General features: G+C 46.2%; 3 protein-coding genes across 3 annotated transcripts in view; 2 read left to right on the forward strand and 1 right to left on the reverse strand.

Annotated features, from left to right (window-relative positions):
* Window positions 1-4,311: 4,311 nt before the first annotated feature.
* Window positions 4,312-12,843, forward strand: PANK3 (pantothenate kinase 3; the record flags this gene model as incomplete). Its single annotated transcript, XM_079542596.1, has 7 exons — window positions 4,312-4,339; window positions 6,359-6,711; window positions 8,153-8,406; window positions 8,993-9,169; window positions 9,999-10,122; window positions 11,808-11,933; window positions 12,793-12,843. The coding sequence occupies 7 exons, from the start codon at window positions 4,312-4,314 to the stop codon at window positions 12,841-12,843; spliced, it is 1,113 nt and encodes a 370-aa protein (XP_079398722.1).
* A 17,051-nt stretch (window positions 12,844-29,894) lies between these two features.
* LOC306951707 (rho GTPase-activating protein 7-like) lies at window positions 29,895-55,859 on the forward strand (the record flags this gene model as incomplete). Its single annotated transcript, XM_079542235.1, has 11 exons — window positions 29,895-29,910; window positions 48,717-48,788; window positions 49,203-49,284; window positions 49,852-49,915; window positions 50,452-51,764; window positions 52,424-52,594; window positions 52,949-53,105; window positions 53,310-53,508; window positions 53,939-54,158; window positions 55,475-55,589; window positions 55,842-55,859. The coding sequence occupies 11 exons, from the start codon at window positions 29,895-29,897 to the stop codon at window positions 55,857-55,859; spliced, it is 2,427 nt and encodes an 808-aa protein (XP_079398361.1).
* A 7,192-nt stretch (window positions 55,860-63,051) lies between these two features.
* Window positions 63,052-70,711, reverse strand: part of RARS1 (arginyl-tRNA synthetase 1) — a gene marked incomplete at both ends in the record, with an annotated part of 14,648 nt that continues 6,988 nt past the window's right edge. The window contains 12 exons of the mRNA XM_079542446.1: window positions 63,052-63,161; window positions 63,431-63,678; window positions 63,937-64,109; window positions 64,696-64,801; window positions 65,538-65,647; window positions 66,165-66,343; window positions 67,251-67,355; window positions 67,684-67,813; window positions 68,063-68,183; window positions 68,512-68,633; window positions 69,093-69,193; window positions 70,140-70,251. Coding sequence (XP_079398572.1) covers window positions 63,052-63,161; window positions 63,431-63,678; window positions 63,937-64,109; window positions 64,696-64,801; window positions 65,538-65,647; window positions 66,165-66,343; window positions 67,251-67,355; window positions 67,684-67,813; window positions 68,063-68,183; window positions 68,512-68,633; window positions 69,093-69,193; window positions 70,140-70,251 — 1,617 coding nt within the window. The remainder of the gene's footprint in view (window positions 63,162-63,430; window positions 63,679-63,936; window positions 64,110-64,695; window positions 64,802-65,537; window positions 65,648-66,164; window positions 66,344-67,250; window positions 67,356-67,683; window positions 67,814-68,062; window positions 68,184-68,511; window positions 68,634-69,092; window positions 69,194-70,139; window positions 70,252-70,711) is intronic.

Here is a 70,711-nt window from a genome sequence, read left to right on the forward strand (position 1 = left end):
ATCATAGAATCACCAAGGTTGGAAAAGACCTAAGAGATCATCCAGTCCAACCGTTCACCTATTCCCAATAGCTCCTACTAAACCATGTCCCTCAACACAACATCCAGCCTTTCCTTGAACACCCCCAGGCTCGGTGACTCCACCACTTCCCTGGGCAGTCCATTCCAGTGCCTGACCACCCTTTCTGAAAAGTAATACTTCCTCATGTCCAGCCTCAATCTCCCCTGGCGTAGCTTGAAGCCATTCCCTCTGGTCCTATCACTAATGACACGAGAGAAGAGGCCGACCCCCAGCTCACTACAACCTGCCTTCAGGAAGTTATAGAGAGCAATGAGGTCTCCCCTGAGCCTCCTCTTCTCCAGGCTGAACATTCCCAGCTCCTTCAGCCTCTCCTCATATGGCCTGTGCTCCAGACCCCTCACCAGCTTTGTTGCCCTCCTTTGAACACGTTCCAGGGCCTCAATATCTTTCTTGCAGTGAGGGGCCCAAAACTGGACACAGTACTCGAGGTGCGGCCTGACGAGTGCTGAATATAGGGGAACAATCACCTCTCTGCTCCTGCTTGCAACACTGTTTCTGATGCAAGCCAGGATGCCATTGGCCTTCTTGGCCACCTGGGCACACTGTCGGCTCATGTTCAGCCGAGCATCAATCAATACCCCCAGGTCCGTTTCCTCTACGCCGTCCTCCAGCCACACCGCCCCAAGCCTGTAGCGTCGCCTGGGGTTGTTGTGGCCGAAGTGCAGGACCCGGCATTTGGCCTTGTTGAAACTCATCCCATTGGCTCCAGCCCAGCTCTCCAGCCTGTCCAGATCCCTCTGTAGGGCGTCGCTACCCCCAGGCAGATCCACGCTTCCAGCCAATTTGGTGTCATCTGCGAATTTACTGAGGGTGCACTCGATGCCCTCATCGAGGTCATCTATAAAGATATTGAAGAGGACAGGCCCCAGCACCGACCCCTGCGGAACACCACTCACGACCGGTCGCCAGCTGGATTTGACTCCATTCACCACCACTCTCTGCGCCCGGCCCTCCAGCCAGCTCCTTACCCAGCCAAGAGTGTACCCATCCAAGCCTCTGACTGCCAGCTTCTGCAGGAGAATGCTGTGGGAGACAGTGTCAAAGGCTTTGCTGAAGTCTAGGTAGACCACATCAACAGCCTTTCCTTCATCCACCAGATGGGTCACTAGATCATAGAAGGAGATCAGGTTGGTCAAGCAGGACCTGCCCTTCACGAACCCATGCTGGCTAGGCCTGATCCCCCGCTCATCCCGCACATGCCGCATGATCTCCCTCAAGACAATCTGCTCCATAACCTTCCCTGGCACTGAGGTCAGGCTGACAGGCCTGTAGTTCCCCGGATCCTCCTTACGACCTTTCTTGTAAATGGGAGTCACATTGGCAAGCCTCCAGTCTTCTGGCACCTCACCAGTCAACAAGGAGCGCTGACAGATGGTGGAAAGCGGCTCGGCTATCACCTCCGCCAGTTCCCTCAGCACTCTCGGGTGGATCTCATCTGGCCCCATCGACTTGTGACAGTCCAGTTGGAGCAGTAGGTCTCTGACTGTTTCTTTCAGAATCACAGTCACTTTCACCATGTCTCTGCCCCATGCCAGATGTTGTGACAAATGCATTAATACTTTTCAAAATGAGTCTTGGAGCCCAGGCAGAGCAGGAATGGCAATTTTCTGTAAAGCTGTTTTTACTGCAGGGCTGGTTACCTGGCTGCTTGCAGTGCACGGCCCGCTTCCTCTGTAGGGGAGGCAATGCAGGGCACTTGTTACCCAGCAGTGCTGTACTCCCAGCTAGCAGGAGCACACACGTTACCTGTTGTCTGTGCATGAAAACCCAGCTTCAGCCCTCAGAGAGCCCTACAGACAGCAAGGAACTCCTCAAGCAGGTAGCGAAGCTGTAAAAGCAGTACGTAGTAGCATGAGGAAGTTTGAACTTACACCATTACACATACGGGGATCCCATAATTTCACAGGCAGAAGGAACAGAAGTTACTGTAAGATTTGCATACCTCTGCATCTTGCTCCTACATGAACTCTTGACCTTTTCCTTTCGCTGGGCTTTTCTGCTTTCAGAATGAAGTGATCCTCAAGGCAGTCTGTGGATGATGCTCCCTCTTCCTACTGTCTCTGACTCTTGTCCCCGTGGCCACTCCTTTTCCATAGGAATAATCCTTTACAAATGCTACATCTTTTGTGGGGAAGAACAGTACAGGTACAGTACCCATAGAGGTGGGTGGAAGGGAAGAAAGGGTGTGGAATGAGCCCCACAATGGCTTTTGTGCTCAGGGACCAGCTCAAACCCAGAAAACGGGATGTTACCTTCCCAGTGGCCTTCACAGGCCTTCAGCTAACATTCTGCCAGCAGCACTGAACCACTCAGCTGCACCTCAGCCTCCTGCTGTGCTTCTCCTGCAGGGGACAGGGGGTGCAGACCCTGCATGCAGCTCCAGGTTGCTGGGAGCCCATCCCTGCTCCTCCACCCAGTGCCTTCAGCCCTCAGCACTGCCTTGTCTCCAGCACTGAGACCCACAGCCTGCCAATCCTAGCACAGCTCAGTGCAGGAATCTCTACAGAGGCAGAAAAAGACAGAATTAAGATACATATTTCATCACACTGGCAAAATATCAGTAGGTGCTAGACGAGGGCAGGGCTCTTTTTCCTTAGCATCACTGTTGGAAACTGTTAGATCTGAAACATGAAAATAAGAAAGAAAGAAAGAAATACCACAAGGCAGATAACACATGAAATCTGCACTTAGCAAAGCTGAAACCTTGTGGAGTGACAAGTGATTGAACCCATGGTCTGCTGCTGGGAAGGACTGTTAATGACAGGCAAACAACTTAGCCCTGCCTCAGCCACCGCATGCAGAACCAGCTTACAGGAACCAAATACCACACAGTAGTTTACGCTGGGACTCCAAAGCATTCTAGATAGCATCATGCTATCTAGATAACACTGGTGATAACACTGTGTGATAACAGCATGCACAACTGCCAGTAACTACACACGAGTTTGAGCTTTCTTAATTATACCCTAGTATACTTCTCCTCTCTTAAACCACCATGGTTTCTGCTGGGAAAAGCACTCCTTGAATTGCTGGGGAGGTGGAATTCTTCTCTTCTCTTCTCTTCTCTTCTCTTCTCTTCTCTTCTCTTCTCTTCTCTTCTCTTCTCTTCTCTTCTCTTCTCTTCTCTTCTCTTCTCTTCTCTTCTTCTTTTAATATATGTATTTCACTGTGCCGAGATAAATGCCAAATACAATTTAAGGTGCAAAGACCTACATTACAGTGCTTGTCTAGTCCTAAAACACGACATGAGTAACGCTCATTTTGCTACAAAGTCCTCTCACGTGGTTTAATTCCACGCAGACACTACAGCATTTTAGCAGGCAGCAGCTAAATTCATAGCGTATGTAAATGCTCGTGTTTAAAGCTTCAGTTGCAAGTACTATCAGAACAGAAAACCACACCAGAATTCCCCTTCTGCACAAACAGCAGAGCGGAGTTTCCAGAGTTACGCAGGAGTCGGAGGAAGGCTGAGCACAGCTGCGTCAATGCACTGCGCTCCCCCTTGGGAATTAGAGCTCAGCACCGAGCAGCCTTCGGAGCAAGCTCTCCAGATTCAGACGCGATATCGACAGAAGCAATTTTCTTTATTTACGAGAAAGAAAACAAACAAAAAAAAGAACGCTTTCACGACGTTTTTCGGCACGAGACCCAACGGAACACCGGGGCTCCCGCAGCGCGCAGCCCCGCGACCCACAGCCGACCGGCCCCCAAGGCCGCCATCCCGGGACCGCAGCGTTCCAAGCCCCGTCCCGCAGCGGGCGCCGGCGGCGCTCTCCGATTGGCTGCACGGCCGTGGGGTGACGGCGACTGAGGGCGGGCCGCGGCTCCCGGCGTGCGTGGCGCGGCGTGGCGCGGCGTGGCGCGTGGCGCGGCGCGGGGGCGGGGCGGGCCGAGCGCTGCGGCAGCGCGGGGCGGGAGGCGCGGCGCCGCTCGGCCCCATTGTGTGGCGCGGCGGCGGCTGCCCGGGCCCGGCCGCCATCTTGTGCCGGAGGGCTCCGCGCCGCGCCGCCGGGCCGCCGCCGACGCGGCCTCCTCGTGGGGCCGGCCCCGCCGCCCGGAAGCCGATGCCGGCTCGGGGCGAGGCGCTGCGCGGGGCCCGGCTCGGCCGCCGCCGCCGCTCCTGAATCCGCATCGGAAGAGCGAGGCCCGGCCCCGCCGCGCCGCTTTGCCGCCTCCGCCCCATCGGCAGAGGGGCAGGGCAGCCCGCGCCGCACCGCCCGCAGCCGCGCCATGAAGATCAAGGATGCCAAGAAGCCGTGTAAGAGCTGCGATCCGCGGGGACCGGGCGGTGGTTCGTTTTTCCCTAAGAGCGGCTTTGAAGCTCGCCTTTAAACAGCACCGTCACGCGTTAAGGAGAAACGTCGACTGCTGCGGGCTGGGTGCTGAGGAGGAGCTTCGGTGCCGGTCGGGGCTGCGGGAGCAGCGCGGAGGTCGCGGGGCGAGGATGGGCCGTTCGGTCCGTCGTGTCGTTGTAACGTGTCTGGAGCCCGGGGGCTTTGACTGCAGTCAGTTCGTTAGGCAGTGAACTTCAGAGTCATTGCGCAGATCTCTGCTCTCCTTGGTCGCGGTGCCTGAGGTGCAGCAGGCCTGCAGATGGAGCTTAGGCTCTGTGCTCAAGTGAGCCTGAAAACTGAGTTGGGCTCGTAACAGCCTTTTCGCCAAGTAATCTCTCGTCAGACGCTGTGCGGCAGCTAGAGGCTCTAATCAACTGGACTGTTGTTGAGTCGGTATTTTCCTTTTAGAGGAAGCCATTGGAGCCAAATCTGATGCGGGGCAGAGTGGCTAACCACTGCTGAGCAGGAGGCCGTGGGCATGTTGATAGGAGCCTGATAGGAGCAGAGCTGAACAGATTGACTGCCTGTCTCTGCTTTCATCTGCACTGATCAGTGCTGGAACCAGAATGACTCAGTGCTGGATTTGTCCTAGCATAGAGGTGGGCAGGTTGGAGGCATCTGCTGTATTTCCATTCCTGATGTCGATTCAGTGCCCAGGCACCTTGTTGTGGTCCTCCCTTAGAAGTCTTCATCTAGCTAATGCTGGTGCTGCTACGTTGTTGTGCTGAGTTTGTGGAATTTGGCTTCTGAGGTGGGCTCTCTTGAAAGAGGATGGCCAAGGGCCACTTAAGTTTCCTTTGAAGGTGATGGGAAGTGATAGGCATATTAAAGGAGGGCAGCAGAAGTTCAAATGGGGAAGAACTTCCACTGAGTAGTTGATGTAATGTTAGGAGGAGGTTACAAACTCTCCATCACTAGAGTGTTCTTGAAGAAAGTAAGAGGTTTTAAAGTGTTGGCTAGACAGAGCTATAGTTAAGGTTTCAGTTAACATTGCCCAGGCAGAGTTCCTGTGAGCATGAATGAGGCTGGTCGGGGTGACCTCAAAGGTCCTTTTCAATAAGCACTTTCACGATCGCTCTTCCAGGGAAGTCTGTATGAGGAAGAATGGCTGGCTCTTGTAAGAGGAACTTCCAAAGGTTACTTGGGGTGCAGGTGATAAATACGAGAGCAAAGCATCCTGCTGAACTGCCTTTGCTTGAGATCTGTCTAGAGAGAAAACGTCCCACAGAAGTGGCCCAAGCATTGTCCTGTTGCGGAAGTTCTCCCTTCCTACGTGGTACAGAAGAGGGAGTGGAATCTAGATATCTTGCTTGTAATTCATAATAAACCTTTTTCTGTCATTTATATAATACAAAGCAAAGTTTCTACACTTGTATTACAAGTTACAAGTTACAATTGTAACTAGCTGTTTGTAACTTCACTGGCATCTGTGAACAGCTCTCTTCATAAGTTGAGCATCTAAATTGTGCCAGTTTTTAAATTATCTGCCAATTAATGTTTTCCTATCAGCTAGAGGAACATGTTGTGTGAGCAAGAGAAAATAACTTAGAGGATGACTGTGTTGTGCCACTGCTGTCAGCTACAGTACGTAACCTGGTTTTCTCACAAGTGAGCACTGCAGTTTCTATGCCAAAATGTGCCATAATGACAACTTTAGGAACGAAGGTTACGTTGATCCTTCATTATCGGAAAAGAAAAATAGTTGAATCTTGTTTGAATGAGCGTGGAGGGTATAGAGTGGTTTGGGGGAGTGTTTATTGAGCATGTGGCAGCACTTGAATGTGTAAATAGAGTTCCTTGTTGTTCTGTTGTACCTTTGGTCAGAGAAGTACTGATTCTCCATTCCTGTAAGATTTTTTGTTCGTGTCTTCCCTGTTGAAAAGTACAGTGCTGGTTTATTCTTCCACTGTCTCCCAAAGCTGATCTGTCCGTTATCTCCGCAGCGTTTCCATGGTTTGGTATGGACATTGGGGGAACCTTGGTGAAACTGGCCTATTTCGAACCTATCGATATCACTGCAGAGGAGGAGCAGGAGGAAGTTGAAAGCCTGAAGAGCATCCGCAAGTATCTGACTTCCAACGTAGCCTATGGATCCACTGGCATTCGGGATGTCCACCTGGAGCTGAAAGACTTAACGATTTTCGGTCGGAGAGGAAACTTGCACTTTATTCGATTTCCAACTCATGATCTGCCTACTTTTATCCAAATGGGAAGGGATAAAAACTTCTCAACGCTGCATACGGTGCTCTGTGCCACGGGAGGCGGCGCTTACAAGTTTGAGGAAGACTTTCGCACAGTAGGTAGCCTGCCTTCCCCTCGTGCTGCTGCGGGAGGCGCTGCTGGTGGCAGGTTGGAAAAGCAGGGTTTGGAAAGATGCAGGGAGTGCTTGGAGATTCTTAACTGTTAGTTTATTTTTCAGTCATTAGTGTGATCATTTAGAAGTATGCTGTCTGACATAAAGGTACAGGTAGCTTTTTGGAGATTGGCCTTTTTCTAATCTGTAGTGGGTTTTTTCTTCTGATGGGATAATGCTTAAACCACTGAGGTTTGGGTTTTCTTTCTTAGACAGTTTGTGATGATAGGAATTTGGTGTTTATGGGTGTGTTTTGATGAAGTTAGTCCAGTGTGTTTTATTATAGATCTGTGACCAAGTGAATATCTCTAAGGCAATCTTTCTCAGCAGCAGAGGGGTTTGGGATTTTCTTGACTTGTTTTGGCTCTTCTTCCCTTGACAGTCAGAATGGGTTATTTGTTTAGATGCAGTTTCTACCTGAAGGCAGTTGTTCATAGCTGGGGGTCTCATCACTGTATCTGGTACAACGCGTCCTGATTTCAGAATAGCTGCAGATCTGTTGTAGTGGAGCAAAACTGCTTCATTATGTCAGACCCCACAAAAATATTTTGTTGGAGCAGTCCCTGGTCTGCTCAAGAGTGAAGCTTCACTAGCAGCCACGCTAGGGCAAGAAAAGCCGCATGGAGCTTTGGGAAGAGAGGGGGAGTGGCAGTGTTGTCATCTGGTACTGGTATTGGTCAATGGCATGCGACCCAGTTGGTTGGCAGCTCCATGATCTGCACCAGGCTGCTGTCTGAAAGTGAACTCATGCAGTTTAGAGATACACCCTCATATCCTACAGTATTTCTCACCTGTTTGGGTTTTTTTGTTTGTTTGTTTGTTTTAATAATCCTTGTTTTGCTAATAAAGATATGATGATGATAGGATGCTGTTTAGGTGTTTGTCTTAGCCTTTGATCTGCTGATATTTTAGAATAACTCTTTTCCTTTTGAGGTGAGAGCGAGCCCACAAGCACTGGGGAGGTGTGCAGATGTGTGTGTTTCACAGATGACACTTAGTGGGGCCTATAGGGTGTTTGCTGCCTGTGTGGGGTTTTTGTTGTTTTTTTTTTTAGGTTGGTGAAAAATGCTATGATTTTCTCAGTGGATGAATATCTGAATATCTCAAAAGTTAGCAATTCAAAAGTGTGACTAAAGCAGGTGTTTATGCCGCCTGTCTTTAATGTGATCCTGAGACCTACGTTTATAGACTAATTTGTTGATGGAGCTACTCAAGAGTTTTACCTTTTGAGTTCTTCATTGGCATTGTAGTGGACTGGAAGTTTCTGAATTAGCCATCTGAGACAGCTTCTTGAAGCTAGGCAGTCCAAAGATATTCATGGATTGTGGCATATTTGAGTAATGTTTGAACAGATTGACACTGTCTTTTTTCTTTTTAAACACAGATTGGAAACCTCCAGCTGCACAAACTGGATGAGCTTGACTGCCTTGTCAATGGCTTGCTGTACATAGACTCTGTCAGCTTCAATGGCCAGGCAGAGTGCTATTACTTTGAAAATGCCTCAGAACCCGAGCGATGCCAGAAGATGCCTTTTAACCTGCATGACCCGTATCCATTGCTGGTTGTTAACATTGGTTCAGGAGTCAGTATTTTATCAGTCCATTCCAAAGACAACTATAAGAGAGTAACTGGAACGAGGTAACTTAAATTCCCACATTGGGGTGATTGCCCTGTGGAACAGTGAGTCTTCTGCTTTCAGAGTTTTTCTTTTCTCCCTGGCTCTGTTCTTCCTCCCTGCAGTACTGAAAATGCGTACCTTCAATTTACAGCTGCATTCATTGCAGCCCTTACCTGTATTTCTGTTATTGAGGAGATTGTAGCCCATATCTTATTTATTGTTAGCCACTAGAACTGCACCATGAGTGAGTTTTATAGTTTGTCTTAAGTTTTGAATGCTGTTCTCTTGCTCCACAGAAGAATAAATATGTTCATGTGTATTTTACTGGAAACAGTCAAGGATCAGTCAGTGGCTTTTCAGGATGTTTCCTTCTCTGATTTCATTTTCCAGCAGATGTTTTGATAGTTAATGCCTGTTTCTTAGCTCTTCTTGTGCAGCTAGCTTCTTGTAAATTTCTTAGGTAATTGCTGAGTAATAACTGTTAACGTAATGGATCTTGAACAAAAAGGGAGGCAACTTGATGTCTTGCTTCAAGGGCTTTTTTTTGTTAATCAGACATAGTCTCTGATAAAATAGTATTTAAAAGCAGCTGTTTTTCTTTATTAGTCTAGGTGGAGGAACCTTTCTTGGTTTATGCAGTTTGTTGACAGGCTGTGAAAGTTTTGAAGAAGCTTTGGAAATGGCGTCCAAAGGAGACAGCACACACGCTGACAAGCTGGTTCGAGATATTTATGGGGGAGACTATGAAAGATTTGGCTTGCCAGGATGGGCTGTGGCATCCAGGTAAGCAATAATAGTTCCTTGATCGTTAGTTTTTGGGTCTTAATTTTTTCCCTCTCTTCTTGAAACACTGAAGTGATACAGTTTCAAATACAGGGCTTAAACTACTGATATTAAAGAAAAGTTCTTTTTGCAAAACTTACTGCAGTCAAGTTACATTTGCTCTAAATTAAGGAGAATCATCATAAAAACATTTCTGACTCCGACCTGTCTTAGATCTGGCACAGTAGTAAAACGTGTAGCTGTGGAGTCATCTTTTCCCTTTTTTTAATTAATGAGAAGTTATCTATTGCAGGTAGTAATGAGTAAGTTCTTCTGATTTAGAACTCTGCATTTATACAACGTAAATATCGTTCTGTCAGCTGTTTGGTTCCAGAGGATTCAAAAAATAAGCTCATCTCTGCTTTCTTTCGACGTTTAGAAGAGAGGATTGGATAAATACTGTGAATGAGGAAGCAAGCGAGAGAAGTTGGACTATTCATCAGTCAGACTTAGGCATTGACTTCATTTACAGTGCCTGGGGGTGCAGAATAGTTTTGCAAAAGGATATGACTACTTCTGGCTGTGTGTGCTTCTTTGTGAAAGTCAGCTGTATGCTAGGATTTGGCTGGGAGTTGTTACTGTAACAGCCCTTTAGTGTGAAGGAGTAAAGACACATGCAGTAGTGTCAGTTGCAGCGTTACAAATTACTGTATGTAACAGGGACTTGAAAGACAGCTTCTCATAAGCAAACATTAAGTGTAAGTTCTGTTGCAGCATAAAAACTACGTTCTGTAATTGCTTCAAATGGACACGGATCACTTTGTATTTACTGGATTTTTTCTTGTTCCAGTTTTGGGAACATGATCTACAAAGAGAAGAGAGAGACTGTTAGTAAAGAAGATCTTGCCAGAGCCATATTGGTCACCATCACCAATAACATTGGGTCCATTGCCCGGATGTGTGCAGTAAATGAGGTAAAACTTCCAATGAAGATTTTTTTTTAATTATAGTTCTATTATTTGCTTTCAGATTAAATGAGTGCCAAAGTGATGCATCTTTTCAAACCTTTACATATGTTCTCAAATGAAACAAAGAAATTTGTGTAGTAAAGAACTCAGAATTGGTTCATAATACTTTGGCAGTCTCTGTAGAAGGCTTACATGAGTCTTCAAGCCCTGGAGCAGACACTGAGGAGTCTGGAGCAAGCCTGAAAAGAGGCTATAGTGACCTTCACTATCCAGAATGCAGGAAAGAGCAAATCACAGCCATGCACAGCAGGAGGATGGGAGGATGTGGCCACAGTTTGCAGCAAAGGGAAATCTGATTGGTATTAGCACTGAAACGTGGACTTGGAGACACTACCTTGAGCAACTTGCAGTTAGACCTGCTTTAAGTGGCGGGTAGTAGCCAACCACTTCCAGCATTTCCTTCAAGCTGAAATTATTCTCTGATAAAAGCTCACAGAACTCCTTACTTTTTGTTAAACATTGTTTTTAATTTTTACTAATGTGAGATTTGGAATTGTTTTGACACCTGCCTTCTTTGTGCTTGGTAGAGAGATGGTTTCTTGCCACCTTCAATTTCTCAAAGCTCAGTTTAGTACACCTAGTGTAGACCTGTGAAAGAATACTGAATTTAAACATAGAATATATTTGGTGTGTCTAAACACCAGAGATTTCCTCGCTGATTATCAACAAACTTTAAATGAGGCAAGGTTTAGTAACAGCTTTCTTAGCTAAGTCTGAGAGCAACTGTATTTAGAGCTCTGCTTAGAATCTGTGGAGTGATAGTCTTAGAAATGTCAACAGCCTTCTTAGCTGCTCTGATCATTTTATGTAGATTTGGTTGATGTAGATCAACAAACTGGTATCATGAGCTGATAATATGAAAAGATGAAAATTTGATTCAATTCGTATTTCAGCTATAAGCAGAATTATGTCTGATCAGTTTACCTTAACAGAATGTTCTTGTCTTCACTGTGAACTAATCAGGATAGCAAAAAAATAGTAGATCTTAGTCTTCTGGCTGTATGTGGAGTTACCATACTGGTTTTTGTCACAGCCTGGATACAAGTGTTCATCTAACACCCTTAATGCAATTAAGTTTTCCTTGCTTCTCTTTCTCGTATCGTTAAATCAGTGCTTAATGTTGCTGCCACTTAATGTCAGGTGTATTTCAGTGAATGGGGAAAAGCACGTGTTTTTTACATCCTTACATTTAATTTGATTAAAATTCACAGCTCGTTTGCAGTATGTGTGTAAGTCTTAGCTTCATTTTACACTGACGTATATTGTGGTCTGAGGATGAAAAGAACATCTGTCTTGCTGCCTTCGGCTTCTTTACAGTGCTGCCTTGTTGCATATGGATCAAGCAGCATTGTACAGGGCTATGAAGGCACTGAGTCTTCTCTTCCAAATCCAAGTATTTTTGTCATTAAATTTCACTTCTGGTCTGGCTGGTTCTCTGGCTTAGTTACAGAGAATGCTCGCATAATTTGAAACACAGGTGCTACTCTGTAGGTTTAAGAGCTTTAATTCCTCAATGTTCTTTCTCCACTGGTGTTTTAATTGTGGAACAGGTTTCTTGCTTGAGATAGTGTTGTTTCATAGCTTCTGTGCTGAGCAGACTTAATCCTTTGCTGTTTTTCTGTTCTTTTTAGAAAATAAATAGAGTTGTGTTTGTTGGCAATTTTTTACGTGTGAATACTCTGTCAATGAAGCTTCTTGCGTATGCACTGGATTACTGGTCGAAAGGCCAGCTGAAGGCCTTGTTCCTAGAACATGAGGTATGCTGTAGTACATTGATTGTTTTTCCACTAATTAAAAGTGCATGTATTAAGCAGCTGCACACTTAGTGTGATATCCTGAGACACTTGAGTAAATGTTGAAAATCAGACAGGATTTCTCAGACTGCATTGATTCTATGGGAACAGCTCTTTTAGCCAGGGAAGGAAGTGCTTCAGACTGTGCAGGCCATTTTTGTTCATGCTACAGATTTCTCTGGGGAGGCACAAGAAATGTAAAGATTTGCACTACAGCCTTTAACTGTTTGTTTGGGTTTTTAGTAGTTTGTTCTCAATTAAACTTGAGCAGTCCTGAAAGTCCTCTTTGTTTTCTATCAAGATTGCTTTCATACCACCACAGATACTTGTTACGCTTTTTCTTCTAATGATTCTGCTCTCTGTGACTCATCTGCTTTGCAGCACCTTCTGCAGTTAGATCAGTATGTAATGCTGAAAGATCTGAACTGTGTTGGTTAACGTACAGGCAGTTGGTGTCAGTCACAGGTCTGACAGCTGGGACATACAGCTTCTTGGCAAGGGGTGGCAATCTTTGTCCTCAGCTTGCTGATCTGCCACAATTAGATTTCTACCTCTTTGGTCAGTTCTCACAACACTTTTGTAGCTTACGGTGAGTCTGACAGTGGTCGGGCTTCATGCCAGTATCTGCAGTAATAGCTCAATAATAAAGGTAAAATATTTGTCTCCTAAAGCTCTAATGAGAAATATGACGGATAATATACTAAGTAGATGTTGTTCTTTCTGTAGCATTGGCCCACCAGATGCTTTGTTGTTAATGAAATATATATGAATGAAAGAGGATAATGTCATGACTGACCCTGAAATTTGTGTTTGTTTTGAACAGGGCTACTTTGGAGCTGTTGGTGCTCTTCTTGGGCTGCCTAATTTCAGTTGAGATACAAGAGGTCACTACACTGAACTATTTTCCACCTGAATGACACTTATTTTTGGCAATGGGAACTAAATCTGGGGAGGGGAAAAGGAAATAACAGATTTTCTGTAACTTTTTAAATTGAAAAAGTGATGAGCTACTGAGTATTGCCATTATAAGGAAGCAGTTTTTTACTCCGTTGGGCATTCAAAAGTGAAATATTTGGGGATATCATTTGTGTTCATTAATTCATGTAGCCAATATTGAACTTTCAGTATGCAATACATCCTTGGAAAACAAGCTTCTGGAAGAAGGAATGCCAACCCTCTAAGTGCTCTGTACTAAAATATTGCCAGTTTCCTTCTGAGGCTTTAAGCCTATTTGTTTTGTATATCATTGAACAAAAAATGATTTTTATTGGTTATACTTCAGCATGAGCACAATTTCCCTTGAGTACACAACCTGAGAAACAGTATGGTAGTATCAACAAAATGAGGAGTCCATAGGCAATCGTTTCCCACAGTGGCAATAGTAATTAGGCTGTTTTTATGTGCAATGGAAGCATTATTAATGCTCTGTTTTTCAGTGGGAAGAGTAAAAACAGGAAATCAGCCAAAGCAGCAGAGTAAGCAGCTGATGTTTTAAAGGTTTTGTGAATATACATACCTGCCCTCTTTGCTTATTTAAAGGTTTTCCTGATTTATTTTATTTTCCCTCTGGGATGTGACTTCCAAAAATAATGCTATCTATTCTGGGGGATTTTCTTGGTGCTTCATAAATTCTGATGCTGTACATCGTAACCTGTATAGACACCACAGAGCCCGTGAGAGTTAAGTCCTCATGAAGTTGTCTGAAAATGGAACATTACGATTCTGATGCTTTGGCTCATCTATATGGAGATTTGGGAATTTTTCTCTGCCATCCTGCTGTACTGAAAATCTGATTCCTCTGTAATTTTGTGAGTTAATCAGCCTCTAATTAGACATTCGATCTGGAAGATTCCTTGGTTGCTTTTGGATTTGAGAGTCTGTGCTCTGAAAGTTGCAGACAGCATCAGAGGTTGTATTGCAGTACTAGGAGTACAATATGTGGTGCACTCACAGTACGGAACCGTTCATCAAGCTGTGGCCTTGGGATAAACTCCATACTCCAGAACTGATCTTTCAGTATTTTTCCTGTGTACTTTTCAAATTTTCAGTTGTTATTATTGCAATAAGCATAGTCCTGAAGCAGGCGTGAGATCTTGGACTTGAAAGGAGATTATTGTGGACTAAAAAATACTCAAATTTATTACATGATTTTATAAGTGCCCGAGGAGCAACCGAAGTAGAACACATTTGTGTCGGGTTTCAGTGTGTTTTTAAAACTGATGATTGCTCAAGTATTCCACAGCATGGCTGCATTGTATTCACAGGCACAGCCACCCAGTAGGTTTGACAGCTCAGTGTGCAGTTTTCAGTTGTCGTTCATTTAATTTCAGAGCCCCGTCATAACACTGCGAGGGGTTTTGTTGTTCTTTCTGTGTTGCTTTTAAAAAGGAAACAAACTGTCTTGCTTTAAGAGTGCAGTAATTTAGAGTGGCTGCTTTGTTAAGCCCAATGCCGGTCTTGTTGCTTTTCCTACTGCTCATCTCACGTTTCCATTGTGCTTGTTGTGATATTTCAAGCTAGATGTTGAAAAATATATATACTCACAGTTCAACAAATCTAATGCTCTCCAAGCACTTCAGCAAATGGGTGAATATGGCTTTTGTAGTGTCCTGTAAATACTATGCACCATTACTTTTAAGTTCTGATTGAGTATAGAAAGTGACCTCAATTTGGCTGCAGAACTTTTAAAAAAAAAAAAAAAAAAAAAAAAAAAAAAAAGAAAGAAAGAAAGAAAAAATGAGTTTTGTGATGTTTTGGCAGCCTTCTGAAAATCTATTTTCCTTGCAAAGCAAAGTATTTTAAGGCACACTGCAGATTGATTAGAAACAGTCCTTTTAAACTATTTGATGCTGCTTCACTTCTCATGCTGCTACTGAAGCAGTAATTGGAAGTATCTATTATGTTTAACAAGAAGCACATGTAGGAAGGAGGTGGTTACTTAATGACCATGACCATGGTTAATTTAAACCGTTTGAAACTGCTATGACCTAAAATACATTTTTAAGGTTAATTGGGCAATTACAGAATAAATTAACGGAGTAATTATTGAATAGCAGTACTCTATAGAAACGACTGTGAGAATGAAGAGGCATGCTCTAGCTCTGCTTTCCTTTTCTTTAGCTTGCGAAGAAACAACTGCTTCCTTTTTCTTGTTTTATCAGCACAATTGTTACTTCATTCCTTCAGGTTTTCAAGCCTGGCTGTGAAGCCCAGAGATGCAGTATTTAAGCCCCATCTTTTGATGTGTCTCATTTTATCTCAACTTAGAACTTGTTACTGGAGTCTCAAAGGTTGACTCTACCACCACCAGTATTGCTGGGCTTCGTAAGTAGTTGCAAGATAAGCCTTAAAGTCGTCTTACCTAAATTCTCCTCTGCATTAGCTGAAAAGGTTGTATCTTTTATACAAATAACTCACGTAACTTGCTTTTCACCAGTCTTTGCTGTTTACTTTCATGCTTGCTGTTTCTCTTCCACAAAGCTAACGGGTTCAAGCTGCTTTAGAGCGAATTGATTTAATGTACAGCAGTGGAGAATGTCTGGGGTTTTCTCAGGGCTACTTTTCTCAAGTAGAACTGCTTTAAAGGAAGGCTGTCTGATACTTCTAAAGCAAAACATCAAGTCATTTTGAATGTGTAATTGCTTTCAACTCAATCAGCCATGCAAGTGCCTTTTAAGTTGTTTGTGTAATGCCAATTTTGATGGTACTACTTAATCCATGTGATTTCTTGACCAGTGTTGCTTATCAGATAATTTTATTAGCCATAGAGATGATTCCTTCAATCCAGTGTGGCTAGAGATGCCAGGAAAACTGTGTCAGCTTTTGGGCTGCCCACCTCCATAGCCCTTACCTTGGGGTGGTGCCTTTGCACTTCTGACTCTCTCTAGCTTGACCTTTTTAACCATTCAACACACAGTTTTATTCTATCTGTATCTCCCTGAAAATGTACTGGTTTTTATCCAGATGAGAAAATATATTGGATTTTTTTTTTCTGGCCAAAGAAATTTTTGATACAAGACTATCCCAAGTTGATACGGCTGTTAACCTTCTTCACCATTCCAGTTCTACAAAGGGTAACAGCAGTTTGAACAAAAAGAGAACTTTTTCTACAATCCACTTTGAATATTTAATAAAAGTGAGTGAACGTATCTTAGCAGAGGTTGAAGTGTAAGTACTATTTAAATTTTTTTTTAATAAAGACTGAAAGTTGACAGTTCAGAGGGAAGCAACATTGGTGTAGGTAGTCTGGTTTGGTCCAGATTTTAAAGGATATTTGGGTGTCTGCTGTACCTTCTGCAGATCTTTGCCTGTCTTTCCCTAGGTGAGCAAGCACCTGTGTGACTATCCTGACACATCATAGCATACTTTTGTATTTCAGAGTTGAGACAGCAGGATCTCATTCCTTCAGTGCCACACTTGCTCCCAGCCTGCATATTAAGAACAAAAGTTCAGTTCTGGCTTCTCATAATGGATTAAATGTTCCTTCAGTAGTACTGTGACACGTCTGCTTGCATTTGAGTGTATTTGCAAGGTGATTATATTGCCTTTAAAGATTAATTACTAACGCTTTGTCTCTATCCAGTATAGGTCTTCAGGAAATTTCTACTTTCAAGTAAGTTGCAGTAGCTTCTCATTCTTAAATGTTTCAGAATAACAGTGAGGTTTTAACATCTGAAACTAACCAGTATCTTTACTTTCTGGAATAAATCCCTGCTTATTAAAGGTATCTAGATGGTATCTTACACGTTCAGTCTGTACCTTACACTAATGCCTGCATTCATTCAGACCACATTTTAAACATCGCTTTCACGATTCACAATCTGGAAACAGGTTGGCTGTAATTCTGAGGCAACAGTTTGCTTGAGTTCAGAACAGAGCTCAGGATCAGCGTAGTTCTATTTAGCTGGTCAGCTTTTTATCCCAAGTCCATTTGCACATATCCCGAGGTTAGTTCTTTCCCTTGTCAGTGTCTTCCTAGTGCCAGGGATTTCTATGTCCTTTTTCTAATTATTATTATATAGGCTTAAAAGACACTGAGTGTGTAATAGAGCTGTTCTCAGGTTAAAAAGTTACCAGAAATACTGTGGGTCAGACTGGAAGTGTTTGACCAAGACCTATTGATTACAGTGCAGAGCTAGGAAGACACTTGACACATCTAGTTACTGTTTGATTTTAGTATTTAACACTTAACACAGTGAGAGGGAGAATAGTTCAGATCACTGTAAATAAAATGGACAAATTATTTTAAGTCCTCAGATGTGACCAAGGGAAACAAAAAAAAAAAAAAAAACCACCACATTATTGCCCAGCATGGAGGGATAATTGTCCACTTGCATTCTTTGACTTCTGTTAATATATTCCAAAGTACATTGCCAGTATTCTGCCATTTGAGGTAGACTATTATTAATTCCGTGTATTAAAGTCTGCAAAAGAAGCCTGTTTAGTTACTTCTGTTTACTTCACACGTACAAAATATATTAAACCTTTGTAAAAATTTCACACTTTGTGAAAACATCTCAAAAGATGCTGTAATATAATTGTAATTATTTGTGTGTTAATGCAATTTGTTGGAGCAGTCTAAGTCAGCATAACTGAGTGCCAAGTCCTGCTCTCTTCAGTTACTGAAGTAGATAATTCTCTGAAGTTGGGGCTGTTTGAAATGAGTGAGTAGGATTTGGCCTCGAGGCCTCCTGCCTGGGGAACACAATCATGCTACTTTGCATATTCCTGCTGGTGCTACATCACTTGTTGAAAGAGAAAAATTCTAACCAGAAATGGTCAGTAACAGGTGTGTAGCCTGGTCCTTCTGAGAGACTTGAAACAGACAGAGTTTAGCTTCCCGTGCTGCTTTCTGTAAGGCTCCTGACATTCCGGTTGTGTTACGGTACGGATCATTTTCATTGCAGGATTTCAGTGTTACCTTCAGGCTTCTTTTGTCATTGTAACCTGTTACAAGCAGATAGCACCAACTAGAACAGGATCAGCATTTGTTTTCTGCTAAAACATCTAGAAAATCAGACGTTCCTTTTAGCATGTGGGAAAGTTTTTGAAGAAATGCAGAAATACCATTTAAAATGGGATGCATTAATTTGTCTCGTCTGTAAAATAAACTGGAATCTGGTGCATCAATTGCTAACCCATGCTATAAAATACTAGTGTTTCACGATTCCTCTAGCATCAGTTTGAGAGCATTGTAAATACAATGCTCCTTGGAGGAGGTGTGTTAGTTCCAGGCTGTGCAGTACAAACAGTAATTATAAAAGTAGGGAACTAGTATTTTGAGAAATAATAAATCAGCAGCATCTAGAACATGGAAATTAGTGTTTTGATGTTATAGGATATAGAGGGCTTTTGATAATCTGCGCTTCTTTACATTTCTGATGAGTTTTGGCATTTTAACACTCGAGTATTTGATTTTTTCCATTGACTTTCCTGTCGTACACAGGCCTGCTAATGACCAATTGCTGTCTTCAGGTGTTTGTTTTAGATGCTTAGCAAAATGAGCAGGCAGATTTGTAAAATGCAAACCCCTTGTAGGATGGAAGTTCTCTCAAGAGCCATTTCGTTCAGTTGCCTTATTCTATGACACTGCACTCATGTTATGTCTCCACTTTCTTTCTTGTTTACTGTTCTGACACTGAAGATGTGATAGAGAAATGTGCTACAAATTTTTATTCATAAATTACTGATTAATACCTTTGTGTCACCTGTTAATATAGCTTTGTAAATGATACCTTTATGCCATCCGTAATGCAGCTCTTGTAAATTGTTTAAATTATTTCTTTTTATAGATTCTCATTACTGAATGTACAGATTAGACCCTTTATTATGTCACTGAATAATTTCATTGGGCCCTAAATGTGGCCAAGGCTGTAAACCATCCCATCAAAACTGTAAATAACTCCTTACTGCTTGTTTGCATGAATGAAATTTGCATTTCATTTACTTTGTCATCAGCCACCTCCTCTGTGATGGGCCTACTTTTTACAGTTCATTTTCCTGGTTTTATTAGCAGTCATTCTGTATGAATGTTGAAACAGTACTTTGTCTTTTCCTAATAAATAACTTGAAATTGTTTGTTGTTTGTTGGTCTTTGTGGGGTTTCTGGGTGGGTTTTTTCTTCCCTTAGCTCCTGGACTTGCTAAGATGGTTGATACCGAGGTCATTACATAACATTTCACGTCGAGGAAAGGGACTGGCATGGTTTTCGTTGCTTCCTCTCCTTTAATAAAAGCATTCACTTTATATTTCTTAAATTCAGTTTGTTTTCAAAAACATTTCATGCTCTAAATAATTTTAGGCTTGCCTTCCAAATAAGCTTGGGAGCACATACTGTTACGTGTACTCAAATCACTGAGAATTATATTTTCCTGTTGAATAAAATACACCATGTCTTTATAAGCTGTCATTTAGTCTCTCTTGAAGTTTTCCTTTGTTTATGTTTTAATAAAGCCAAATTACACTGTCTTGAACAGGCAAGAAGTTTTCAGGACTGACGTTTGTGCCATGAAGCACTTCAGTAATTCATGTGATGGTCCTGGTGGGTCAGGGATTGTGCTTCAGGGTTCATTTTACAAAGCTTTGAGCTCTCCCATCTCCAAGTCCTAGTTTTAAATTGCCAAAGATGAAACTGGAAATGCCACGTTGTATCCTATCTCCATGGACTGAAGAACTCAGCACCAAAGCCATGCAGAGAGAAGCTTGTAAGAAATACAGGTTATTCCACAAATTCGTGGTGTGTTGCTTAGCCTGGAGTGCATTGTTTTTAATGCAGAAACGTGATGTGCTTCTTTGAGTGTAGTACCCTAGGATTTTGTAGAAGCCAGTTGCGTTTAGCTGGGATCCTGAACCACGTCCTGGTGCCGCCTGTTGTGAGCTCAGGCCAGGCCTCCAGGTCAGCTCTGTCAGCTGCGTTATTTCCATCTTATCTACTGGTGAGATGAATAATCTGTTTCTGTGGGAAAAGTGACTTCCTCTTACTCAGCCAGCTGTACGGGATTTTTTTTCTTGGACACAGAAACATCTTATTTAAGAATCCTTTCACTGTTTGTCTTTTTAGAAGCGGAGATTAAAAATGAAGTTCATCCTGGTGTTGGAGTGAAAGTCCTTTGCTCTAAAGGTGTTTCTATCCGTCAACAGGTCTTTGTCAAGTATTCCATGCTACAGTATGAAGCGTCTGGTAGCAGTTGCCTTGTGCACAGCAGTGGGGGGCGTCCCCAGCTCGCAGCCAGGATCCAGCAGAGGGAGCAGGCAGCGTGCAGCCAGCAGGGCTGCTCAGGCAGGTACGGCTGCAGGGCTGCTGCACCACCACTGCTGCGCTGTGTCTGCAGGCACTTACGCAGCTCTGGAGCGTGTGGCTGAGAGTTCACGTGGCAGCAGTGGCTCTGTTTTAACCTTACAGAGTCTTGAGGGCGATTGCTTTCAGGAAGCTGCAGTGAGTGGCTGGTGGGCCCCAGAAGCTGGCCAGCGAGTGACTGGTGAGAGTGTCTGTTACAGCAAAATCATGAGCTGTTGCAGAAGAAATAGTATGAACTTTCTGTAGGTAAAAATCCCTCTTTCAACTAGTTTGAGTTGATAAGCAGCTCAGCGAAGTGTGGGGCAGATGCCCCTGTGTGCCATGTGCCACACTTCACATTCTGCACCCTTTAGGTTCTGACTTGAGCAGTGGTGACTGAGAGAAACTTTTAGCTGTAGTTTACTGCAGCAATCTTCATTGTTTATGTAATTCCAAAGGACACGTATCGCTTTTCTGCCCTAATATAGCTTATGCAATGAGCACTGCCTAAAGGAAGAGTTGCAGCCAATTTTTGCATGAACAAACTCAAACGAAAAAGGATCAAAATGACAAACTGCATATTTCAAGCAGATGATGAAATAAACTCCATCAACTGTCAGGGAAAAAAAACACCAAGTCAGAGCAAATATTGGTCAGCAGCCTTGAGACTCTGCAAGACCTGTAAGGTAAATGGCCTATGATTAATGTGACATTACGGCAGAGAAAACACTTAAGGGTCACATTTGCAAATTAAATTTTGAGTGTTTTCTATACTGCTAATCATGTCTGGTCAGTCTGTAAATCTTCCTTCCATGTTTTGCCAGTTTACCTATAAGTAGACTGTGAGAGATGATGTAAAAGGCCTTTCTAAAGTCAAGTGAGAACCTAAGGCAGAGAACTACTGAGCACTTTGTCTTCCCTGTGATTTCTGTTACTAGAGATCGCAGTTCAACAGAACCCACCCTACTTTGTTTATGAGAGCAGTACATTGAGGTGGGTGTTGTCAGGGTGAATGGATGGCCCTGAGCTTTGGCCAGAGAGCAGTTGTTACCAGAAACTGGCAACAGCAGAGGAATACACGAGTGGAGGCAGCAGGGGAACAGGCATTGCTGGCAAGGGAATGGGAGGAGAGGAGCTGTGCAGTGTGAACTCCTTATGCTAAACTCAGGGGCATTAAACATATGAGAGAGAGCAGTTATCTGGGAGTCTGGTTGTAACAAACCTAGTTGCTGTTTGAAAAAAAATGTTTGTGTTACTGACCTGGAACCAGTGCTGGCTGCTAACAGTAGAATTGATATTATGTGTAGCATTTGGCCTTGTTTTGAGTTTATTGCCTGTTATCAGCATTCCATTACAATCTATTAATTACAGCCTAGGATTTCACATGGATTTCCCAGCAAGGCCCTGCCTTTGGACGTGCTTCCCTTCCAGTCACCTAGCTTGTGAAAGCAGGAAGCGTGGTGCCCAGCAGTTTCTCATTTGGATAAGTGGATCCTTCTGGGACAACCAATAATAGTCCACTCGTGTGCATGTCTGCAGCTTTGCAGGCATTACAAGTAATAGGGTGTCACTTCGGGGTGAGCTGCTGAGGAGTCAGTCAGACCCGAAGGTGTCAGTGCAGCCAAAGAGTGACAGTGCAGCACTCTCCTTCACTCCTCGTTAGTATAGTGGTGAGTATCCCCGCCTGTCACGCGGGAGACCGGGGTTCGATTCCCCGACGGGGAGAGAGTAGCGTTTTGCTGCGAGCAGTGTTGCTGTTCTCCAGTAAGTTGAGTTTCGGACTGGGGTTGGAGCAGCCTTTTCTGCATAAAGCAATTCACCGAAATTGAGCTTGGGTGTAGAAACGCGCCGCCATGGCTGCTCTGAGGGGAAGTGCTGGAGAAAAAAGACACCGGGCACTTCTAGTGAGGGTTCTGAAGAGATCTGAAACTAGGCTTGTTGGAATAATGCTTGCTGCCTAAACTAGAGTTGTATTTTGAGTCTATTTTTATAGTATCACTCATCATTTCCTTCAAATGTCTCTCTTGGCTGAAGGAATCCCAGACCGCAGCTCTGCCTGCCCTGTGTGTGTGTGCCCCGTGGACGCAGCAAAGCTCAGCAGAGCCGTGTGCGTGCTGGGTGCTTGTGGCAGCATGGAGCTTCCAGCCCTGCTGCAGTGCTCTGGTACAGCTGCAGCCCTGCTCCAGGTGATACTGGAAATCCCCCTCCCACCTGCAGGCCCCTGCAGCAGAGCAGTGCCAGGCACAGCGCTGCCTTTAGCCGTTCAGCTCAGACCCTGTGTTGCAACCCTGTGGCTCTGGGCACTGGGAATGCTGCCAGCTGGTGCTTGAAGGCAAATATTTGCCCTGTCACGTTTCCATCAGGCTGACTGCACAGCCAAATACTGAGTTCAGTACACTCTCACTACTCCATGTTTATTATCATCTAAAGCTTAAGACAACTTGTAAATGCTTAAAATAGTGTGAAGATCCCTGTGCTGGCACAGGCACCACCTTGCTGAGTGGCTTCTGCTCCTCTCCTTATGTGAGGGTTTTATATGTTCTGCAGAGCAAGTATGGCAAAGTAAAATTTCAGATAACTACCCCATATGGCAATTATCCTGTAAAAAGAAATCCTTATCAAAATCACAAGTCAATAAAAAATTGGTTGCTGAGTAATCTGCAGTCCAGCAGGTGAGGCTTCACCAAACTATTCTAATTCCACTGATAACAAGAATTTTTTCACAAACATCGTCCAGTGAAGCTTTGGTGCATAATCAACAAACTGCTTGGGTCTGTGAATTTGGCTGATGCTGGTCAGTCCTTTTTCAGCTGTGCAGCATCCACGCTCAGAAACAAAACCAGATGGGTTTGACTGCTATGTCGGTGGCTTGGTCCCCATCCCCATCCACTGCTCATCAGGAGCAGTGTTGCTCCTGAAGCTCTCAGCCCAAACGCGTGTAGCACTTTGCCTGTTCCTGCCCCGTTCCTGCCCTTTCTGTGACTGCAACATGGGAGCTTGCAGCTCTCCACAGCTTTCTGCTGCTGTCTGCTATCCTCCTGGGCTGGTGGCAGCAGGCAGCGTGCGTTCTCCTGATGGTTTTGGGAACGAGGAATCTGAAACAGGAGATGCAGCACAGCCAGCAGCACGGGGACCTGCATGGGTGCACATCCCTCAGTGCTGTGTATGCAGCTAAGAGACTTCTACCTCATACTAATCCCATGATCTGTTAATTAATCAATTTAAATGTGCCAGATGCTTGCTTCCTTGCTCTCCTGCTCCATCTGCCAGAGAGGGAGAAACACATCTTGTTTGGATGTGATATCTGGGTTAGTGTTTCCCGCAGGAACTGGATTCAGTTTGTCTTTTAGTGAGAGCTGCAAAATGTGGCTGTCACCACTCTCACATACTCTGGTAACATCTTATCTCTCTGTCCATCCCTACCAGCAGACACCCTGACACCGCATCCTCTGCAGTCCATGCATGGCAAAGACTTCAGCAGGCCCATATCTGAGTGGGAGACATGCTCCGGGTCCTGCAGCATTTGGAAACCCCTGCTTGATTTTGCTTGAGCTCTTTTTGCTTCCAGGCTGGCTGCCTGGAGACTTTCATCCCTGAGAGGACTGTGTTTTTTCTCTCACTCTAATAAGTACTGTAATGTTAGAAACTCTTTAAGTTACAAGATCAGCAGCACCAAATGAATCCTAATTTCTCACTGTGCCATGCTGTGGGCATATCCTTGTACAGTTCTAAATATTGGTGCTGTACGGAAGCACTTGTAGCTTCATGGTTGAAAGAACAGTTTGACAATGAGGAGTGTGTTCCTGAAGGATGTCCAGGTGTGTGAAAGTATTCTGCAAATACCTCAGCCTTGTTTTGAAGTGAATATCTGTAGCCCATAAAGCCCCGGAGTTTCGGGGTGGGTGCTGCAAGGTATCCAACAGCCCTGCTTTAGCCGCAAGAGACGAAGGATCCCAGCCCCTTTGCTGCCATTGTGTTTCTGTCTTTCAGCACTCTGAGCAGAAACAGACAAGTGCTTAACTAAGGCTAAATTGGGAGTAACGTGGATATGGAGACAAATTAATGACTGCTAATTAGAAAGCACTACTCTGATATCTTTTTTATTTTTAATCTGCAATTACAGATGTAGCAAAACTCCCAAGACTTTGTCTCAATGCATATGTCCCAACAGAGGGACAGCCACTTCTGCTATGCCATATGGCATATATTGACAGATAAGCTGCTGCCTTTCACAATGCACTGTTTGCTGAAGATAATTTATAGCGTGCTTCACTTAAAACTGACAGCCTGATTCCAATGAGCATAGAGAACAATCAGATGTTGTAAAAATCTGTGATTCTTTCTCTCAGGTAAAGTATTCAATCTTCAGTTGTTCATGGCTGAAAGCAGTGAAACAGAAACAGAGGTGAACAGCCTGTGCCTTTTGGCAAGTCTTCAGAAGGAACAGTGCCCTGTCCCTTCCCTTCCCTTCCCTTCCCTTCCCTTCCCTTCCCTTCCCTTCCCTTCCCTTCCCTTCCCTTCCCTTCCCTTCCCTTCCCTTCCCTTCCCTTCCCTTCCCTTCCCTTTTTTCTATTTCTAATAGAGCACATATGCTCACACACCCTTAAAACATTTCTGGGAGATAATGCAGAGCAGCAGTATCAAAATACACTGTAACTGAAGTACAGACTCACCCACCCACAGCTCACTTGGATGCAGATGAAATCCAGATGCGCAAACTCTCAAGTTCTCTGCAAGGGAAATGCTAAATGCTATGTGAGAATAGTTGTATCTTGACCTTTAATTCCATGGACACTGTCAGATCGCTTTTGCAGGGACTGCAGTAAGTAGTTGTTGGCTTTTGTTGTTCAGATCTGATTCTTTCACATTCTGGAAAACTTAAGCAGGCCAAAGTTTCCTAAATGCATCTGCTGACAAAGGATGTTTGCTCTATCCCAGAATTGCCTTCTGCTGCTGGAAGCATTTCAGCCCTTGCAGCAGTCCCAGGACAGAGATGTGAATGTGACAAGCTCCTAAGAAAGTGGAGTAGCCCTGCTGCTTTTCTCTAGCTGTAGCTTTATTTTTAGCTTGTATCCTGTTTTAGTTTAGCTCATGTCAGAGAGATAGCAGGAAGAACTTCAGTTCCCTTTTGTGCACTGTCTCACTTTTCTTTCTTCCTTTAGTTTTTGTTGTAGTTGTTGTGGCCTTATTACACAGATTTTCTTTTTTACAGCTGTGATAACTTCATGAAATTGCAGTGAATGCTCCAGACTTCCACCCACAGCAACCATGTTTTTTTGTGGAGCTGCTTTCTGCAGGTGACCTCCATCTGTGTTTTCTCTCCCACTTTTCTCTGCCCATCCCCAGGCTTGGTCTCCCTCAGTCTCTGTGACTCCCCATTCTCTGAACCACATCCTAATTTTCTTTAGAGGAGAAATGTACAGCATCATCTCCAATGGGCCCGATGTAATTCCTGATGGGATACAGAACTGCTGGTTCAGCAGTTCCTAGTGCTGTACCTGGAACATGCTGGCAAGGAATGCTTAGTTCTCATCACGTCATGTCTTTGAAATGAAGCATATGCTTCATGCTTTCTGTTGATCATGATGCTGACTTTGAGTCTCTAATATTCCAAAAAACCATTGGTGTGTGTAGCTTTGTAATAGGCACATTGCTACACCTGGCTGAGAACTACTGCTCTCTGCAGGCCTGCGGCTTGCGGCAGCCCTGAGGACAGGATGCGAAATGCTCCAGCTCACAGCTTCTGCATGACTGCCATCCCTGCCAGCCACCATGCTGCAGCCCTCCGGGTCCCATCTGCTGAGAGACACTAATGAAGTCATCTTAATCAGGATGCAGGTTTGCAGCACGCAGCTGCAGCATTGGAAACAGGCTTGGAGATCCCTGCCCTGCTCCCAGGCAGGCTTGGTGCTTTGTGCTGGAGGAACATGGAGTGTTGCTGTGCTGAGCGTTCTCCACAAATACCACAACTTATTCTGTAAGGTACCTGATGTGATAGAGGCTTCCCTCAGCAGTGCCAGCCATGGTTCTGGAGTTTGTCCATAAGGAGCAGGAGCAGTTAGCAGAGAGCTGTACTTTCGAGAAGACTTTATTCCTGTGTCTTCTGCTTCAGATCCAGCCTGCATTTCTGTACATAAATTGGGTCTGCAAGGCCCCAGGTTTATTTACTTCCCTTTTATAGAGGCAGCAAGTACAGCAGTGAATGTGGTGAGCCCTCAGCAATCGTGTCGAACCCCCACATGGGATGTCTGCTGGAGGAGCGTGAGGGAAAGGTGCCTTCAAGTTGGTCTGAGGAGCTGCAGTCCTGTGCTAATGGGAATGAGGCACCTGGACTGTAGTTCCCACTAAGGAATTAACATAGGCCTGCTTATGGGAAGCACGCTCCTCATGAATGCTGCTGCTTTGTGAGTTGTGCTGGCGGTGCAAAGGGCATTTGCCTGTAGCATATTTGGGGAAGAGCAACAGCATTGTCCACACCAGAACATCCTGGCTGGAACAGAAAATCCCAGAGTTGAGGGAACAGTAAATGGTATCTGCTGGCATTCCAGCATCAGTTGTGGTGTGTTCACAGTAATCCAGCACCCACTTGGTGGCCTCTCCCAGCTCCGGTGCTCTTTCTGACTCCCTTCCCTTCCCCAGCAGCCAGCTGCCATGTCACTGCCCGGATGGCTGGACCCAAATGTGCTGCTCTCTGTAAACAGGCTAAAAATATCTCCTGCTGTTCCTGTGAGGGCCCTCAGGCTGGGAAGGAGGCCGGGATCAGGCAGCCTCAGGGGATGGCTCTGAGAGATGGGAGGTGGGAAGCATCCAGAGACAGTGCTGTGTGAGGAACCCGGGGTTTGTCACAGGAGGGCTGGAGCAGCTGGTGGGAAGGAATTGTTCCTCCTGAGGATCAGGAGGTGATGTGTGGAGGACAGCCTGGTGTCCCTCAAAGCCCAGGACAGTGCTCTGCTCAGGCCAAGCAGAACAGGAGAGAGATTTCTCCAGCTGCATTTTTCATCTGAAGGCAATAATTTGGTCCTCCTGCTCTTCTGTTTGCACTGCTGGACAGACTAGTGGAAGGCAATTATGAAGATAAATGTTTTCCACCTCCTTGCAGTGCATTTGTGATTTAAAGAAAGGCTCAGCAGAGGTTACCACAGGCGGTTACAACAGTTTCTGATTGCTGGGCTGATTTCTGGACTGCACTGTTGCTCTGCTCAGACACTGCTGAATTTATTCAGCCCTACAAGATGACAAGAAAAAAAGGGTCATTTTATAACGATGTAGAAAACTATCAGCAAAGCTCCATTCAGGAGATATTTTTGTCAGTCCTACATTTACTTCCTTTGAAGCACCTTAACCAGCTGTGCTCAAGCTGGCATGGCTAGGAAGGACCGAGGACCACATCTGTGTCACAGGGCTGTGGCCAGCATCCTGCAACACTGCCTGCTCTGGGACATGCTACTGCCCCATCAGATGGGGCCCTCTGAAGGTTTGTTCCCCTGATTTCTTCCTTCAGGAAGCCTGTGTCAGAAGGAATTAAAAGCTTGTATTTAAGCAAGAAGAAGGGGGGAATACCTCTGGAAAATATTTTTCCAGCTATCTCCAAGGTGTGAGGCAGAGCCCTGGTAATTGCCCCAACCACCCCCCAGCATGGCCCCAGCACCCCACATCAAATGCATCAGTAGTGCTTTTGGAGGACAGCTAGCAGGACTCCTCAGTGGGAGGAAAGCCAGGAGTAAATTAAGGCACAGCATGTGAACAGTACAACAATTCTGGACCTGGAGAATGGCCCACGGTCTCTACTTCTTGCAGGCTGCCAATCAGCTGCCTGTCCTGGAGCAGCAGATTGGGCTGGGGGAAGGAAGAGATGGGAGGGAGCTTGCTGGTGAGACAGAATGCAGGCATCTGATCCCCCAAGCTTCAGTTGATGAAAGCTTGATTTTATTTCTTTTGAAAAGGTAATGTTACTACAGCAGCTCAGTGTTAGTGTTAGGAGCCAAAATCAGTGCTAATGAGGTCCTGCAGGTGTACCCTGATAAGGGCTGATGCAGGGCAGCTGGCCATGGTTTGCTGGGCTGCTCCAGGTGCCTGGAAGATAAGATGGAAATGGGAGAGCTAGAAGCTTAAGCAGCCTGTGGGCTGGCTTTGCTTTTTCTCTCTTAGTTTGAAAAATGGCTAGCGTTCTTTGGTACCACATTTCTTTAAATTGATTTTTAATGCAAATTATGCACAGTTAAGGTTTAACACAGAAAATCTTGAAGGAAAGGGGAATAAGTCCCAAACTGTGAGTAAATACACATGGGGTTAATAACTAATTCAGAGCACTGATGTGCTGCTGGCACCCCCGGGTCTGTCACAGCTGAGAGCCCAAGGAGAACTGCGGGTGGCTGGACAGGCTGCTCCCCTGCACAGCCTCGCACCTGCACTTTGGTCCAGCGTGGGGCAGCACCCAAGCAGGTGCATCTGATTGCTTGGTTTTTATTGGAAGGTAAATTCAAACCGTGATCAGCTGCCTGTGCTCCATCCAGAATGAATTTGTAATCCTTACTGTGTGAAGCAGTAGAAGCGTTATGTTTAGTGTATTTGTTCCCACTGCCTGTGGTAAGCATACAGCCGAGTATCAGGGTGATGCTGTGTGCTGATCTCATTCAGCTGGGCCACTCAGTAATACGGGGATTTCTCAGTTTTGCAACTCCAGTGTTTCAAGTACTTCTACACGTCATGCCTTTCTGTCCTGCAGCTGATCTAAACGATACATTTCTGTGACTGCACAGTCCCCATTGCTACCGTGGCAGCAGCCAAAGGGGCTGCAAGCGACCGCCGGGGAAAGGAGCCGTACGGCGAAGCCTGCGGGATGCACACAGCTGCAGAGCCGTGACCCAGCTGCGCTCTCCCGGTTCCCAGCCGGGATTCTCCACCCCGCTGGGTGGGATCTCCCCGTTCCCCTTAAAGGGCAGCGGGCGGCAGGACTCAGCTGCCCCCACGAGTCGTTCGGAGGGACAGATATCGCTGTGCTTGGAGTGACGTGGCTCTCGTCGTTCGTTCCATGGCAGGTAGGAGCAGCCTTTACTTTTTTCTGTACTTATTTTGTTTTTTTCCAGTGTTGTTTCAGACAGTAGGGCGTGTTTGGGGGCGGCTTGGTTTGCGCCGGTGTACGTTTAGATAGATAGAGGAAAACTTTCCAGTGCTAGCAGTGTGGTGCCGGTGGGGGAAGCAACCCACGAAACCAATAACCACAAAAAACCTGTTATTAGAAAGTGCAAAGCGAACATCCGAGAATCAGCGACCGCCTGGCGCGGGGTGGCCGTGCTGGGCACGCGCCGCCTCCGGGGGGCAGCAGCCGCCCGCCGTCAGGACGCAGGGATGCGGTGCGCCCCGGCTGGGTTTTGAGAGCCGTTGGCCGGAGCCGCTATGGGGGATGAAAGTGTATTCCGTGCCTCTCCGTAGAATAAATCGAGCTGTGTTTGCAGCCTTCTGCGTGTTGAGGTTCTCCAGCCAAGTTTGGAGTCCGTTTGCTTCTCGTCGCCTCGCGTCACTCGGGAGCGGGGAGGTGCTGGGGCCGGGCGGGGCGGCTCGCGGTTGCTTTAGGGCATGAGTTGCTTTAGGGGGATGTCGCTAGTCTTTGGGAATGAGTGCAGTGATGGTGGCAGCTACAGACCGTGAGAATGGCCGCGGTGCTAGGTGTGTGCTGGGAAGGGTCAGCGCAGGAATGCTTTGTATTGGAGTGCTGCCCCAGCACAGGAGGGCTGCTTGCTTCGTGGGGAAGGAATGCAGCCAGACTCTTAAATGTGACCTTCTCCGTGTTACACGTGGTGTTTGGGAGCTGTTCCTCTCAGTGAGCAGCCCGCAGCCCAGCCGCGCCCGATGGGGCCTTTCCCTTTGTTAGGCAAAGCCTATTGATTTAATTTCTGCATCGTTGTTCAAGCTAACACCGAATATGTCACTGGTGGTGGTGCATGAAATTGAACAGCCTCCAGGAGGGCTGAAACACGAGGCTGACAGGATGATGCAGGCCAGGTGCTGCTGTAGGCAGTGATGGCAGTGAGCTGGGGATGCTACATGCAGCAAATGGCAGAGCCTCAGCAAACATCACTGCTGTGGCTCAGGGTGTGCTGAGCTGAACGGCTGGTCGGTTTGACAGCAGAGGAGAGCAACTTTGCACGGTGTTTTGTTGAATGTTCCAGTGGTGGAACGTATGCTTGGTTGGGTCTGGCCTGGCTTGTGGTGGGCTGTGAAGTCTTCTCCTAAACTTCATGGAGTTATTAAAAGTTGGTGTATGGGTGGAAGACTATATAGCATGTAGAGTATCCAGTGAGATTTGTTTGCTTAATGAATAAGTGAATTACAGTGTGAGAGTACAAGGGCTGCTCCCTGCCTCACACCAACTCTGCTTCCTCTCCCCCATGACCAACATGCAAGTCTCTTCCCATGCTGTTTCTGTGTGTGCATTGCTTCATGATGAAGGTGCTCTCATGGAGTGTAAAAGTTTTTCAAAAGGATCCATAACTTAAAAAAAATTCCTAAAAATCCTGTGGATTTCAAAATTCAGAATGAAAACTTGTTTTGAACCTCAATGCCTTCAATGTGTAGCTCCTGCTGTCGTTGTCCCACTGGTGTTGCGAGCTCAGTGTCCCTTATCAGCACAGGGTTCTGTGTGTTCACGGCTTTAGCTGAACACACTACTAATTACTGAAGCTAGAGAGCTGCTTGAAGCAGCTTTAAGGAGAAACTGCAGGGATCTGCCTTGAGCTGCTTCCCAACTGGTCAGACATTAAATGAAGAACTTGGATAAATCTAAATGACAGCTTGTGACGGATGTGCCAGACACTGTGCTGCAATGCACGGAGGGCATCGCTTCCCCTGAAGCAGACCAGCAGACGGGGGACAGCTGCAAACTACTCACCTCTATTAATTTTCACACCATGAGTCTTTCTGGGCAGTAATATGTTACAATTTTGCTTTGTCTGGGATTGCCTGGTTTTGGCTCTGGGAAATGGCGTAGCCTGTCTGGGTATTGGAGAAGCATGATTTATGTTTGGTAAGGCTGGGAAGATGATGCTCAGGATGCATGCAGAGAGGAGGCCAAGTGAGCTGCTTTGAACACCAGGGAAAACAGCAAAATCTTCCCTGGGCTGTCCCACCCAAGTTTGCTAAGCCCTAGCAGAGGAGATAGAGGTTGATGCCTCTCAAGGACTGACGTGGGCCATGTTCTCCTTCCCTGGAAGAAATGCCTCAAATTGTCCAGAGCAATACAGAATGCAGCACCCTTGCATGTGTTGGAGCAGCCCTGAGCCACCAGGGTCCAGAGCTGGTGGCTGGGGTTTGTGGGCTGGGGCTCTGCTGCCAGTGGTGGTGTCTGTGGCAGCAAGGTCTTCTCCTGCATAGAGACTGAAGTGACTTGGTAGTGTGGCATTTTCCAGCAGGTTTGCTTATTTGGGATGGTTATGGGACTTGGAAGAGGAAGTCTCTGGGAGGGGAAAAAAATCATGCAATTACTCTAAACCTAATTTTTTGCAGTTACCACCAATCTTAAATTCTGTGGTGTGACTAAACTGCTGCAAGGCCCTCACACTAGCACTTTGTGTATATATATGTATATATAGCACATATATGAAATGTAATTTCTAGGCACGTTAGGGCTTCTTAAGGAAAGTGCAGATAACCAGCCTGGTGCTCTGCAGGGAAAGCATGTGAGCATGGAAAACTACAGGTCCTTTCCTTTTGCTCATGTGCTTTTCACTCTTGTTCTGTGTCAGCTTTTGATTTACTCCAGCAGAAGAGCTGAATCCAGAGCATAGCAAGCAAATTTAGCAAGAGATCCCTCCTGGCACCTCACATGCTCACGCAGCTCCCTCTGACTTGGCTGGCCAAAACCCCAAAAGGGTTTTGTGCCATGTAAAATTGTACGGGAGAGGAGCTGCCTAATATCTACCAGAAATAAGTATTTGGCCCACTGTCAGACCATGTGAGTCCGTGGGCATTCTTCCATAGATTGTGGTGGCTGTGGGGTGGCTCCTCCCTGACCTGGTGCCTGGACCAGCACCATCCCAGAGAAGCAGACCTGCTGGATGATGCCACCCTCCCAAGCATGCAAGCAGTGCCAATGTCAATCCCAAGGTGAGGGATCCACCCCTCAGCGTGTCCTGGAGTCACTGTGGGAGTTGGCACTCGAGTTATGTTCTGGTGCCAGGAGAAACGAGTACACGATGTTCAGGGAGAAGAGGTCAGCTCTCTTCCTGTTTAGATGTTTTCCAAAAATGCTTGAGCATCTGAGTGGAAAAACGACCGAGGGAACCATTCAAATTAGGAAACAGGAAATACTTCAAAACTGTAGATGCAGTTTTGGCAGCTGAAATGAGATGTGAGATGTCAGGTAGGGCTGGTGAGTGCCCTGCTGGGCCAGTCTGGTTCTCAGGTTCACAGGTCTGGTTCTCATGCTGCACACAGACACAGCTTGCCCAGTAGCTGCTGTCAGCCCTGTGCGAGGTCCGAGCCAAGGCACTGGGTGTCTTGTGTCACAGCAGTGACGTTCAGTGCGAGGTTCTTTTTGAGTTCAGATCTTCAGTATTTCCATTAGTGAACAGTGAAAATGATGACATTAAAACCAGAAGTTCTACACAGTATAAGTTAGTAGCAGATTTTCTAGTGCTAGGCTACCAGTGTGATGAAATAAGGTGTTCAGGCCAAACGTCAGCTCTGCTCTTGACTCTTCTTCCCTTTCAGCAAATCACTGGGTCTCCTTATGCTTTTTTCTAGCCATACTTTAAGTTGATGTAATGCTACTTTTAAGCCTCTTCAATTACTCCTGCATCTGATTGTATGTAATATGCCCTGAGGGCAGTGCTTCAGGTTTGCCCATTGATTTGCTGTGTGACCATGAGTGCAGTTAACCCTTAGTTAGGTTAGGTTTGAACTCCTTAGTTCAAAGGAGTTGTGCTCAGTTATGCTCATGTTCGTGTTATCCAGATTCCTGCTTTATACTCAACAGCTCAGACTTTCCAGGCAGTTTTTTATTGTTAAATTTGAGTACCGAATCTAACACGGAAGAGATTTGGATGCCTGAAAGTTCCATTAAATTCACCTCAAGCAAGTTTCAGTAGAACTTAGAGAGTGAAGCAAATTTAGATACTTCTGAAAATGTCACCCTAGTTTCACTTCCAGGGCCTGATGTTACATGGACACCTGAATTTCGAGCCAAATGCCTAATGCTGCTCCAACCTGACTGGTGCTACACATTAAGTATGCACAAAATTAATGTATGCTAATGCTAGAGGGGAAAAATGCTTGAAAGTGAAAACTACTGTGCATCAGAATGCATTCTTCAAGACTTAGCTGTTTTATCTCTACTCTGAACTTAATGACCGCTTCCTCTGAGCTGCTGTGGAGCTGCTGTGGAGGGCTGCATTGTGCTGCTTTCCCACAGTCCCCTCCATGTGGGAAAGCTGGGGCATTCAGTCAAGGAGTGGTATCAGCTCAAGGACAGGTCTTCTGAGGGATGAGCGGCCAAAGAAGAGGTGTGGATGGAGCCTGTTATGCCGCTAGGATTGGCCCCTGGTTTTGATAACATTCTTAGTTTCCTCCTGTGTATAATGAACAACTCTGTTCTTCCTTAACTTTGTTGGAAGGTTTCTGTGAAATAACATGGGCAAAAAGTGAACCCATTTTCTGAATATTTTAAGAACTTGCTGCTTAGTTTTGTGTGTTATTTGATGGCAAATACAGCTTAGAAAAGCAGCCAGGATGGGTTTGGCCCTAGAACCATTTTGGGAACATGCAAATGCAAACAAACCTTTCCTAAAAACATTCTTTGCAACCCCACCCTTGAGGAATGGCCCTCTCTGGCAAGGTGCAAAGTTGGTCAATGCTGAAAGTGGAGTGCTGAACTGTGGCTCTCCTCTGCACTCAGCAGTTACTTTTATATTACTGAGAGCTCCCTGGAGTCGGGGGGTGGGCTGCTGGGAACCACGTACTGCACGGGGTGGGCAGGGAGGCAGCATCTGGCCGTGCATCCTTGTGACCTGATGAAAAGCAATGGGTGGGGATTGAGAGGCCGGAGCATGGCCTCAGTGGCAGCAGCAGCAGGGTTTCAGCCCTGCCCGGCGATCCTGTCTGCACACATACAGAATACAGAGTACCCATCTCTGAACCAGTGTTGCAAAGGGTTTAGTTCAGCATCCCTGCACAGCAATTAATACAGCAGAGCTGTGAGCAGATAGTCTGAATGCTTGCAGCAGGAGCACTGCCACGCAAGTTAGTTCCTGGAATTTGTAAAACATTTCATGCTCCTTGCTTGTGAAACAGCGTAGAAGTGCGTTGTCCAATTTCTACGAATATCCTAACTTCTGTATAGCATGCCCTCAAATCACTGGAATAGTCATCTGACTTCAGCAAAGACAAGGGTGGAAATGGAGTTGAATGGTTCCAAAAAGAAAAGCTATCAGACCTCAGCTGTGTTCTGCTTATTTTTTTTTCAATTTGCTTCCTTTTCATTGCTTTTTCTATTTACAGAGACATAAATAATGTTAAATTCCAGATCACCCATGGGTCTGAAATCCAGCTGAAACAAGGACTCCTGCCAGTTTTTGCAAATGTGAAAGAAAAATAGCTCATCCGTAGTAAATGCTCCTTCTGACTTATGTTATCCCTTTGCATTTAAGGTCAGCTATCTCTGAGAGGAGGGGGGGAAAAAAAAGATACAGGATATGCAGAGAGTCAGCTGCAATAACAAGCCAAACCTCTGCATGAAGGTCTTCTCATCAGGATTTTGATTTTCAGACTGTTCACAGCTGCCAGCACATTTCTTTCTTTGGCCTGAATAGCACAAATACTGGGCTATGTAGTGCTGTTCCTTATGCTGGTGTAAATCTAGGTCAGAGCTTAAACCTTGACTTTTGAACATATACACATTTTATCCCTTAGTGGGATGGAATGTGGTATAAAATTAATCACAGGTATAAATCTATGCAAGTTGTCTTCCCACTTGTGTGAATTTGACTTCAGATGACCTCAGAGTAGTGCCTTTGGAATTCAGTTTGTGCAACACAGGCAGATTTTGGCTTGGTGCTCTCTGCTCTACCTGTGATAGGGACTGAGAGTGGCTGTTCAGTTACAAACAGATCATTCTGAAATTCTTCCAGTTTTCTTTTCTTAGTAATGTTTCTCTGTCCTGACAGAGAAAATGGCTGCAGGTTTTGTAATCAGTTTATTCTGCTGCTCATGCAGTTGGAAGGGCTGAAGGAGGCATCCTTTTTTGCAGGTATCTTCATCTTTATTTCCTTTATCCGAGATTGTACCCTCATAGAATCTTAGAACCACAAGGTTGGAAAGGACCTACAACATCATCTAATCCAATCATCATTGGTCATGATTCAAAACAGGAGCAGTGAATAATTCAGATGTGGTATGAGTATGCTAGAGATGAAGTATTTTCATACAGTGGCCAATTAGAAATGTTATTAATGATTACATGAAGGTGCTGAAATGCAGTTCAAAGAGGACTAGCTGGGTCAAGAGATGGCAGCTGGATTGAGACACTTATAAGTTCTGTGTCCATTTTCTGCATGTCTGATTCAAACTTTTCTTTCACAGAATCATAGACTGATTGAGGTTAGAAGGGACCTCTGTGTCCTCTGGCCCAGCCCCTCTCCAGTAGTGCTGCCCGGAGCAGATGCACAGGACCATGTCCAGGCAGCTTTTGAAGCTCTTCAAAGGAGGAGAGTCCAGAAGCTTTCTGGGCAACTATGCCAGTTCTCTATTGTCTGCTGAGCACAGAAGTTCTTCCTGATGGTCAGACAGAGCCTCCTCTGTTTCAGTTTTTGCCTATTACATTTTGTCTTGTCATTGGGCATTGAGTCTGTCTCTCTCTTCTTTGCACTATCCCTTCTTCAGGTGTTTGTGTGTGTTGATGAGATGCCCCTGAGCCTTCCCTGGGCTGGACAGACTCAGTTCCCTTAGCTTTTTCTCACATGGGGAACGTTGCAGTCCCTTCAACATCTTAGCAACCTTTTGCTGAAGCATTTCCAGTAGTTCCATGCCCTCGCTGGGGAGTCCACAGAACTGGATGTGGTCGGTCCATCATTGAAACTTTACCAAGTTGGTCAAGCATGACTTCTTGGTGATTCCAAGCTGTCTACTTGTGATGATTTTCCCATTGCTTATATGTCTGAAAATGGTTTCCAGGATTAGCTGCTTCATCACCTTCCCTCTCCAATTTGAGGCTGACCGGCCTTTAGTTTTCTGGGTCCTCTTGCCCTTGTGAGGTGCTTCTCCCAGTCACAGTGGTCAGCTAGAGGTTGTTGAGTGCCTGCATTGACAACAGCCAGCTCTTCCTGAACCTGTGGGCTCATCTGTCAGGGCCCACAGGTAGGGACTGCTCCTTGAGGCCAGTGTGTCTGTGCTCCCTCCTGCTGCTCTTTGGAGGGGGGTTTTGTTTTCTCTAAGGAGTATGCAGCCCTGTGATGCTCACTGCTGTGTTCAGGAGAGGGGGGGGAAAAACAGCTGAATTCCTCTTGGTTCTTGAAATAAACTTGGAAAAACCTTTGAACTTCCTCTGCTGGAGGAATATGTTTATATGTTATTTTCATTACGTTTCTCTTCCTGAGAGTGTGAGAAAGGTGGCAGTGTGGGTACAGGAAGGGGAGCTGGGAAGCAGTGTGACCATCCCATCTCAAGAACATAAGATGTGCCAGTGTGCAGCCAGGTTATAAATGGTTTCAGGAGTGCAATTCAGCTTTGATGCATATAATTTTATCATTAGAAAACAAACCCAAGGGGAAAATGGAACTTTACAAAAAATGATCTTTGTTTCAAAGTATTATCTACTGAAAATATAGTTGATTCTACTGGCCTTTACAATTGTTCTTCTTTGAGATGATCTGATGCTGACCTTAGAATGTGCCACAAAGTCCATCTATTCCAAGTAATTATCAGAGGAATTATTGGAAAGGAACTATTTAATGTAATGCATTTTATATAAAATAGTATGGCAAAAAAAAAAAAAAAAACTTCATTTTCTGTACTGTTACCTCTGCTCACAGTGTTTCAGGACATTGGTGCTTGTACACTTCTAGGTGGATAGCAGGAGCTGATTCTGCAGCAGCTGTTTTCTAAGGCTGCACCATTGCACCTCACACTTGGGTATCTGCGGTTAGGATAATCAGAAGAAACAAAGCTTCTCAGAAGAAAAAAGACAGCAGGTAAGGAATAACAAAGAGGAGATTAGCTATATGCCTAAATTAAAGCTTATGGCTTGATTAAATGGCCTTAGCTGTCTGCTCTGAGGCTGTAGTGCTAGGAGGTCTCGTGGGTCTCATCACCAGGTACTTGTAATAATGTCACTATTTCCAGGACTCTTAACACAAGCAGCATGGCAGGGGAGGAATTGCTGAGGGTAGCTGACTGAGGATAATGGATAGTAGGATGAAATTGAGAGGAGAAACTTAATTGGAATTAACTAGCTGAGAAAAGCCTCTTGATTTGTCAGACGGTGAAATTGCCTCCCAGGAGCAATGGGATAGTCCCAGCCACGTGGGCATTTAAAGCCAGTCTAATGTGTATGATTCCCTGAGTTAACTGGAGTATCTCAATAATTGGAGCTGACACAAGGATTTATCTCCTTTGATTGACTCGCTTTCAGGGAGGCTCATCTCTTTGTGGTAGGGTGCAAAGCTTTCAGGGCAGCTGTTTGCACTTAAACTGCCAGAAGCTGACAATATGTATCCATTTCAGCTCTTGGAATGCCTTCTTTGAGAAAACACTTAAATCACTGAAATAGACAGTGCTAATCAGTCTGCAGGAAAATGGAGCGTCCTTACCTGGGGCTCTGTGCCATAAATCTTCTTGTGGCAACGCTCAGTTATCATACAGCACTAGAAAGCCATTTAGGTGCATTACTGCCAAATGCTCAATCAACCTGAAAAATTGGGCTGATTTTGGCCAAGCCCATAAAAGGAAAAAGTGTTTTGCCAAACGTATAAAAACAAATGGTCGGTATTTTGGCAGAAGATACCATTTGCAATAGAGATATTAATCACACTGAGATGATGGAAGTGATACCCCGTGCTGATTTGCAACAAGCTGATGTACTGCAGCAGGTTGGCCCTAGAGGGTGAGCTGTGCAAGGAGCTTTTGTGATCAGCTGTGGCCAGCAGCAACCTCTGCTCTCTCACTTTGCCCTCTCAGTCAGCACAGCTCTCTGGATCAATGCCTCCTCCAGTACTCCAGTGCTTTTCACAGCGTGCTGGTTTGTGTATGAGGTTTATGAGATATGCCCAAATCCATCAAGTTGGATAAGGAGGAAAAAGCTATTGCTATCAAAGTTGACATCAGCTTGGAATGTTTGCTGACTGCTGTGCTTCAGGTCACAGCTGGTGGCTGTCTGTTGATGTTTGCAAGGCTGTGGGATGACTGACTCAGCCTGACTTCCCAGCTGAGAGGTACAGCCTCCCAGAAGTTGACTGGCCTGTAAGCATACATTTCCATGGTGAAATTTGCCTTTTTTTTTTTCCCTTGGAATGTTGTCAGATATTGCAGTATGAGGGTAATACTGCGATTTACTTTTAAAGAGTGAATGGTTTTAAAGGAACTTGCATTTCACTGGGACATCCTGTTTCAAACTACTGTTTTTCCTGTAATGAGAAGGTTGGGTTAAATATATCTGTGCGAGTGCAGGGATAAAAAAAATCCAAAATGTGAAGGGAGAACTGAGGAGAAGAGCTGGTGGAAAAATGGAACATACAGAAGTTATTTAAAGATACAAAAAAAAAAAAAAAAAAAAAAGTTAAAAATACCCCGTGAGAATCTTAGGCTTTGGTAGTATCTGTAAAGCTGGTTTTGCTTCCAGCCCACCGTTCCCAGGCTGTTTTTTTCTACACATGTTCTCTTTCAAAGAGTCCTGGAAGGGTGCTGGCCTGAAGCTGCTCCCTTGTGTCACGATGCAGATAAATTGTCACTTTGCATGTTGTGTGAGAGTGCAATAAATAAATTACAGTCTCTTGTTAAATCCAGCTAGCCTGCTTGGCTCTTAGTCATGTCAGCCCTGAATTTCATGTCTGAACTAGACACAGTGCAGAGATGGATTTCCTCTGATATGTTCCTGAGTAACTTGCCATTTAATTTAACTGAGCAGGTCCTTGTTCTCCTGTTCTGGAATGATGGATTGTGAAATACACTCCTCTAAATTAATCCGGGCACTTGACTTCCGTCTGCAGAGTGATCTTTCTCAGCGGTATGCTAAGTAAGCTTTTAAAAAGTATGCTGAATATGAATGCTATGTGCTTGGTCGATGATTTAAGCATTTACACTTTCTAGACTTCACAGAAATAACAAATATGGCTTAGCAGCATTTTTTATACCCTTTCAGAAGTGATCATTCAAGTAACTTCAAAGAGACTTAAATGGATTTTTAAGTATGATGATAGAAGTGAGGGCAACTCCCCTCTCATCAGAAAGCCATCAATTGGAAATGTGGCTGAGCAAAGCTTGTAAGACTTCTGATTGCAGGGCTTCCATAGATCATCCGGAAAGCTTTATATTGGAGCTATTAATGGTAAAATATTTAGCATGGGTGCTGTCACTGCTTATGCTGGCTTGGTGCTGGAAGGGAGCAGCGCCCATTTATTTTTTTTTTTTTTCCCTTTTTACTGTTCATTCTTCTTTAAAGATGACGAAAGGTATTTCTGGGAGGAGGAAAGGAGCGTAGGAATACTCGTATTCCTAGTATTCCTAGCATAGGAAAAGTGTCTCCTTTATAAGAATAGCAAGATTTGCAGTGAAGTTGAGTAACTGATATTGATGTAAACCCACTCACCAGCTCCTACCAGCCTGGGTGCTCCCTCACTCCAGAGATAAGGACTGTCACAGAAGGGGTTTCACAGCATGCCTGGGGGCCAGCTGGAACCCAGCACTCTTGAACATGGGGAAACATGACAAATGCTGCCATTACTGAACTATGTCACAGTGTTTTCTGGGCAAAGGTAGATGACAGTAAACTTTTGGCAACAGATGAACTGCAGCACATGCTTGTCCATCAGTTCGTTCTAGGTGGGTTTGTGTCTATGGAGAATGATGCATTGTTTGGCTGAAACCAGGTTCCTGCTTTGATGTTTAGTTTGTATGTGTTAGAATTTGACTGGAATCAGAAGGCCTGATTCCTTTCACTTCACTACCAGTGGTGGTAGACATAGGGATGGTATCTTCTTTGCAGAACAGGCTGAGAAAGATTTGTGTTGTTCAAAGCATACTAAGTTAATATTTTGGACAAAGTGAGAATGTGCACATGCTAACATCCTGGTATTGTCAGGATAATGTGTGTTTTTCTTGATCTTTCTAAAGACTTTTACATATGGAATGTAAACTTGCTTCTTTGACTAGGTAGATGAGGAGCCTTCCAAATTTTACTCTGTACCAGCCTCTGACATTTGTAATGCCTCAAGTAAATTTGGTGTGTATTTGGTAACCAGAAGAAATGACACGTATATTTTCTATGATACCAACTTAACCAGCTGTATCTGTCTCATTGCTTAAAAATAAACTGAAGAATTGAAGCCCACTTCTTACTTTCTGTCAGCAGTCTCCCAGCACAACACATATGTGATCTGCCAACTCCACGTCTTGAAACAGAATACACAGCCAACCCATCTAAGGAAAAATTATTTGGTTCAAGAATTGTGTCGTGCCTGGGCACAAATAAGACCTTAACCTCCTGTCATGATTAGGCTGGCACCGAGCTCTAATTCAGTCTTAAGGAAGGACTGAGTAGCAATGAAATCTGAAGGCAGCTAAGGCAAAACATGATCTTTTGATCTGAAATGCTTTTGTTAATGGGTTTTAGTTGTTTGCTAGTTTTAGTATCAATATTTCATCTCTGAGCATCATCCTTAAATCTGGAATGTGAAATAATGTTCTTTTGAGTTTGGAAGGTCTATAAAGACAAAGTAGTTTAATAACCGAGATGAAAGGCTTTGAAGTCTTCAAGCCTTACAGGCTCATGTTGATTTGTGGTGGAGTCTGGACAGGGGATGCATTTTTATACCTGTCAGTTGGTGTGGGCACCGTGTGATCAACCGCAGGTGTTATGGAGGATGCAGCCATGTATCTTTAATGTACTTAAATGAGATTTAAAATCCAATGTCTTGTCTTGTGTCCACAATGCCGTGTGAGATAGCACTGAGGCTCAGGTGGTTGCCAGATCTATGCCTGGATCTGGCAATGCTTTGTCAGCCAGAACAGGTGCTGCCAGCCCTGCTGGGAGAGGAGCTGGGAAAGGGCCTTGCCAGCCATCCCAGAACCAAAGCGGTGGCTTCAATACTGACTTTAGGTTCTTTGTTATCTCCTAAAATGAAAATCATGACTAAGCCACAATGAAGGTTTGGTGTCTCAGGCAGTTGCTCTTTAAACATTTAGCGCTCCATACTGCAAATCCCACTGAGACAGGCTGAGAGCTAGGATGCTTGCCAAGGGCTTTAAGCTGATATGAGCTGCAGCCACTTCATAAACTGCTTCGGTGCTGCGCCCATTTTGGGCCAACCCAGCTCGAGGAGTCTTGACATTTCTGGATGTCCTCTAACCATGTAATGCTGATAGAAATGTTTAAAAAGTTGTGAGTTATTTGATGCACTGTGTTTAAATAAGCAGTCTTGTAATGCCTGACAGCTGGGTGAGACGAGCGCTCTGGGGAAGGAAGAGGTCAGCACGAGTTATGTGCAGAGCTTAAACTCTGACGAGGGACATGTTGGATCCACAGAACAGAGAGCAAAGCCGATGGAGTGCTGGGAGTGCCGTGCTAAAATGTTAGATGTTTAGAATGTTTGAAAAGCTGCAGTGGACTCTGTACTCTTGTTTGAGTAAGCGCTTAGTTTGGCACGAAGGGATTAAAACTGGTCACAAGGCATGGCTGAGATACATCAGTGTGTTACAGAGCCTACCACCGCATTTGAATGTAGCTTTATGTTACCTTTACGTTGATTTGAAGCCATCTCCAGACCTGTTGCAGGAACAGGTGTGTGATTAGGGTGCCAGTGTCATTGTAGCAATGCTTTTCCACTTCTACAGAATCACTCCAAAGAAAGTTATCTTAAAGCAATGAGATTATTGACTTCTTGACTCTTGTCACCGTCCATATGGTGGCTGCAACTGGAGACCCTCTGTCTGCTTTGAACATTTGGAAAACGGATTGGCAAGTTCTTACTGCCATTCCACAGTTCGCCTTTCACGTTCTGATTGTGGTCTTTTTTTTCTTTTTTCTCTTCATTTTTTATTTGTGTGCATCAGTTGCTTTATTTGTGTTCTCTTTTAATGTCCTCTTCACATTCCAGTTTCCAAACTGGAAAGCTGAAATGCATCTCTGCTTCTCTGACACCCCAGAGAATGTGTGTGTGTGTGTGTGTGTGTGTATATATATATATATATATATATATATATATATATGCACGTGTGTATATATATGTGTGTGTGTATATAAATATAGATATGTATTAGAAAAAAATGCTGTTTTCTAGAAAGGTCTCAAAGATGTCAAGGATGTGTCTGATGATGAGCTTGATCCAGGAAAACAGCAAATAACATGAATTATATCATAAAATCAGTTCCTGGGTCTGCAATGACAGATTTGGCTGGGATTAAGCAGTACTTTTTTTCTTTCTTTCTTGTTGACACATTCTTGGAATAGAATGGCAAACAAACATCAAATACCACTGGAAAAAGTTTCAGCCTATGGTGGGAATGCAAGCTGATCAGTCACTAATGAACAAACATTAGCTGTTCATAGAGACCAGCAAATTTCCTAGCTACAAGGAGGAGCTGTTGGCCACAGGTTATTAATCTGAGCAAAACTGTGGGCTCTCAAATGCTTGCAAATAACAAAGTAAGGGTGTGAATGTGGCCAAACCAAACTACTGTAGAGAACTCAAGCATTTGCTAAACCTCTTTAGTCTGCATTCTATCAGGATTTCATTCAGCTTTTACTAGATTAATAATTAGTTTCATCAATTACTTATAACTGAAGTTTCTCTACTCCAGTGCTTCTTATTAAGGAGAACCACTGTACCCAGCTCTCCTGTGACAGGATTACAAGTTCTTTGCACCACGTTGCTCCCATTGCTCCCATGCAAAGCCCCACTAGTGGTAATAATTGGTAAAAACCAATTCCAAAACACCGATATTTGGGTGTCTGGTTAACCCTGACACTTGCTTAAATGGAAAAGGAGGTCGCTCAGGGAGACCAGATGATGTCATAGTGACCCCCCAGCCTTTGTCCATGGGGAAAATACTTTTTCAATCAATATATTTTCTTTGGTTGGGAGCTTTTGGTTTTGTTAGACTTATTAATTTTATCTGATTACTTCCTATATTAAGTCATGTTTGTTAATTTTCTTTTGTGGAACTGACAGTTCTTCCCCATTGCCTCAAATATCCATCTTTTAACTGTTGTCTTAATGTATTACCTGTGTGTTCTGCATTGTATTATTATTTCCTGCCCATCAGTCTAACCCGAATCACGCAGCTTTTCTATGACCATCTGAAAAAGACAAATTATGAGCTCTTTTTATTAGGAAAGCAAAAGTGAAACTCTCTATCTGTATGTATACTTCCAAAATGGAAGCACTCAATTTTGAGGTGAAAGTTCATCTTGGAGAAAGAGATGCCTGAAACACTCAGCCAGGTTGTACACACCTTCTCAGACTCAGGACACCACACTCATCAGGTGAATGCAACTGCAGTAGTATCAGTGCGTTTCCATCTTCACTGAGATGTTCTGTGCAGCTAGGCACTACAACTTGTAGCTATACCAGTTGTTTTCATCCACTCCTTTTCATGGGAAACAGACTTCAAGATGCATGCCATTTTGCAACCCTCTTGCTGTGTTTTCACTTTCCTAGTGCTGGCACTGAGGTGGAACCTACAGCCAAGTTGGAGTTTATTGCTTCTTGCACAGCTGTTTTGTTACGCTCTCAATTGTGGTGTTTGACATCTTGGCCAGAGTCAAAGCTGGCCATGTGAGAGCATCTGGAGGCAGCAGCCTTCATGCCAAAAACTTCAGTATTAAGGCAGTTCTATACCCCTGTGAAGAAATCTTTTAGTTTCTTTATGGCTCCTGTTGTTAAGATATGCAAGCATCTTTCCCTTTGGGAAGTAAAAGAAAGATCCAGGATCTTTGTGTTGTAAAGACAAGAGCCTGGTCTCTTAATGTTCCCTATGCCAAAGAAATCTTCAAAAAGCACGGTTTAACTTGTGACGGTTGGTGTTTGTTGAAATGAGGTCATGCCTTTAAGTGTATGTGTATATGTATCCACATAAGAAAACATAACCTGTTTACTGGTGCTGACTGTGGCACCAGGCCCCAAATCCTTATGCATTTATTGTCACATGCTACTGTTATTTTGCACATGTGTTGAGCCCCCCTCTGGGCTTTATACTCTCATCTCCTTGGTAGTGGAAGGTGCGAACTTGACAAAATGGCTCTGATTTTCTTTCCCTGTGAGCAATGAAATAGTCAAGAGAACCTTGGAGGCCTGAGTGTCTTCATGATATTTTGCCTATGCATGCCTATTTATTTGGCTGGCAGAAAAAGAAAATAGGTGGAAATTATTTTGTTCCATTATTTTGTCAGCAGCTCAGAAACAAAATGTGGGGTTTCTTGTCCAGCTTCAGATTCCTCAGCCCACTCTAGGGCATTTCTTATTGCAAAAGATTTTTCCATTTCCGTGAGCACCTCTACGTACAGTCGTTCCTCCTTTTGTTGTCATATAATGTTTCTGTATTTGTTACCATCAGGAAAGAGTGGATTTCAGTTGCAATCAAATGTGGCTGTGCAGAGGGAGCTTGTGGCTGCCTTCTAGAGACTACTGCATTTCTTTGGGGCCCAGGCCCAAGAAGAATTCTTGTTTTAAATAGAAAATTCTTGCTTATGTATTGCATTCATTCCATCTCCTTTTTTTTTCTTTTTTTTTTTCCCTGCTATATATGTTATTTTAGTGTTCCAGAATACAAGAGCCTTAACATTGCACATTGTCCTACAGAGTTTTATAGACACTAGAGTGGCTCATAGAGTTTGAATCATCTTTTGGTCACTGTGGATTACTGCAGCATTCTACCTTATGTCTGTCCTATCTAACTGTAATGCCTAACAGTCCAGAACAGTCTGGACCTAACAGTCCAGAAGCTATCAAATTAGTAGTGATTTAAGTTAACTTCCAGGGAAGTAACATTAAATGTTCTAGTTTTTCTGAGACCAGCCTACACAGAGCTCTTTGCCTTGTTTCACTATCCCTGCACAAATGCTGTTCAGGCTGGAAAGGCTGGTTGTGCCCTTCTATTAGAAACTTTTTTATCATTAAAAAAAAAAATCATTTTATATGTCTCAGCTTAAAAATCAGAACTAAGGGAAACTTAGTGTTATGCCACAGCATAGGCAAGATGCTTTTTTCACACTACTTCTGTAATACAGGTTTATTGATGTTGGCTGCACTGGAAGCAAGCAATTACCCAAGCTGTTACCTACAGCTCCTCCTAAGTATTTCACAAGGAATTTATCTCAGTCCCTGTAAAACACCAGCCATGCAGAATGCTGGAGCTGCTGCTGTTGGACAGTGTGCAGGAGCAAAGCATGGAGAAGCACTGGGTCTGGGACTGCAGGGAATTTTATCTCCAATCTGCTTGGAGAATACTGCTCAAGTGTGATTTTAGAAATCCTCTAAAGTCAATGGGAGTTGGACACCTAATTTTGCTGAGTCCTTTGAAAATCACATGGAGCAAACAGTACTTCCTCTAACATGTAGAAAGAAATTAAAAGATCAGCGAATGCTGGCAAGCTAGTTAATGTGATCTGCAAAGAAAATGCCTTTAGACTTATCTGGGTCCCAGTGACTGCCAAGGGAGGCTAATGACAAGGATCCGAGCAAAGATCTTAATGGTGGCTTGGGAGCCCCAGTAATCAGCTTGGGAAGCTAATGTCAAGGAGCTGGATAAAGATGCAATTAAACTCACCGCAAAGTCTGGGGATAGATTGCACTTCTCAGCTGTGATAACTGAGGAGTTGGCTGTGATTCCAAAACAACAGCATGACAGTAAAGTAGGAAACAAAGGGCAGATATCTCACTGCTTACATTTCCAGATGTACATATTTATTGTCTGTGTAGAGCCTAAATTACCCTGGCAAAATTCCAAGCAAGGATGCTTTTGCTTTTTCTCTGGTGGATTAATAAAGTGCAATTAGTCTTTGCTGTGTTACACTGTATGGAGGGCTGCTGGCTGTTGAGGAGGCTGAGCAGGGCAGTGGTTTGGGACTGCTGGGGAAGGGAGGCAGCGGCACTGGCTGGGCTGAGGAGCAGTCTGCCTTCATCTCTGATAAAACAGGTTTCAAGGAGGGGTGCCTGGGCCTTGTCTTGTCTGTTGCTGCTGTAGCAGGATTAACACTGTGTGGAAGAAGTCTTCCCACGTAATCAGAAATTGGGGAAGAGCAGAATTCTTTGGACTTTTTTCCAGTTGCCTTCCAGATTAGGGTAATATGTAATAATAATAATAAAGGCAGAATCAGTTGTCTTACCTGCTCTACCTGTATTTGCATGGCACAGGGAGGAGCAGAAGTGCCTTGAGAACTTGCCTTGTTGAGCAACTCTGTTATTTCTCACAAGCAAAGAACTGCAAAAAAGCTGGAAAGTAGGGTGCTGGAGTAACTGACGTCAAGGTGCTGTCAGCAGCAAGAAACCTCTCCTTGGTATGGGTTTGGGGGAGATTGAAATCGCTCTGAAGTAAGACTTGACCACCACTCAAAAATGGAAGACTGCATCGTGATGGGACGAGGGGAAATGATTTCAGATGAGAAGAGGGAGATTTAAATTGGGCATACAGAAGTTGTTCACAGTAAGGGTGGTGAGGCACTGGTAGAGGCTGCTCAGAGGCGTGATGGACTGTTCTTGGAGGCATTCCAGGTCAGGCTGGATGGGGTTCTAAGCAGCCTGACCCAGTGTAGGTATCCCTGTTCATTGCAGTGAGCTGGACTAGGTGACTTTTAACTCTAAGAATTCTTTGATTGTCTCAAGGTGGGAGTATTGTACCTGCCACAAGTTTTATAAATACCCTGGAAAATTAGTTCAAAGATAAGAGAGCAAATCAGACCCCAATGTAAAGAAGAGCACATTCATGGCAAGGATTCCTACAGGGCTGGGTGGGCTGGGCGGGCTGGGCAGCCTGGCCCCATGCCTTGCCCCACGTGTGTCCACCACTGCCCCTTCTTTCTATGGAAGAGGCCACCTCTAGGTGTGAAATATCATTGTGTTTTCTGTCCTACTCATAGCTGGTGTCATTGCTAGCCACAAAATATTTGTTTGCCTCTTCTTCTCATCACAGCTTGGGTTTTGGTTTGCTCTAAAAAGTGTCATCCATCTAGAGTGTTGGGGAGTAGCAAGCAGGGCTGAGTGTGAGACCGATGAGCTTTATTTCCGTGGTCTGACCCATGTGCAAACCTCAGATTGCTGTGCTGTTATACTGGTCCTTCTCCTGGCTCCTGTCAGCAGGTTTGCTTTCTGTTGTGGTTTTCTCTGTGAGTATAATGGTTGTGCTTTGTCGGTCCCCTGCCTTGGTATTCAGTAAGTGCTGCATTTTGGTAAAGATTGTGATAAATTACGGTGTTGGGTACAATAATAAATGTTAGCATAGCATATATAGGCCATTGAGGAATACGTCAGACTTGGTTCTGCCTTTTAAATGTGCTTTTGTAACATTCATTTGAAAGGAGCCTTTGCCTTTTGGTCCAGCTCTGTTCTGACAAGTGCCATAGTATATGAGGATGTTAAAAAGTGTGCAAGCATGGGATTCCTCTCCATCAACAGACCCAAGAGCTGCCAGTCTTTGCCGAGTTAGAGCCTTCTGGCATGCACTCATGTAAACATGTTTATGTTTTGAGGCATCTGTTGAGTGTTTCTGTGAAGTTACATTCTGCTCTTGCTCCTGTGGGAATGGTAGAGCATTGGCCATAGGTTTCTATGGATTGTCAGAAAGTGAGCAGTTAATTCTTGACATCTGTTATGCTGAAGTGACTGCCAAGTTGAGTGGGAAGTTGGCAAGGAAATAAATATTGATGGGCCCTAGCAACAGGTACTCCTGAGAACTCTTGTTCTGGGAATGCTCAGGCAGAGTCCACGTTATTAATGTTGTGATAGGATTTAAGGCCTATTTATAGGGTTTGTCTGTGTCTTATCAGCTCAGAGCACACAAATGATCTTTACTGTATGAGGGCCCTGGTGCATCTCGAGTACATGCTTACAACTAAACTCTCATGTTTGATGTCTATCCTATGTCAGAACCACTACTACAGAGATATGCGCATGTAAATGCGCTGGATGCAGTGAGTTTTTTCTCTTAGTAGTATACTGATGATACGTTCATATACAAGGCCCTTTGGGAATCCTCTGGATGAAACTAGCTTGTGTATTCTGTAAAAGCATTACTCGTGAGCCCTATAAGTGAGCAGTGTTATGTTCTCGTTGCAGAACTTGAAGCCAGAGAAGCCTGTGCCTGGCTGCGGGCTGCCGGCTTTCCCCAGTATGCCCAGCTGTTTGAAGGTATGATCCCAAAGAGCAGCTGATACGGAGCTTAAGCAGAACTGCTAATATGAATATTCTTTCAGAATCTGGCACTTCTGATGGAGCACCTCCAAATTCTGCAGTATCTTCATGCGAACCTATAGAAAGCGTGCAGCACGGTGCATGTTCTTGCAGGAGTGACACCTTATTGAGGCTGGAGTGGCCTCAGGAGAATTCTGCACTGGACCAGAGCTTTTCTGGTTGAGGTTAGAGTGTGACTTCTGCTTCTGTGATGTTCTGTTGCTTATAATTTTCTTGGTCTCTTCTTTGGAGCATTATTCTTTGGACACGCAGAAAAATTGTCGAAATAGACTTTGATGTATTTAGCCTGTGCTAAACCTGTGGCAAAATTCCCTGCCATTCAAATTTCAGCTCCAACTTCTTTATTTGCAGATATGCAGTTTCCTATTGACATAAGGACTGTGAGGAAAGACCATGAATTTTTAGATGGAGATGCAATCGAATCACTGTTCAGGTAAATGTTACTCCTGGATCATCTTCAACACCTGCAGGTTCCACAAGGTGTTTGTCACTCAGCTGTTCCTGGCTTGATTTGTGTCAGCGTATGACAGTGTCACTTATGCTGTGACTGTACTGCGTCATAACTGACTCTGCAGGCTCTAATTAAAATATTGGATAATAACTCTTTCCAAGGATTTAGTTTCACAGCCTCATTTTTTTTATTATGTTCTTTTAAGAAGTCAGCACAGTGTTCTTTCATTTTCAAAATCTTGAATCAGTTTTTCACAGTCAATCCTTAAAGCTCGTTATAAGATTTTTTTTTTAAAACAAGTGCATGTGATTAAGTACAGTCCTCTTTAGTTTTGAGATGGCAGAACTGGACCTGTGAATGTCACAGGTTAGTGTTGTCAAAGTTAGTGGGCACTGGTTGGCCAAAACGTATGGAGAACATCTGGCTGTGCACCAGTTGTTGGAACCAATAATGCTGACTCAGTTTAGAAGTTTGCTACTAGTTTGGAGCATGTTGTTTTTTGAGGGGGAAAAAAAAAGATTAAATTCAACTGTTTTTCTTCTACCCTAGACGGCTGAACACGTTGAATAAGTGTGCATTGATGGAAGTGGAAATAAACTGTCAGAGGAACCAGGTATGTTTGTGAAATATGGTTAATGTTCTCAGTAAGAAGGTGATTAACTGTTATATTAAAATACTTTTTTTCAAATGTGTATGAAGGATTGCTTGTTGCCAGGCACTCACTTGGTGTGCGGGCAACACAGCGAACACGGTACCTGGTGCAAATGGTTGGTGTGGCTGAGGTCTCCAAGAGGAGACTTTCTACCTGGAAGTTTTGGTCACTGAAGCATGAAGTGTTTGATTTGTTTGTCTTTGGGTAAAAATACTTGGCCAAATCCTCCAGATTTGCTGCAAAACTGAATTTTTTATCCTGAGATCAAATCTGCCATCTTTTCCTATGGTAAACTTAGCGGGCTTGTCAGCATGCTGGGCTGTGGTTTGTCACCATGTTTTTCAACTAACAGAGCAGACCTCAGGGTAGACCTTTGCTAACTGAATGTTTACATTTCCGTATGTAGGTTTTAGAGATAGGCAGTTTTGTTTTGTTTACTTTTTTTTTTATAATGTAATGTTTTCAAAACTGCCCTTGAAATGTACTTTTCTTCCAAGAGCGACGACTCCGATGATGATGAACCTTGTGCAATAAGTAATAAATGGGCGTATGAGCGGTGCAGCCAGAAGTGGTTTCGCCTTGAGAGCCTAGAAGGTTCCACAGAAGGTGCTGGTGCATCCCTCCCAGGCAGCCCGATGCTGAAGAGCACTGGTAATGAAAACAGAGTCCTTTTGGACCATGGTGACAAACATGATACGTCATCAATTCATAGCACTAGCAGCGGTGACAGTGATGCCGTTAGCTCCCCAAAGTCTTTTGAAGACACGGAAGCCAGCCCGAGTTCTTCCAGTAAAGTTGCTTCACTGGAATCTGCCTTTAATTGCTCACTTCCCCCCAGTTTAAATGCCACCAATGAGAAGAAGCTTTGGGATAAGTCACCGTACAAAAAGAGGAAGAGCCTTTTAAAGAAAATGGAGAAGTTGCACTTAAGGAGCAGCAACTTAAGGAGTGGTCAGTCAAAGGCCAAACCCATCATAAGTGAACCTTTCCTTCTGGAAGGACTTAATGAGGAGAAGATGAAGATGCTTAACTGTGTAAATATCACTGACCTCCCTGGCATCCAAACAAAGAACAATTCTTCCTGTTCTCCTCCTAGCTGCATAAGAAACAATAAGTTTGAAAACAGAACGGTGAGCACTGCCCGTCCTCTTAAAAAACCAGAAAGCTGCTGTGAAAGAAAGGGGAGGTGTGCTGAGGACTTGGGCAAATGCCTGCTGTGGAGTGATGCATCTCAGGGAAACCTAAACAATGAAGTAGAGTTGCAAACAAACCAGATGTTTCAAGTACCACGCGGCCACAAACCTGGCACTTTCCCCAAAGCCCTCATGAAAAGTCCTGTGTCTCCAGGAGATGACTCTCCTGTCAGCTGGAGAACTGGCTGCGGAGGGAGCCGGAGCAGAAGCAAGACCAAGGACTCCAAAGCCCCCAGCAGCCCCATCTCACGCGCAGATAACAGGCTGAGTGTGTATGACAACATGCCTAATGTTGAATTTGATAAGCTGGAAGCAGCAGAAGTTGGAGATGATGATGTTTTTTCAGAACTGAACAGTGTTATAGAAGATGTCAAGGGTCTCAGAAAGCTGGTTGATCAGTGGACAGAGAAGTTCTCAGATGATGGGTATTTGGACTTACCCAGTGACTTAACGTCTCTGTATCCGTCCTCACCTAAAGAAATCTCTCTTGACACAGAGCACTTGGAAGTTAAGAGAGCAGCTGTGCTGTCCTCTGAGGGAGAGGACAGCTGTGAGATGGGCAAGGAGCTCAGCTCTACAGGCCTGGTGTTCATAACAGACCCTACAAAGACCAACAGGTCAGTCATCCTTGGGTTTCCCTATTAAAACACCTTTCTAGAAGCTTTCCCTGTTGATTCTTTCCACTGAAAACGTAATTGTTATTCCAGAACAAAATATACTTAAGGGAGGCTATTCTGGGAATTAGAGTCTGCACTGGTGGTGCCAAGCACTTCTGGGCTGTAGGCAGCATGAGGTCTACTTACGTCTGCTCTGATCTTGTTGGAAGCAGGGCTCTCATGATCTCAGGTTGGGTAGTTGGAAGCTGTTATTCTCAGGCAGAGTGGTAATGCAGTGACACAGCTGCCCAGGGAGGTTGCGGGCTCATCGTCCTGGAGTTGTTCAAGAGCTGTGGAGATGTGGCACTGAGTGACACGTGAGCACAGTAGGGATGGGCTGGTGCTTAGACAAGATGATCTTAGAGGTCTTTTCCAACCTTAATGATTTTATGACTCAATCAGTACTTAGATATTTGGAGTTAGACTTATGGCTGGCTTGCTGTGCTTCTTACTGAAATCTTTGGTACGGCCATAGAGAGTAGCACTTTGTAAGTGATTAACCACAGGTTGTTTGGGAGGCACAGGTTGTGTTGAGTATTGGAGGTTTCCCAGAAGCAAGCAGAAAACTAAGAGGGACAATGGGAAATTGTCCTTTGGCATGACCAACATTTATCCTGTAGGCACAGGAAGCAATGTGGGTCTGTGGAAGACAGCAGGATCGTGGAAGGCTTTTCCACACAGGCTGACAGTCCATCAGCCACCCAGCTGGCCCGGGCACAGAAGCTGGCACTGCTGAAACTCACTGCTGTCATGGACAGATACTCCCCTTCCAGTAAGCAGGGCTGGAACTGGTAAGTAGTCTGTTGTTAAAGCAAATACTGTTGGAAAGACAGGATTTAAAACAAGCAGGTGAATTTCCTTGTGTGACTAGGTGACATCGTCCACAACGAAGAATTTCATCCTGCTAAATCAGTGCTGTTTTGTGCTTATTGCAGTGGCTCCAGCAGTTCATCTGCTGTAAACAAAACTTCTGTTTCTCACTGGTCCCTGGTTTCAGAGCACTTTGTATTTTCTCTCTGAATCTTCCCATGTTTGGGGCTCTGACAGAGGTGCTTGGCAGAGACTACAGGACCGGAGGCGAGTGCAGACTGGGCAGAGCTGTGCTGGACAGCTGTTAAGTTACGTGTGCTGGTTTTTGTTTTCAGGACTATACCAAAGTCAAAAAAAATAAACACCTCTGACTACAAGGACAGAAATGTCTTTGGGGTCCCCTTGCTGCTGAACGTTCAGCGAACAAACCACCCGCTGCCTATCGGCATCCTGCAGGCACTGGATTATTTAAGAAGCCACTTCCTTGACCAGGTATGGCCTGAGGACATACCACTAAGCAGTCATGGTATGCCTGGGGGATTAGCCATGCTGCTTCCACTGGTACCAGAATATGTTGGTGTTAAGTCCTGCTACCGTAGGGTTTTAACTATCAAAAGGAAAGGGAGGGAGCAATGATTTTGTGTTGAGGTTTGAGTCCTGATGACTTTGTCTTTAACTTTTTCTTTTCCCTTGTAGGTTGGCCTGTTCCGCAAATCCGGTGTTAGATCCAGGATCCTGTCCTTAAGAGAAATGAATGAAACCAGGTCGAACAGTGTGTGCTACGAAGGGCAGTCAGCCTTTGATGTGGCAGATATGGTGAAGCAGTATTTCCGAGACCTTCCTGAGCCCATATTTACCAGCAGGCTCTGTGAATCCTTCCTCCACATCTACCAATGTAGGTAACAAAAGCTTTGGCTTTCCACTTCCTTGAGTATCTTGTGCTTCTTTAGCATTTGGCTGTATAAAGCTGGACAGACTGGGACTGGTGCTATGATGTTACCTTAGTGTCACACAGTCAGATGAGTCAGGGCCTGACTGAAAAGACAACTTCAGTGCTGTTATTTGGGCTGCAACTAGAGCCAGCTCTGTAAGCCCACTGGCATGACATTGAAGAAAAACTACAAACTGTGCACCAGCATTGTGGAATGTGTATTGCCACGTGGTGGGCAAAAGCTGTACATGTGCTGTGATGCCAGTAGCAGCCTTCGTGCTGTGAGCTGGAATGAAAGGGCAATGCATGAACCTATGTTCTCAGTGCCCTGCTTGGCATGCCTTTAGATGCTGCCCTGCAATCACGTGTGATTTCTATTGTTTTCTGTTTCCAGATGTGCCGAAGGACCAGCAACTGCAGGCTGTCCAGGCTGCCATTCTCCTTCTGCCCAAGGAGAACCGGGAAGCCTTGAAAATTCTCCTCTTCTTCCTACGAGATGTGGTCGCGTGTGTTGAGGAAAACCAAATGACCCCAACCAACATTGCTGTCTGCCTCGCCCCATCGCTGTTTCACCTCAACACCCTCAGACGGGACAGTTCCTCCTCCTCCACTCGGTATTTCATCCTGTTGAGCATTGCTGCCTTGCAGCAGCATTTTTCTTTGCTAGACCAATGCTTTGTGTAGCTGTCACAGACCAAGTGCTTCTAGGGGCGCTAGTTGGGGTTTGGTGCAGATGTGGGAGCTGTCCTCAGTTCAGGCTCAGCACAGGCAATGTGCCCCTCCTGTCCCACTGCTGGTGAGTGTGTGAGCAAGGCAGCACATCCCTGGCACTCTGGGGCGCCTCCTGTTCTTCTGCCTGACTGCGCCCACTGCCTGTGTTACCGTGGGGTGTGCAGGACCTGCAGACCCCTGGCAGCCTGCAGCAGCTGCTGTCACTCGTTCCTCTGGGCGATAAGGGATTGTTTCTGCCAAACAGAGCCACGAGGATCCTGCATGTTTATCTCCTTAAGCAGAAGTTATGCTATCTGGGTTGCATAACATCTCCTGCTCCTACGTGCGGAGAGGAAGGTGCCCTTGGGCCAAAGCAGGCAAATGGAATCTCAGAGAGCATTCAGCCTTATCTATGCTCCTGAGGCACAGCTGTTTGCTGTGCTCTGTGCCCCTGGGTGTGGACAGACATGTCTCAGGGCACGGAGGCTTTAAGGGTAGCACAGTGCCCAGCAGCACAGCCACTTGTCACCCCATAGGTGACTTAAAAATTGGGGCTGCTCTCAGTGAGGCAGGAGCACAGGGCAGCTACTCCTCCCAGCTGCAGGTGCCTGTGAGCACCTCCTGGCTTCAATTCAACAATCCTCTGAAATACCAGGATCAGAAGGAGAGTCTGAGCTTTCCCTTTGCTGTCACTGTGCAGAAGGGGGTTCCTTTGAACCCTCAGCAGTGCTGTAACCAGGCATTAATGCTGCAGAGCAGGGTTCAGACTTCAAAGCACAGGGCAGGCAAGGCTGCCTTTGAGGTGTGTGGCTGAGGACTTGATCCCCCAATGGATTTTGGAGCCGTTTGGCAGGAATGCACATAGCTAAGAAGTGGCAGAAACCAGGATTAATTCTGTCATATAGTGAGTATGAAATAAAGAGGGGTCTGTTTTTTGAAACGTGGACCGTGTAGTCCTTGTGGATGTTGCAGGGTCTCAGACAAGCACAGCAGCTGAAGGCTGCACAAAGAGCAGTTGGGTTATGGCTCTCTGTGGCCATGTGTGATGTGATCTGGGAAGCAAAGTGCTGTGCCCTGTCTCTCCTGAGCAGCTGACCCCGCCTTGGTTGCAATCAGGGTGCCCCAGCAGGGGTGATGCAGTGATGCTATGTAAGCCTTGCACGGCACTTCTGATCCCACACAGTTTCTTGCTCACTATCTTTTCCTTTCCCATTCACAGATCAAGCCAGAGGAAATGCAGCCTGGGGAAGCCGGACCAGAAGGAGCTGAGCGACAACCTGGCAGCCACGCAGGGCTTGGCCCACATGATAACAGAATGCAACAGGCTCTTCCAGGTAAGGTGCTGGATGTTGCACTGCGAAAGCATTGGCAGGGGTTTGCTGCCTTGGGCTTGGGGCCAGCTTGGTGTTTGTGCAGTTGAGGGCTGCCCCATTCCCACTGGTGCCAGGCCTGACCCTCCCATCTTGAGGGAGCTGGCAAGGGATGACACTCTGTGCTGGAACCGTGGTTGTAGTGACAGCCATGCCTGCGTCTGGCCACAGCCCCTCACCTCCCCCCCATTAATTTGCATTTGGATCTTCCCACAGACTGATTTCCCAGCTTGACCTCGGCCCTTCCTTGTTATTATGGACTTTGCTAGCACTTACTGGACTGGGACTCACGCTGTCTACTATCACCGATTCTGAGCCTGCCCTGTTGGCTGCTGCCCCACCTCCTGGCTCACTTAGCACTCCTCACCATGGATGTGCCTGATGATCTGCACCTGGGGCTGACCCTGTTTTCCACTGTTGTCTGCCACTCTCTCAGGTACTGGGGGACAGGGTGGCTTCTCCTGCAGCCTTATCACAACTGATTCACAGCCCCATGATCCTGGGGAGCCCTCGGTGCATCCCATTATTCAGCTCTGCTCTTCTTTCTTGCACATGGCTCTTAGCAGTATGGAGCTGCCTCCCTCACCCTTCCCCAGTGAGCCCTGAAGCCAGGGTGGGGTGTTCTAAACTCTCTCATGGCTCTCAGCCCCAGCACTGCTGCCTGCCCCAGAGCTACTCTTGGGCCAGCAGCCATCCTGCACCATCCTGCTATGAGTAGTGCACAGTGAGGGGCTGTGACAACATCCTCTGCCCTTCTGGGGGAGGGATCTGGTGCTGGCACTAGAGGACAGCTGAGACAGGGTTGCTCCCCTTCCTGATGGTGACCATGAGGAGTGGCCCCTGTGGAGCTCTACCTGGATGTGGACCTGCTCAGCCAGACTCCAGCCTTCATCACTGGACCACGCCTGACCCTGGCTGCTGTCTCTAGACCAGAACCTACCTGGCTTGGCCTTGACATCAAAAAGCAGCCGGTGCTGGAACTTGTGCTCAGCTGCTAGGCACTGCTCAGGTACTGTGGGATGGCTATGGTGCCCAGCTCTGCCTTCTGAGGCGGGATGGTTCTGCCATAGGATGGGGGCAGCTGTAGGAGGTGATACTCACAAACAGATGTATCAGCAAGCAGGTAAACCAAGGGAGATACCCAGTGTCACAGTCCTTCCAGAGGATGGCAGAGGGGAAATGCCTATCCCTGCTGCCAGCAGTGTTCAAAGTCCCCCGAGTCCTCATGCACCTTTGCTGCCTTATGTTTAATCTCATGCACCTGTGGTCTCCTTTAGCTTTGGGTTTATTGGAAGGTGCAGTAACAGGGAAAGCAGCATGGAGTTCCCATTTTACCAGCTCTGAGGACTCTGCTAGTAGATCTGCCCTAGGCTTGTGCAGCAGTAGAGTGTGGCTGCATGCATACTACTTAGCAGCTGGGCTTTGAAGGCAGGAGGCACTGCTTGTCTGGGTGCTAATACAGGGCCCTTGCAAGGTACAGCAATAAGAATGTGGGATGTCCTTGCAGGTGGTATGCCTCAGTGTTCTCCACTGTCCTGCTAAGTATTGATTCACAGCCCCCTGCTGTTTAAAGGTTTCTCAGATATGGGTTGGAGTCAGGGTGCCCTAGCAGGGGTAATGCAGTGATGCCATGTGAGCCTTGCACAGCACCTGTGATCCCACAGTCTCTTGCTCACTGCCTTTTCCTTCCCCATCTACAGATTGAGCCAGAGAAGAGTTTGACCTCTTCTGCAGCTACAAGTGTGCAGCCCTATCAGTTCACTATCACCTTCTATGCAGTGAGCACCCTGAGCACCAACCCCGCACTTAGGTGAGGGCTGTGAAAGACACCATCAAACATGGGACGCCCCTTGCAGATCCCTTGTATTTCTGATTTCTCAAACTTCAGGATAAGGAGTACAGCCATGGGGATTCAGTTCCTGTGACCACAAATGCTCTTAGCTGTGCCCACATCACCTGTTGTCTGCCTCTGGACCTGGATACGATTGCCAGCGCTTGTTCTCATGGGAGACTTCAACTTCCCTGATACATGTTGGAAACATAACACAGCACAGAGGAAGCAGTCCAGGAGGTTTCTAGACTGTGTGGTTATGCAGCTGGTAGGAGAGCCTACCAGGCGCGGTGCCCTGCTGGACGTGGTCTTTGCTAACAGAGAAGAACTGGTGGGAGAAGTGGAGGTTGGGGACCATCTTGGGCAGAGTGACCACAGAATTGTAGAATTCTCCGTTCTTGGAGACGTCAAAAGAGTGACCAGCAAAACTACTTTCTTGAACTTTCAAAGGGTGGACTTTGATCTGTTCAGGGTGCTTGTAGCACGGGTCCCTTGGGAGTCGCTTCTCAAGGGTAAAGGGGTCCAGGAAGCCTTGGACGCTCCTCAAGATGGAAATCTTAAGGCACAAGAACAGGCTGTCCCCTGAGCGCCGTAAGGTGAGCTGTAGGGGAAGACAACTGGTGTGGATAAGCCGGGAATTACTGTTGAGGCTCAGGGAGAATAGGAGTGTCTACGTCCTCTGGCAGAAGGGCCAGGCTGCTTGGGGAGATTACAAGGGAGTAGCTAAGGTATGCAGGGAGGAGGTGAGGAAGGCAAAAGCCCAACTTCAACTCACATTGGCCACTGCCGTAAAAGACAATAAAAAATCCTTTTATAAATATATCAAAGGCAAAAGAAGAAGCAAGGATAATTTTCATCCTGTACTTGATGCAGCAGGGAATGTGGCCACGGAAGACAAAGAGAAGGCTGACGTCCTCAATGCCTTCTTTACATCTGCCTTTAACAGCCAGACCAGTTATCCTCTGGACATTTTACGCCCTGATCTGGCAGTCTGGGATGCTACTCAGAATATGCCCCCAGCAGTTCAGGTGGAGACAGAGAGCTTCTCCTCCATCTGGACTGTCACAAGTCCATGGGACCGGATGGGCTGCACCCTTGGGTGCTGAGGGAGCTGGGGGGGGTGATTGCCGAGCTGCTCTCGGCCATCTATCAGCACTGGCTAACTGGAGAGGGCCCAGAGGATTGGAGGCTTGCTGATGTGACTCCCATCTTCAAGAAGGGCTGTAAGGAGGATCTGGGGAGCTATATGCCTGTGAGCCTGACCTTGGTACCAGGGAAAGTAATGGAGCAAATCATCTCAGGTGAGATCGCAAGGCAGGTGCGCTGTGTCTGGGGGATCAGGCCCAGCCAGGGTTAGTGAAAGGCAGGTTGTGCCTGACCAACCTCATCTCCTTCTATGACTGGGTGACCAGCCTGGTAGATGAGGGAAGGGCTGTTGATGCAGTCTACCTGGGCTTCAGCAAAGCCTTTGACACGGTTTCTCACAGGCTTCTTCTGGGGAAACGGGCTGCCTGGTGTGTGGACTGGACAGGTCCTTTGGGTAAGGAACTGGCTGAGGGCAGCGCCCAGCAGGTCGTGGTGAATGGAGTGAAGTCCAGCTGGTGACCCGTGTCAAATGGTGTCCCCCAGGGCTCGGCACTGGAGCCCATCTTGCTTAATGTCTTTATTGATGACCTGGATGGGGGCACTGAGTGCACCCTCAGTAAGTTTGCAGGTGACACCAAGCTGGGAGGTGGCATCGATCTGCCTGAGGGTAGAGAGGCCTTTCAGAGGGATTTAGATAAGCTGGATCACTGGGCTGAGATGAATGGGATGAGGTTCCACCATCCCATTCAAGCATCGGGTCCTGCACTTCAGGCACAACAACCTCATGCAGTGCTATAGGCTTGGGGACGAGGGGCTGGATGGTTGATGCTCAGCTGAACATGAGCTGATAGTGTGCACAGTTGGTCAAGAGGGCCAACGGCATCCTGGCCTGCATTAGAAACAGTGGGGCCAGCAGGAGCAGGGAGGTGATCGTCCCTCTGTGCTCAGCGTGGGTGAGGCTGCACCTCGAATACTGTGTTCAGTTTTGGGCCCCTCACTACAGGAAAGATGTTGAGGCCCTGGAGTGCGTCCAGAGAAGGGCAATGAAACTGGTGAGGGGTCTGGAGCACAAGTCTTACGAGGAGCGGCTGAGGGAGCTGGGAATATTCAGTCTCGAGAAGAGGAGGCTCGGGGGAGACCTCTTAGCATTGCACAACCCCCTGAGGGGAGGCAGTGGTGAGCAGGGGTTTGGCCTCTTCTCCCAGGCAACAAACACGACGCGAGGAAGTAGCTGCAAGTTGTGAGTGCCAGTGTGTGATGGTGTAAATAAAGCAGTGATTCTACACCCTGCCATGGGACCAGAAGAGGGAGAAAGCAGCCAACAGCCTTGTCAATAACACCAAAACATTTTTTTTCTGAACGTGTTTTTATTTTGTCTCCAAAGAGCAGGCTGGGAGGCAGATGTTGGCCTCCCAGCCCCCTGGAGGCGTGCTTTGATGGCAGTGGGACGAGGCCTAGCGCCGTCGTCGGGGCCGCCTCTTGCGGGGTGGGGGCGAATCCTGGGGGCTGCTGCGGGCCTTCCTCTTCGGGGCGCGCCGGGGCCCCCCACACGAGCGGTCTCTGCTCCGGATGGAAGGGCCCGCAGCTGCTGCCTGCCCTGGCTCTTCCTGCGGCTCCTCTGCTGCGGTGGCGGGGCTGGGGAGCCCAGGTCCCCCAGTGGAGCCGCTGAGCAGCTCCTCGGTGCCAGAGGCCGGAGGATGCTGATGGGAGGTGCTGATGTTGGGGCTGGCTGCAGGGCCGTCCTCCCGCCCTCGTGCAGCACGGCCGTCCTGCAGGTCCAGCTGGCGGCGGATCAGGGGGCCATACAGGGCTGCGGCGATGCTGATGAGGTGCTGCACAAAGGGCACGATGTCGCCGTGGGTGATCACCTGCAGCTCCTGTACCAAGGCCGCCTGGTCGAGCCCATGCTCACAAAGGAAGTTCACAGTGGCCCACAGTCCCGCTTGCACCTCCCACCAGTTGTCGCTGGACATTGTCCGGATCTCCTCCTGCAGCCATAAGAACAGGGGTGCGAGGTGTTCTCGATGTTGACCGAAAAACGCAGCCCAGACCTCGGCAGGGAAGTTGTGCTCCGGTGGAATGAGCTCCGGCTCTGCAGGCACCGGCTCTGCAGGCACTGACTCTGCAGGCCCCTGCTCGTCCTGCAGGCCATCATCTGAGTGTCCCGTGGGCTGCGGGATGGGACACTCAAGATAATCGTCATCCGCCCTCATGGAGTAGCGGATGGTGATTATTTTGTGCCCACATATGGCACAAGTTGGTTTCTTCTGGGCCCACCAGATGGCACAGCCATAGCAGAGCCGATGCTGGCAGGGGGTCACACAGGTGACATCCTCCCGAGCTTGCCCGCAGACGGGGCAGGTCCAGTTGGATGGCACGTCCATGGTCCCGGGCTCTGCGGTGGGCTGGGGAGAGCTGAGGTTGGGAAGCTGCTCCCCTCACAGATGCTGCAGCAGGCAGAAGGTATTGCAAACTGCAAAAGAGAAAGAGAGGCCACAGTCGCTTGCTGCCCCAGGGGCAGGCAGCAGTGATGCCCCCCCCCCCGGTCCCTCAGCAAGAAACCCTCCCGGTCCCTGTTCTCCACCAGCTGCTGCAGGGGCCACGTCCTGCACCTCTCACCTCTGCTGCTGCAAGTGCACCTTGCAGAGCCCCAGCCGCCTGAGCCAGGCAGGGCTGGGGGAAGCGCTGGTGATGCTGTGGGATGGGCAGCAAGAACTGCTGCCAGTAGCCCCACAGCGCAACACAACCACTTGGTTCAGTGCTCCAAGTCCGGCAGCTACGCTCAGCTGGAGTCCAGGCACGAGTGCACGCTGGCCTCTGCTGGCACCCAAATGGATACAGCAAGGGCTGTTGAGGTCACAGTCGTCTCTCGTTGCCTCACAACCCCTCGGTCGGTGACCTCACAGTCCATCACTGCACGTATTGGGGCACCAGCCTGGGCTTCCCTCACCCTCCGTCATTCCATGATTTTCTTTCATAATGGCGATATACTTGGAAAAACAAAAATTGCACGTTTCTACTGCACATGTAACTTGTAAGCAACTTGTCATGAGGTGGTGCCACAAGATGACGTGACAAAGCTAGGCAGGTTCAACATGCAGCAATGGATGCCGCTGCGGTTGGCCTGAGGGCCAGCTCCTCAAAGTCCCTGCCTGCCCGCCCTGCGTGGATGATGGACTGCGTGCCTTGCTTGCAGAGCGGGCACTGGGGCCTGCTGCTAGTCCACCGCTGGATGCGGTGGAAACAAACCTGGTGGCAGCATGGCACAGTGTATGCCACGCTGTCCCAGTTCTCCAGGCACAAGGGGCAGTGGGTGCCTAAAGCTGCTTCCACACTTCCACCAGTTGCAGCGGGAATGGAGGAGTGGGAGATGACAGTTTGCTCCCCGACACTGATGCTGGGGCAGCAGGTGTCACATTGCAATAGGACAAGAGACCCCACGGGCACCGACCAACCTGGGGAGGGTTCCTCAAGAAGCATCCCCCCAGCTGCCAGCGTGAGGCATTGCCACGCTGCCTACCTGCACTGCTGCACGCGACTCTGCGCAAAGTCCCGTCTGCCTGCTCCCAGCAGGGTCAGGGTACGGCACAAGTGGCTCTGAGACGGCCGCTGAGAGCTGCGCTAGCAGCACCCAGAGCACGTTCCAGCTCCAAACTCGCCCTGTTGCGCTCCGGTCCTCGCACACACGCTCGGTCCGATGCCAGGCACGAACTGATCGGCTGGGCTGCCGCACCCGCGTTGCAGCAGGGTGGGCTGAGCAGTCACAATCCACCGCACAGCGATGTCACAAAGGATCACTTGGCCCTGTTGCCAGTCCTCACCTTCACTCCGGGTCATCACCACCCGTCCCACAGTGATGCCGTCATCCGTGGCTTGGTCATCACAATGAGCCTCACCTGCTGCACGTGTGCCAGCAGCACTCAAGCCCCAGCAGACGTTTCTGGGCCTTCCCCTGCACCTCTGCTTGCTTGGCATCAGTGTTTCACACCAATCACCGGTGCCTGGGACATGTCTTTCCACAGGCCCCATCGGGTTGCTCAGGCCATGGCACGCAGCCCCAGGCATGTACAACAGGAAGGTTTATTCAATAAAAGGTCACACTTCCCTCTGGCTCTTGGCCTTGATGATTGTAGAGGTCTTCTCCAGCCTTAATGGTTCTAAGAGGTTTTTCCAGGCAACAAACAGGACCTGGGGAAAAATCTTTCCTCTCAGAGAGTGATCAGGCACTGCAATGGCTGCCCAGGCACATGGTGGAGTCACCATCGCTGGCTGTGTTCAAGAGGCATCTGGAGGAGGAGCTAGGAGATGAGGTTTACTACTTGGGGTAGTGAGAAGACAGTTGGACTAGATGATCTTATCGGTCGTTTCCAAGCTTGTGATTCTGTGTTCCCTCCAGTTCCCTCCCCTTTCCCCCTCTGGGTGCTGCTCCTCTACAGCGCCTTCCCTTGCCATCAGACACGGACACAGGCAGTCAGTCCTTTTATTGTTACCCCACAGGGAACAAGTTTGTTACATTCTCTCCACCGGCTTAATTCCCAGGATGTCAAAACCCTTGGCCATGATGGTGGCTGTGGCCTCACACAGCAGCAGCCTCCACATATTCACCTTCACAATCTGGCCTGCAAAACAACAACAGACCAACATTGAAGCTGGAGCCACTGCTCAGACGAACCACCTCTGCCCTCTCTCTTGGGGCCCATCTGCCCCCAAGCTGCCCCTGGACGGGCTGCTCACAGTTTTATCCTCCTCCTCCGCCAACCCCTTCAGCCCTCTCCCGTGGACAGCACTTGTTGGACCGCCACCAGTAAGGCAACAACCGCCTTCCCCACACAGGGAAAGACCCTGCAGTACACAATGACATGCACAGCACCGCTTGGCCAGCACTCACCACTCTGCCTGTCCTTCTCAACGCAGTAGCAGTTGTCGTAAAACTCGGTGAAGGTGGTGGCCAGCTCATAAAGGTAATCACAGAGGGTATGCAATAACAGATCATCCAGGATCTTCTGCAGAATTTCTGGGAACCTCATGATGCACTTGCCCAGTTTCCACTCCTTCTCATGGTCAAGGACAAGTACCTCCTCTCTTGCTGCCTTCCGCAGCATCTCCTCATCAATATTGGCCAGACGAGCAATAGCCCTGAAATGATACAGACCACGGTCTGCTTGTCATTACCAACAACTTCCACCATTGCAGAGCAGTACCCTGCTTCAGGTACCACAGCAAACGTCTCCAATGACGTGGACACTGGACAATGAGTGATGGAGCTGACTTCTCTTTCCACATACCCCTAACAGCACTGATTGAACAAAAGCCACTCCTTCCCCACCCTCCCTTTGCACTACAGACTCAGAGCTAATTACATGCTTCAAGTGACTCCCTCCACACTCAACTCACCTGATCCGCGTGAAGGCATACAGCAAATAAGCAGCTGTATTTCCTCGGTCATCCAGCATCTTGTCAAAGGAGAACACGTAGTCATTTAGTCTGTTGTGGGAGAGATCTGCATACTTAATGCATCCAAAAGCGACTGACATCTGGGCAGCTTTCAGCTCTTCTGGTGTGAGGACCTATTACAATTTTAAAATGGGTAATGATCAAAAGGAGGAAAGCTACATTGGCACCACAACGCCCAACAGCTTGCATGAAAAGCTCAGGGGTTTTTAACTCATGGCACATGGAAGCAAGTTCCCAACCGCCTTTCCACATAGGGGACTGACACCCCATCCGTGCCTTCAGGCCTGCATGCACACAGTGCATCCTCTGCTGCTGAAGGCCTGCCCCCCACATAACATCTAACCATCTGCCACCATGCAGGTGGACTTTCACACTGCGCTCCCACTTCTCACAACCTGTGCACACACACACTGTGCTCTGAAATGCCCCTACAGAGCATTTTGGATCAGCCAAACACTCAAAGAGCACCTCTCTGGTACAACTGCAAGCTGTCAGCATGGCCAAGTGGTTTGTACCTACAGCCCTTGAGAGATCTTCATGTTGTTTCCATTTAAAAGGGAGCTTTCAGCAAAGCATGAAGGAGCCATGCTTCCCAATCCCATGCAGCCTGGCTGCATCCATTGTCTCAGCACACATCCAAAATGTCAAAGTTTTACACCCGTGAACAAATCTGTGTGGTTCCCTGGAAATATGAGCTACCTTGTCCCGTTCCTTGTCTTTCAGCTTGTCCATGGCCCGTTTCAGCCCCTCTTCCAGAAGATCCATAAGACGCACTGTATCCCCTGAACGAGTTTTGAACTTCTTCCTGAAAACATACACAGCCAAAATGACCACTTACACATGAGGCAAAACACTCCCAGGAATTTCCACTGCTAACACCTCTGGTACATTAAAAAAAACCAAATGATCCCACACATTGCTTTGTACTGAAGAACTGGGCACCAGACAGCCAAACCTAATGAAAGGTGTAGGAATCTAACAATATACATAGGATAGGTGAGAGTGGGGAAACAGGGAAGGCTCCAACAGCTAGAACTGTCCCAATATCAGGCAGGACACAATACCAGTGCAAGACTCGAATCCAGCAAGGCATCTTTACTTTTGTAACAAGCCCACAGCAAAACCACTCGGTCTGCAGCATTATGTGACTGCAGTACACAACTGGTTCAACTGAAACACAAGACCAACTCCGGAGCACAAGGGCATAACCTGCACACCAGAACACTGGTGTGCTTTTCCCAACTTCTATTCCATCTTCTATTCCATCTTCTTCAGGGCACACAGAAAACAAGAATTTCGTGGCCTTTACCACTGCCATCTCCAGTATTTGCATTACCTTCCTCTGCATTTCTACCAGCCAATTCACAGCCCTCTCCCCAAATACGAGGCAGCAGAAGCCAGACCTGACTTCAACACTAAGGGCCCTGATATGGCATATCACATACATACTTGTCAATAAACAAGCAAAGGTCTTCTGCACTCAATCAAACATCCTCTTCAGAGCACGTTCAGAGGAAAAAAGTACAAGTCTAGGGACTTACTTGTCTTCTCCCAACACCACTCCGAATGCAGCGTGAGTGATTCTGGTTACTTTGGGGTCATACCAGCCAATCATCTGCCCAGCTGCAAACACTGTTTGCAAATGCACCGACTGGAAGGAAGAAATATCAACAACCAGTTCTCAACCCACTCTTCTGGACATGGCTTTCTCATCACTTCCATTGCCTTTACAATGTTGCTTTGACAATGCGAACTTTAAATGTTTTTGGCTCCACTTCCCCTTCAGAAAGTTTAACCTTCCAGAACTTGCTGGGCTGACAAAAGCAGCAAACAGCAAACTTACATCACTGCTCAGATACGGCACTGACAGTCCTGCATTTCCTCAGGTAAGGAGAGATGTAAGGTATACACAGTACATCTCTCTATGAGATTTAGGCTCAGCATATCTCCAGTGGTCACTGTGCTTCTCTCATCACTTCATTCCACAGCTCTTCACAGAGGCCACCAGCCAGCACATCAGATTCACCATTATACCACTAAGGTCAAAAGCCCATACAGCACATGGAAAACCCTACAGAGGAGTTCCATTTAACTCACTGTTGTGCTTGTTATTTATGAGATTTCTGATTATCTGTATCAGCAGAAACAGGAGAGACTGACATACTCACCTGGCCACTGTCGACAACATAGATAAGGATATCACCCTTCTCTTCAAGCAGCCTGTGTCTAAGTGCAGCCAAGTCAGACGTGTCATATGTGTAACCTCCATCTGACTTCACGATTGTCAGCGGGACAGAGAAACCTGGGACAAAGACCACCTTCCGGCCATCATCCACCTGGACAAAGCCTAGAACAGCAATGCAATACTGCACTGTATCTCAAGGGGAGGCTGTGGAACTCGATAGGCAGAAATGTCTCGTGTTCTGATGCTATCAGAAAGAGAAGTCCACGCACATGCATTAATAAATACTTAACATCTCAAAACATGAACAAAACCAAACACTAAGCCTAAATGAGAACTCCCTTAACAGCCAAGTCAGATTTTGTGTTGCACTTCCAGAACTCAAGGCCAGGCACAAGAAAGCAGCTCTGTACCACTCTGGCTTTTCCAGAAGAGACTTAGTTGGATTTAAAAACCCACATCATTGGCATCCAGATCTACCTTTGCAGCTGCAAAAATACCATTACAAAGGAAGGCGTAAAAGGCAATGGAAGCTACAGAGATGCACAACATATTTATAGGAGATAAGACTAGTTAGAGCAACACAGATGGTGAGACTCAAAAAATGCAAAATCTAGATAGAAGCACATAAAATTATAAACTCATTACATTCCACTTGGCTTCCTGTGTGTCTCAGAGTCAATGTGAACCAAAAGCGTCCCTGCCTTCACAGAGAAAATTTCTCTAATGCAAGTTCACCTATAGTCACAACACTAAGAAAGATAGCTGGTGAAAATAAAATAAACTCCAGAAGTGCCTCGTGCTATTTCCAACAAATACCCCCACAAACTACTTCTGCTGTCAGCAGGAGAGATTCAATCTTTCTGGAGTGATATATGTAATGAGTTCTGCCCGTGCTTCTTTGGGAGGAACTTCCACAAAAGACCCACTCAGAAATTGCTGCTGAGAAAAAGAGCAAAGTGCAGAGAACATGCACCTCTCTGAACATCAGTCCCAAGCCTCGGAGGCTAGGAGCGAAGTTACCTCTTGTGCTGATCTGCACCATTGCTGATTTCAAGACAAAAAGCCTCACCTTTATCTTCAAATTCTTTCACGATGTCTTTCATCATATCTTGGTAGAACGACTCCCCTCTCTCTGTGAGCGTGACGTCCAAGCAGTTGTAGATTTTCTGGAACTCTTCAGGAAGAAAACAAATAGAAAATACTTTCATTAAATCATACAGTGGAAATTTTAGTAGCATATATATTTACTAACAAACACAGCAAATCCCTAAATATGTTTTCTATCTCTCGGTCAAGCTATCAGAGAAGGACTCAGACCAGACCAAGGAGACAAAGGCTTTAGTTGAACTCCTCCGCAGACAGGCCAGTCCCTTGGCTCATAACCCTTTTTCTCTAAACTTGTTATAGCATGGTGGCAGTGACCTCATTAAAAAAAACTAGAGGACGGTGAGAAAAACCACACCATCCATGTGCTGAGCTACGGCTGTGAATGGGGCAGTCACCTTTCCGAGACACGTCACAGATCAGCTCCCACGCTTTAATGAAGTCAGGGTCTTTGCTCTGCAGCAGCACCACACATTGGTAGGCTCGTTTCTTAAATTCCTCCTCTGTGTCAAATCTCCTCTTGGATTCCTATGGTAAAACACACTGCATGAAAGAAGCACCTGGTTTTTCCCTCGAAAAAGAGTAGAACATCCACAACACACTCCCAAAGCACGATCATCTCAGACCACAGGTTCTATAATCATTCCCCACATGGACAACTCGAGACCAGATACTGTAATTAACTCATTATCCGTTGGTAGGTAATTGCAATCATCTATTACCTGAACCTGCTTCTGAGCTGTTGACATAAATATCACAATTGTTTGCTACAAATACCTTGTAAAAAGCTTGGAGATCCCCAATGGGAGGAGAAACAGTTAAGTAATCTGGAAATTTGTCTTGCAGGTGAGCAATGAGCATTCCGAACTGGGTGCCCCAGTCTCCTAAATGGTTTAACCTTGAAGCAATTAAAGAGCACAACAAAAATGATTTCTCAAACATATGTCTTAAAACACAAACATTTAAAATACATATATTCTACATGAAAAAACACACAGGAAGAGAAACCAACAGCAGGTAAGCTCTGCCCCTGCTTCAGGGAAATGAAACTGCTGCCAATCTTGACTCCTAACCTCACTACACTTGCTCGGTTTCCTACCTTGCTGCACATCAAGGACTACTTTTTTACGTGCTCATAAAGAAGATCACTGCTGACTAAAGCACAGCGACAGTTACTGTAGAAACATAGCCAAAGAACCTTATCCCACCCAAAAAGCAACTCTCACCTCAACACATCATAACCTGCAAACTCGAAGAGGCGGCACATACTTTCTCCAATGATGGTGGACCGCAGGTGACCAACATGCATCTCCTTCGCAATGTTAGGGGAGGAGAAATCCAGTATCACCTTACAGATGGTACAAAAGGAAAATATGAATAAAGGCAACAGCCATTACCTCATCCCATGTGTTTCACGTGGATTCTGTTGGGTGGGCAGAGGGAGGAATGCCCACACTGCTGGCAGCACATGACAGCAGAGCAGCCCGTGTAGGACCTCAGAGCAGGCTTCTACCCAGGTCTCCACTGCATCTGCCCCAGAGGGTCAGGGATCAGTCGCAGACCCGTCTGGGTACAACATGCCACCCCCAGGGAGCCCTGGAACCTCAACATCTGGTACATGTGGGCCCCGTTGGTCCCCCCCCGTCCTGAAGTCACATAAATGCCACTGTAATGCCCAGCTGACATGGCCACCCATCCAACAAATCACTTTCGGGTGGAAGGGGCAGGACTTGAAAGCAGCCTGCAGCCTGGCACATGCTTCATCCATGCGGGTGCAAGATGCCCATCTGCTTACTGCCATCCATACCCTTTTCCTTTTTCCAATAGCTGGTGGTTGAACTCCATTCATTAATAAACTGCTCAGGTGCTTTGATACGAAATCCTTCCGCAGATGGACGTTGATAAAACCTTGGAGGAGAAAATCAGCAATGAGCATAGGAGCTGCTTAACTGCCATTTTTCCTATCTTTTCCCCTTGGATTTCTCTTTCCTCACACTGAGGACAAGAGCCTATAAGGTTATCTTCACTAAACAAAAATTTATTCCAGCAACAGCAGAACAAAGCTGTCACTAGAAGACAGATTCTGTACCCAGATTAAAAGAGCCTGTTTCACCCAGTCATGCCCTTTACTGCAGCAGAGTCTGCTTGACCACCCACAACTCCTTTTAGCACACTATCACTCAGAGCTGAATTCATAAAAACTTTCTTTATTAGAAAAGAAATAATCTTATCAGAGTTTGCAGAATGCAAAAAGTAGTCCTACTATCTTTCTTTTTTTTTTAATTAATGTCCTAAAATGTAGTTCCATCTGCCGTAATTCATGCTTGTAGGACAAGTGTTTTACTTCTAAGAGTTAATTGCCCAAGCCCCCTGCAGGCCTGTGCCACATTATCTTCATCTTTACACTTCTGCCCTAAGGAATATGAGCCCTATTTCTTCCTAAGTCACAGGGACAAAACAGATGCAGCAGTTAGTAACTTCCATGCTCCTGCAGTGCCAAAAGGGCAAGGCCTCCCCTTAGCCCTATAAGCAACAGTAGACATGCCAGGTCTTGAATGAGAAGGACACACAATTTTTCAGTAATTTTATACGATTGTGATCCCATACCTGTGCATTGACACTCAAGGTATAAAACTGGTCCTTTAGGGGTTAGGACCACACCAACCAGTTTAAAACAGAGGTAGATCTGCTGCTGTGGAAACGTAGGGGCTACGAAGCTCACCAAGCAGCAGCTAATTCATCTCATAACATCAACTGTAAATGAGAAGTGAGTCAAACTCAATTCAGCTCCATCCAGTATAAAATCACCCCTTCAGCTTTCTAACATAAAAGACTGTAACATGAAGTATCATACCAGGACCAGCAATTTCAACCTTCTCAATGCATTCGTTTGCAGGAATATGCTCTGTTATTTTCTCGGCGATCTCTCTCGGACTAACCTTCTGTTCCCTGGTTTTGAGCAGTATCTGAAAAACAAGAAGAGCCAGTGAAATTCAATCCTCCACAGCATTCCACAAAATCAAACAGAAAACGTAGATACTACTGTGTTAGAAGAGCCCCACGATCCTTTATCCTCATCACGCAGGCACAAACACACCAAGGAAAACAACTCCAGCACCTTTTAAAGATTAGATCAGCTCTTTCCACACAACAGAAGGCTAATTAGACCCAACACATTCAGCACACCCAAAGGCTGGACGTCAGATGAAAAATCTTTCAGGCCATTAAGTGCTTTGGCAAATTTTGATTTCCTTAAACTGACTTAACACTTTAAAAATCAAAACAGCCAGCACATCCTTTGCATTACTGCCAAACCTTGTTAACCCATTTCACAGGTATCTTCAGCTGTGCCAGGCCTCCTTTCTGAAGAATTTAAGTTGTCCCTGAGAGAATCACAGAATCATAGAATGGCCAGGGTTGGAAAGG

The sequence above is a fragment of the Tetrao urogallus genome, assembly GCF_951394365.1.
Source record: "Tetrao urogallus genome assembly, chromosome: 14".
NCBI lineage: Eukaryota > Metazoa > Chordata > Aves > Galliformes > Phasianidae > Tetrao > Tetrao urogallus.